Raw genomic sequence first — 72,089 nt, forward strand, 5'->3', positions numbered from 1 at the left:
AGCTTCACAAGGTGTCAAAACTATGAGGAGCATGAAACGGTCTGAAAAATAGGAGGAGATTGAAGCGGTGTTGAAAAACATGAAGAGCATGAAAAGTAGTGAAAAATATGAAGAGCTTCAAAAGGTGTCAAAAATATGAGGAGCATGAAACGTTCTGAAAAATAAGAGGAGATGCAGTAGTGTTCAAAAACATGAAGAGCCTGAAAATGTGTGAAAAATACAAAGAGCTTCAAAAGGTGTCAAAATATGAGGAGCATGAAACGGCCTGAAAAATAGCAGGAGCATGAAACGGTATGAAAAATAGGAGAAGCATGAATCCGTGTTCAAAACCATGAAGAGCTTGAAAAGTTGTGAAATATATGAAGAGTTTCAAAAGGTGTCAAAAATAGGAGGAGAATGAAACTGTCTCAAATAAAGGAGGAGCATGAAGTGGTGTTGAAAACCATGAAGAGCCTGAAAAGGTGTGAAAAATATGAAGAGCTTCAAAAGGTGTCAAAAATATTAGGAGCAGGAAACAGTCTGAAAAATAGGAGGAACATGAAATGGTGTTCAAAAACATGAAGAGCCTGGAAAAGTGTGAAAAATATGAAGAGCTTCAAAAGGTGTGTAATATATGAGGAGCATGAAACGCTCTAAAAAATAGGAGGAGCATGAAGCTGTGTTGAAAAACATGAAGAGCCTGTAAAGGAGTGAAATAAATGAAGAGCTTCAAAAGGTGTCAAAAATATGAGGAGCAAGAAACTGTCTGAAAAAAATGAGGAGCATGAAGCGGTGTTGAAAAACATGAAGAGCATCAAAAGGTGTCAAAATTATGAAGAGCTTCGAATGGTGTCAAAAATATTATGAGCATGAAACGGTCTGAAAAATAGGAGGAGCATGAAGCGGTGTTGAAAATCATGAAGAGCCTGAAAAGATGTGAAATATATGAAGAGCTTCAAAACGTGTCAAAAATACGAGGAGCATGAAACGGTCTGAAACATAGGAGGAGCATGAAGCGGTGTTGAAAAACATGAAGAGCCTGAAAACGTGTGAAAAATATGAAGAGCTTCAAAAGGAGTCAAAAATATGAGGAGCAAGAAATGGTCTGAAAAATAGGAGGAGCATGAAGCAGTGTTCAAAAACATGAAGAGCTTGAAAAAGTGTGAAATATATGAAGAGCTTCAAAAGGTGTCAAAAATAGGAGGAGAATGAAACTGTCTGAAAAAAAGGAGGAGCATGAAGCGGTGTTGAAAAAGATGAAGAGCCTGAAAAGATGTGAAAAATATGAAGAGCTTCAAAAGGTGTCAAAAATATGAGGAGCGTGAAACGGTGTGAAATATAGGAGGAGCATGAAGCAGTATTCATCAACATGAAGAGCCTGAAAAGGTGTGAAAACTATAAAGAGCTTCAAAATGTGTCAAAATTTGAGGAGCATGAAACGGGCTGAAAAATAGGAGGAGCATGAAACGGTATGAAAAATAGGAGGAGCATGAATCGGTGTTGAAAACAGGAAGAGCATGAAAAGGTGTGAATAATATGAAGAGCTTCAAAAGGGGTCAAAAATATGAGGAGCATGAAACGGTCTGAAAAATAGGAGGAGCATGACACGGTGTTGAAAAACATGAAGAGCATGAAAAGGTGTGAAAAATATGAAGAGATTCAAAAGCTGTCAAAAATATGAGGAGCCTGAAACGGTCTGAGAAATATGAGGAGCATGAAGTGGTGTTGAAAAAGATGAAGAGCCTGAAAATGTGTGAAAAATATGAAGAGCTTCAAAAGGAGTCAAAAATATGAGGAGCATGAAAAGGTCTGAAAAATAGGAGGAGCATGAAGCGGTGTTGAAAAATATGAAGAGCCTGAAAAGGTGTAAAAAATATGAAGAGCTTCAAAACGAGTCAAAAATATGAGGAGCATGAACAGGTCTGAAAAATAGGAGGAGCATGAAACGGTGTTAAAAAACATGAAGAGACTGAAAAGTTGTGAAAAATATGAAGCGCTTCAAAATGTGACAAAAATATGATGAGTATGAAACGGTCTGAAAATTAGGAGGAGCAGGAAACGATGTTCAAAAACATGAAGAGCCTGGAAATGTGTGAAAAATATGAAGAGCTTGAAAAGTGTGAAATTCATGAGGAGCATGAAACGGTCTAAAAAACAGGAGGAGCATGAAGTGGTGTTCAAAAACATGAAGAGCCTGAAAAGGTGTGAAATATATGAAGAGCTTCAAAAGGTGTGAAATACATGAGGAGCACGAAACAGTCTGAATAAAAAGGAGGAGAATGAAGCGGTGTTCAAAAACATGAACAGTTTTAAAAGGCGTGAAAAATATGAAGAGTTTCAAAAGGTGTCAAAAACATGAGGACCATGAAACGGTCAGAAAAAGAGGAGGAGAATGAAGCAGTGTTCAAAAACATGACGAGCTTGAAAAGGTGTGAAATATAATAAGAGCTTTAAAAGGTGTGAAAAATGGGAGGAGAAGGAAACTTTCTGAAATAAAGGAGGAGCATGAAGCGGTGTTGAAAAACATGAAGAGCCTGAAATGGTGTGAAAAATATGAAGAGCTTCAAAAGGTGTCAAAAATATGAGGAGCATGAAACGGTCTGAAAAATAGGAGGAGCATGAATCGGTGTTCAAAAACATGAAGAGCATTAAAAGGTGTGAAAAATGTGAAGAGCTTCAAAAGACGTCAAAAATATGAGGAGCATGAAACGGTCTGAAAATAGGAGGGGCATGACGCGGTGTTGAAAAACGTGAAGAGCTTGAAAAGGTGTCAAAAATATGAAGAGCTTCAAAAGGTGTCAAAAGTATGAGGAGCATGAAACGGTCTGAAATAGGAGGAGCATGAAGCCGTCTTCAAAAACATGAAGAGCATGAAAAGGTGTGAAAAATATGAAGAGTTTCAAAAGGTGTCAAAACTATGAGGAGCATGAAACCGCCTGAAAAACACGAGGAGGATGAAACGGTCTGAAAAATAGGAGGAGCATGAAGCGGTGTTGAAAAACCTGAAGAGCCTGAAAAGGCTTGAAATATATGAAGAGCTTCAAAAGGTGTCAAAAATATGAGGGGCAAGAAACCGTCTGAAAAATAGGAGAAGCATGAAGCGGTGTTGAAAAACATGAAGAGCATGAAAAGTTGTCAAAAATATGAAGAGATTCAAATGGTGTCAAAAATATGAGGAGCATGAAATTGTCTGAAAAATAGGAGGAGCATGAAGCAGTGTTGAAAAACCTGAAGAGCCTGAAAAGGTGTGAAATATATGATGAGCTTCAAAAGGTGTCAAAAATAGGAGGAGCATGAGACGGTATGAAAAATAGGAGGAGCATGAAGCAGTGTTGAAAAACCTGAAGAGCCTGAAAATGTGTGAAAAATACGAAGATATTCAAAAGGTGTCAAAATTATGAGGCGTATTAATTGGTCTGAAAAATAGGAGGAGCAAGAATCGGTTTGAAAAACATGAAGAGCCTGAAAAGGTGAGAAAAAAAGAAGAGATTCAAAAGGTGTCAAATCTATGAGGAGCACGAAACGGTCTGAAAAATAGGAGGAGCATGAAGCGGTGTTGAAAAACGTGAAGAGCTTGAAAAGGTGTCAAAAATATGAAGAGCTTCAAAAGGCGTCAAAAGTATGAGGAGCAAGAAACGGTCTGAAAAATAGAAGGAGCATGAAGCAGTCGTCAAAAAACATGAAGAGCCTGAAAAGTTGTGAAAAATATGAAGAGCTTCAAAAGGTGTCAAATATATGAGGAGCATGAAACGGTCTAAAAAATAGAGGGGAATGAAGCGCTGTTGAAAACATGAAGAGCATTAAAAGGTGTGAAAAATATGAAGAGTTTCAAAAGGTGTCAAAATATGAGGAGCATTAAACCGTCTGAAAAATAGGAGGAGCATGAAACGGTCTGAAAAATAGGAGGAGTAAGAATCGGTGTTGAAAAACATGAAGATCCTGAAAAGATGTGAAAAATATGAAGAGCTTCAAAAGGTGTCAAAACAATGAGGAGCATGAAACGGTCTGAAAAATAGGAGGAGCATGAAGCCGTTTTCAAAAACATGAAGAGCATGAAAAGGTGTGAAAAATATGAAGAGCTTCAAAAGGTGTCAAATATATGAGGAGCATGAAACGGTCTAAAAAATAGAGGGGAATGAAGCGCTGTTGAAAAACATGAAGAGCATTAAAAGGTGTGAAAAATATGAAGAGTTTCAAAAGGAGTCAAAATATGAGGAGCATTAAACGGTCTGAAAAATAGGAGGAGCATGAAACGGTCTGAAAAATAGGAGGTGCAAGAATCGGTGTTGAAAAACATGAAGATCCTGAAAAGATGTGAAAAATATGAAGAGCTTCAAAAGGTTTCGAAACTATGAGGAGCATGAAACGGTCTGAAAAATAGGAGGAGCATGAAGCCGTTTTCAAAAACATGAAGAGCATGAAAAGGTGTGAAAAATATGAAGAGTTTCAAAAGGTGTCAAAACTATGAGGAGCATGAAACCGCCTGAAAAATAGGAGGAGCATGAAACGGTCTGAAAAATAGGAGGAGCATGAAGCGGTGTTGAAAAAGCTGAAGAGCCTGAAAAGGCTTGAAATATATGAAGAGCTTCAAAAGGTGTCAAAAATATGAGGAGCAAGAAACCGTCTGAAAAATAGGAGAAGCATGAAGCGGTGTTGAAAAACATGAAGAGCATGAAAAGTTGTCAAAAATATGAAGAGATTCAAATGGTGTCAAAAATATGAGGAGCATGAAATTGTCTGAAAAATAGGAGGAACATGAAGCGGTGTTCAAAAACATGAAGAGACTGAAAAGGTGTGAAAAATATGTAGAGTTTCAAAGTGTGTGAAATATATGAGGAGCAAGAAACGGTCTGAAAAATAGGAGGAGCATGAAGCCGTTTTCAAAAACATGAAGAGCATGAAAAGGTGTGAAAAATATGAAGAGTTTCAAAAGGTGTCAAAACACTGAGGAGCATGAAACCGCCTGAAAAATACGAAGAGGATGAAACGGTCTGAAAAATAGGAGGAGCATGAAGCGGTGTTGAAAAACCTGAAGAGCGTGAAAAGGCGTGAAATATATGAAGAGCTTCAAAAAGTGTCAAAAATATGAGGGGCAAGAAACCGTCTGAAAAATAGGAGAAGCATGAAGCGGTGTTGAAAAACATGAAGAGCATGAAAAGTTGTCAAAAATATGAAGAGATTCAAATGGTGTCAAAAATATGAGGAGCATGAAATTGTCTGAAAAATAGGAGGAGCATGAAGCAGTGTTGAAAAACCTGAAGAGCCTGAAAAGGTGTGAAATATATGATGAGCTTCAAAAGGTGTCAAAAATAGGAGGAGCATGAGACGGTATGAAAAATAGGAGGAGCATGAAGCGGTGTTGAAAAACCTGAAGAGCCTGAAAATGTGTGAAAAATACGAAGATATTCAAAAGGTGTCAAAAATATGAGGCGTATTAATTGGTCTGAAAAATAGGAGGAGCAAGAATCGGTTTGAAAAACATGAAGAGCCTGAAAAGGTGAGAAAAAAAGAAGAGCTTCAAAAGGTGTCAAATCTATGAGGAGCACGAAACGGTCTGAAAAATAGGAGGAGCATGAAGCGGTGTTGAAAAAGCTGAAGAGCCTGAAAAGGCTTGAAATATATGAAGAGCTTCAAAAGGTGTCAAAAATATGAGGAGCAAGAAACCGTATGAAAAATAGGAGAAGCATGAAGTGGTGTTGAAAAACATGAAGAGCATGAAAAGTTGTCAAAAATATGAAGAGATTCAAATGGTGTCAAAAATATGAGGAGCATGAAATTGTCTGAAAAATAGGAGGAACATGAAGCAGTGTTCAAAAACATGAAGAGACTGAAAAGGTGTGAAAAATATGTAGAGTTTCAAAGTGTGTGAAAAATATGAGGAGCAAGAAACGGTCTGAAAAATAGGAGGAGCATGAAGCGGTGATCAAAACATGAAGAGCCTGAAAAGGCTTGAAATATATGAAGAGCTTCAAAAGGTGTCAAATCTATGAGAAGCACGAAACGGTCTGAAAAATAGGAGGAGCATGAAGCGGTGTTGAAAAAAATGCAGAGCATGAAAAGGTGTGAAAAATATGAAGAGCATCAAAAGGTGTCAAAACAATGAGGAGCATGAAACGGTCTGAAAAATAGGAGGAGCATGAATCGGTGTTGAAAAACATGAAGATCCTGAAAAGATGTGAAAAATATGAAGAGCTTCAAAAGGTGTCAAAACTATGAGGAGCATGAAACGGTCTGAAATATAGGAGGAGCATGAAGCCGTGTTCAAAAACATGAAGAGCATGAAAAGGTGTGAAAAATATGAAGAGTTTCAAAAGGTGTCAAAACTATGAGGAGCATGAAACGGCCTGAAAAATAGGAGGAGCATGAAACGGTCTGAAAAATAGGAGGAGCATGAAGTGGTGTTGAAAAACCTGAAGAGCCTGAAAAGGCGTGAAATATATGAAGAGCTTCAAAAGGTGTCAAAAATAGGAGGAGCATGAAACGGTCTGAAAAATAGGAGGAGCATGAAATGGTGTTCAAAAACATGAAGACTTGGAAATGTGTGAAAAATATGAAGAGCTTCAGAAGGTGTCAAAAATATTAGGAGCATGAAACGGTCTGAAAAATGGTAAGAGCATGAAGTGGTGTTGAAAAACATGAAGAGCCTGAAAAGATGTGAAAAATATGAAGAGCTTCAAAAGGTGTCAAAAATATGAGGAGCATGAAACGATGTGAAAAATAGGAGGAGCATTAAGCGGTGTTGAAAAACATGAAGAGCCTGAAAAGGTGTGAAATATATGAAGAGCTTCAAAAGGTGTCAAAAATATGAGCAGCATGAAACGGTCTGAAAAATAGGAGGAGCATGAAGCGTTGTTCAAAAACATGACGAGCCTGAAAGCTGTGAAAAATATGAAGAGCTTCAAAAGGTGTGAAAAATATGAGGAGCAGGAAACGGTCTTCAAAATAGGAGGAGCATGAGGCGGTGTTGAGAAACATGAAGAGGCTGAAATGGTGTGAAATATATGAAAAGCTTCAAAAGGTGTCAAAAATATGAGGAGCATGAAACGTTCTGAAAAATAGGAGGAGCATGAAGCGGTGTTGAAAAACATGAAGAGCCTGAAAAGGTGTGAAATATATGAAGAGCTTCAAAAGGTGTCAAAAATATGAGGAGCATGAAACGGACTGAAAAATAGGAGGAGCATGAAGCGTTGTTGAAAAACATGAAGAGCATGAAAAGGTGTGAAAAATATGAAAAGTTTCAAAATTATCAAAAATATGAGGAGCATAAAACGGTCAGAAAAATAGGAGGACCATGAAGCGGTGTTGAAAAACATGAAGAGCCTGAAGATGTGAAATATATGAAGAGCTTCAAAAGGTGTCACAAATATGGGGAGCATGAAAATTTCTGTAAAATAGGAGGAGCATGAAGCGGTGTTCAAAAACCTGAAGAGCCTGGAAAGGTGTGAAAAATATGAAGAGATTCAAAAGGTGTCAAAAATATGAGGAGCATGAAACGGTCTGAAAATAGGAGGAGCATGGAACGGTGATGAAGAACATGAAGAGCCGGGAAGGGTGTGAAAAATATGAAGAGCTTCAAAAGGTGACAAAAATATGAGGAGCATGAAATGGTCTGAAAAATAGGAGGAGCATGAAACGGTGTTCAAAAACATGAAGAGCCTGAAAAGGTGTGAAAATATGAAGAGCATGAAAATTTGTGAAAAAAATGAAGAGAATGAAACTGTGTTCAAAAACATGAAAATCCTGAAAAGGTGTGAAAAATATGAAGAGCTTCAAAACGTCTCAAAAACATGAGGAGCATGAAACAGTCTGAAAATAGAAGGAGCATGAAGCGGTGTTCAAAAACATGAAGAGCCTGAAAAGGTGTGAAAAATATGAAGAGCTTCAAAAAGTGACAAAAATATGAGGAACATGAAACGGTGTTCAAAAACATGAAGAGCCTGAAAAGGTGTGAAAAATATAAAGAGCTTCAAAAGGTGTCAAAAATATGAGGAGCGTGAAACGATCTGAAAAATAGGAGGAGCATGAAGCAGTGTTGAAAAAAATGAAGAGCCTGAATAGGTGTGAAAAATATGAAGAGCTTCAAAAGTTGTCAAAATATGAGCAGCATGAAACAGTCTGAAAAATAGGAGGAGCATGAAGCGGTGTTCAAAAACATGAAGAACCAGGAAAGGTGTGAAAAATATGAAGAGCTTCAAAAGGTGTCAAATATATGAGGAGCATGAAACGGTCTAAAAAATAGAGGGGAATCAAGCGCTGTTGAAAAACATGAAGAGAATTAAAAGGTGTGAAAAATATGAAGAGCTTCAAAAGGTTTCAAAACTAGGAGGAGCATGAAACCGCCTGAAAAATAGGAGGAGCATGAAACGGTCTGAAAAATAGGAGGAGCATGAAGCGGTGTTGAAAAAGCTGAAGAGCCTGAAAAGGCTTGAAATATATGAAGAGCTTCAAAAGGTGTCAAAAATATGAGGAGCAAGAAACCGTCTGAAAAATAGGAGAAGCATGAAGCGGTGTTGAAAAACATGAAGAGCATGAAAAGTTGTCAAAAATATGAAGAGTTTCAAAGTGTGTGAAAAATATGAGGAGAAAGAAACGGTCTGAAAAATAGGAGGAGCATGAAGCGGTTATCAAAACATGAAGAGCCTGAAAAGGTGTGAAATATATGAAGAGCTTCAAATCGTGTCAAATATGAGGAACATGAAACGTTCTGAAAAATAGGAGGAGCATGAAGTGGTGGTGAAAATCATGAAGTGCCTGAAAAGGTGTGAAATATATGAAGAGCTTCATATCGTGTCAAATATCAGGAGCATGAAACGGTCAGAAAAATAGGAGGAGCATGAAGCCGTGTTCAAAAACATGAAGAGCCTGAAAAGGTGTGTAAAATATAAAGAGTTTCAAAAGGTGTCAAAATATGAGGAGCATTAAACGGTCTGAAAATTAGGAAGAGCATGAAACGGTCTGAAAAATAGGAGGAGCATGAATCGGTGTTGAAAAACATGAAGATCCTGAAAAGATGTGAAAAATATGAAGAGCTTCAAAATGTGTTAAAAATATGAGGAGCATGAAACGGCCTGAAAAATAGGAGGAGCATGAAACGGTCTGAAAAATAGGAGGAGCATGAAGTGGTGTTGAAAAACCTGAATGGCCTGAAAAGGCGTGAAATATATGAAGAGCTTCAAAAGGTGTCAAAAATAGGAGGAGCATGAAACGGTCTGAAAAATAGGAGGAGCATGAAACGGTGTTCAAAAACATGAAGACTTGGAAAGATGTGAAAAATATGAAGAGCTTCAGAAGGTGTCAAAAATATTAGGAGCATGAAACGGTCTGAAAAATGGTAAGAGCATGAAGTGGTGTTGAAAAACATGAAGAGCCTGAAAAGATGTGAAAAATATGAAGAGCTTCAAAAGGTGTCAAAAATATGAGGAGCATGAAACGGTCTGAAAAATAGGAGGAGCATGAAGCGTTGTTGAAAAACATGAAGAGCCTGAAAAGGTGTGAAAAATATGAAAAGCTTCAAAAGGTGTCAAAAATATGAGGAGCATTAATCGGGCTAAAAAATAGGAGGAGCGTGAAACGGTGTTCAAAAACATCAAGTGCCTGAAAAGCTGTGTAAAATATGAAGAGCTTCAAAAGATGTGAAATACATGAGGAGCATTAAACGGTCTGAAAAATAGGAGGAGCATGAAGCGGTGTTCAAAAACATGAAGAACCAGGAAAGGTGTGAAAAATATGAAGAGCTTCAAAAGGTGTCAAAAATATGAGGAGCATGAAACGGTTTGAAAAATAGGAGGAGCATGAAGTGGTATTGAGAAACAGAAAGAGCCTGAAAAGGTGTGAAAATTATGAAGAGCTTCAAAAGGTGTCAAAAATATGAGGACCATGAAACGGTTTAAAAAATAGAAGGAGCATGAAACGGTCTTCAAAAACATGAAGTGCCTGAAAAGGTGTGAAAAATATGAAGAGCTTCAAAAGGTGTCAAAAATATGAGGACCATGAAACGGTCTGAAAAATAGGAGGAGCATGAAGTGGTATTGAAAATCATAAAGAGCATGAAAAGCTGTGAAAAATATGAAGAGCTTCAAAAGGTGTCAAAAATATGAGGAGCATGAAACAGTGTTCAAAAACATGAAAAGCCTGAAAAGTTGTGAAATATATGAAGAGCTTCAAAGGGTGTCAAAATTATGAGGAGCATGAAACGTTCTGAAAAATACGAGAAGCATGAAACAGTGTTGAAAAATATGAAGAGCCTGAAAATGTGTGCAAAATATGAAGAGCTTCAAAAGGTGTCAAAAATATGAGGACCATGAAACGGTCTGAAAAATAGGAGGAGCATGAAGTGGTATTGAAAATCATAAAGAGCATGAAAAGCTGTGAAAAATATGAAGAGCTTCAAAAAGTGTCAAGAATGAGATGAGCATGAAACGGTCTGATAAATAGGAGGAGTATGAAGTTGTGTTGAAAAACATGAAGAGCCTGAAATGGTGTGAAATCTATGAGGAGCTTGAAAAGGTATCAAAAATATGAGGAGCATGAAACGATCTGAAAAATAGGAGGTGCATGAAGTGGTGTTGAAAAACATGAAAAGCCTGAAAAGGTGTGTAAAATATGAAGAGATTGATAAGGTGTCATAAATATGAGGAGCATGAAACGGTCGGAAAAATAGGAGGAGCATGAAGCAGTGTTCAAAAACATGAAGAGCCTGAAATGGTGTGAAAAATATGAAGAGCTTCAAAAGGTGTCAAAAATATGAGGAGCATGAAACGATCTGAAAAATAGGAGGAGCATGAAGCGGTGTTCAAAAATATGAAGAGAATGAAAATGTGTGAAAAATATGAAGAGCTTCTAAAGGTGTCAAAAATATGAGGAGCATGAAACGGTTGGAAAAATAGGAGTAATATGAAGCGGTGTTGAAAAACATGAAGAGCCTGAAAACGTGTCAAAAAGATGAAGAGCTTCAAAGGTGTGAAAAATATGAAGCACTACAAAAGGTGTCAAAAATGAGATGAGCATGAAATGGTTTGGAAAATAGGAGGAGCGTGAAGTGGTGTTGAAAAACATGAAGAGACTGAAAAGGTGTGAAAAATATGAAGAGCTTCAAAAAGTGTCAAAAATATGAGGAGCATGAAACGCTCTGAAAAATAGGAGAATCATGCAGCGGTGTTGAATACTATAAACAGCTTGAAAAAGTGTGAAAAATATGAAGAGCTTCAAAAGGTGTCACAAATATGGGGAGCATGAAAATTTCTGTAAAATAGGAGGAGCATGAAGCGGTGTTCAAAAACCTGAAGAGCCTGGAAAGGTGTGAAAAATATGAAGAGATTCAAAAGGTGTCAAAAATATGAGGAGCATGAAACGGTCTGAAAATAGGAGGAGCATGGAACGGTGATGAAGAACATGAAGAGCCGGGAAGGGTGTGAAAAATATGAAGAGCTTCAAAAGGTGACAAAAATATGAGGAGCATGAAATGGTCTGAAAAATAGGAGGAGCATGAAACGGTGTTCAAAAACATGAAGAGCCTGAAAAGGTGTGAAAATATGAAGAGCATGAAAATTTGTGAAAAAAATGAAGAGAATGAAACTGTGTTCAAAAACATGAAAATCCTGAAAAGGTGTGAAAAATATGAAGAGCTTCAAAACGTCTCAAAAACATGAGGAGCATGAAACAGTCTGAAAATAGAAGGAGCATGAAGCGGTGTTCAAAAACATGAAGAGCCTGAAAAGGTGTGAAAAATATGAAGAGCTTCAAAAAGTGACAAAAATATGAGGAACATGAAACGGTGTTCAAAAACATGAAGAGCCTGAAAAGGTGTGAAAAATATAAAGAGCTTCAAAAGGTGTCAAAAATATGAGGAGCGTGAAACGATCTGAAAAATAGGAGGAGCATGAAGCAGTGTTGAAAAAAATGAAGAGCCTGAATAGGTGTGAAAAATATGAAGAGCTTCAAAAGTTGTCAAAATATGAGCAGCATGAAACAGTCTGAAAAATAGGAGGAGCATGAAGCGGTGTTCAAAAACATGAAGAACCAGGAAAGGTGTGAAAAATATGAAGAGCTTCAAAAGGTGTCAAATATATGAGGAGCATGAAACGGTCTAAAAAATAGAGGGGAATCAAGCGCTGTTGAAAAACATGAAGAGAATTAAAAGGTGTGAAAAATATGAAGAGCTTCAAAAGGTTTCAAAACTAGGAGGAGCATGAAACCGCCTGAAAAATAGGAGGAGCATGAAACGGTCTGAAAAATAGGAGGAGCATGAAGCGGTGTTGAAAAAGCTGAAGAGCCTGAAAAGGCTTGAAATATATGAAGAGCTTCAAAAGGTGTCAAAAATATGAGGAGCAAGAAACCGTCTGAAAAATAGGAGAAGCATGAAGCGGTGTTGAAAAACATGAAGAGCATGAAAAGTTGTCAAAAATATGAAGAGTTTCAAAGTGTGTGAAAAATATGAGGAGAAAGAAACGGTCTGAAAAATAGGAGGAGCATGAAGCGGTTATCAAAACATGAAGAGCCTGAAAAGGTGTGAAATATATGAAGAGCTTCAAATCGTGTCAAATATGAGGAACATGAAACGTTCTGAAAAATAGGAGGAGCATGAAGTGGTGGTGAAAATCATGAAGTGCCTGAAAAGGTGTGAAATATATGAAGAGCTTCATATCGTGTCAAATATCAGGAGCATGAAACGGTCAGAAAAATAGGAGGAGCATGAAGCCGTGTTCAAAAACATGAAGAGCCTGAAAAGGTGTGTAAAATATAAAGAGTTTCAAAAGGTGTCAAAATATGAGGAGCATTAAACGGTCTGAAAATTAGGAAGAGCATGAAACGGTCTGAAAAATAGGAGGAGCATGAATCGGTGTTGAAAAACATGAAGATCCTGAAAAGATGTGAAAAATATGAAGAGCTTCAAAATGTGTTAAAAATATGAGGAGCATGAAACGGCCTGAAAAATAGGAGGAGCATGAAACGGTCTGAAAAATAGGAGGAGCATGAAGTGGTGTTGAAAAACCTGAATGGCCTGAAAAGGCGTGAAATATATGAAGAGCTTCAAAAGGTGTCAAAAATAGGAGGAGCATGAAACGGTCTGAAAAATAGGAGGAGCATGAAACGGTGTTCAAAAACATGAAGACTTGGAAAGATGTGAAAAATATGAAGAGCTTCAGAAGGTGTCAAAAATATTAGGAGCATGAAACGGTCTGAAAAATGGTAAGAGCATGAAGTGGTGTTGAAAAACATGAAGAGCCTGAAAAGATGTGAAAAATATGAAGAGCTTCAAAAGGTGTCAAAAATATGAGGAGCATGAAACGGTCTGAAAAATAGGAGGAGCATGAAGCGTTGTTGAAAAACATGAAGAGCCTGAAAAGGTGTGAAAAATATGAAAAGCTTCAAAAGGTGTCAAAAATATGAGGAGCATTAATCGGGCTAAAAAATAGGAGGAGCGTGAAACGGTGTTCAAAAACATCAAGTGCCTGAAAAGCTGTGTAAAATATGAAGAGCTTCAAAAGATGTGAAATACATGAGGAGCATTAAACGGTCTGAAAAATAGGAGGAGCATGAAGCGGTGTTCAAAAACATGAAGAACCAGGAAAGGTGTGAAAAATATGAAGAGCTTCAAAAGGTGTCAAAAATATGAGGAGCATGAAACGGTTTGAAAAATAGGAGGAGCATGAAGTGGTATTGAGAAACAGAAAGAGCCTGAAAAGGTGTGAAAATTATGAAGAGCTTCAAAAGGTGTCAAAAATATGAGGACCATGAAACGGTTTAAAAAATAGAAGGAGCATGAAACGGTCTTCAAAAACATGAAGTGCCTGAAAAGGTGTGAAAAATATGAAGAGCTTCAAAAGGTGTCAAAAATATGAGGAGCATGAAACGGTTTGAAAAATAGGAGGAGCATGAAGTGGTATTGAAAATCATAAAGAGCATGAAAAGCTGTGAAAAATATGAAGAGCTTCAAAAGGTGTCAAAAATATGAGGAGCATGAAACAGTGTTCAAAAACATGAAAAGCCTGAAAAGTTGTGAAATATATGAAGAGCTTCAAAGGGTGTCAAAATTATGAGGAGCATGAAACGTTCTGAAAAATACGAGAAGCATGAAACAGTGTTGAAAAATATGAAGAGCCTGAAAATGTGTGCAAAATATGAAGAGCTTCAAAAGGTGTCAAAAATATGAGGACCATGAAACGGTCTGAAAAATAGGAGGAGCATGAAGTGGTATTGAAAATCATAAAGAGCATGAAAAGCTGTGAAAAATATGAAGAGCTTCAAAAAGTGTCAAGAATGAGATGAGCATGAAACGGTCTGATAAATAGGAGGAGTATGAAGTTGTGTTGAAAAACATGAAGAGCCTGAAATGGTGTGAAATCTATGAGGAGCTTGAAAAGGTATCAAAAATATGAGGAGCATGAAACGATCTGAAAAATAGGAGGTGCATGAAGTGGTGTTGAAAAACATGAAAAGCCTGAAAAGGTGTGTAAAATATGAAGAGATTGATAAGGTGTCATAAATATGAGGAGCATGAAACGGTCGGAAAAATAGGAGGAGCATGAAGCAGTGTTCAAAAACATGAAGAGCCTGAAATGGTGTGAAAAATATGAAGAGCTTCAAAAGGTGTCAAAAATATGAGGAGCATGAAACGATCTGAAAAATAGGAGGAGCATGAAGCGGTGTTCAAAAATATGAAGAGAATGAAAATGTGTGAAAAATATGAAGAGCTTCTAAAGGTGTCAAAAATATGAGGAGCATGAAACGGTTGGAAAAATAGGAGTAATATGAAGCGGTGTTGAAAAACATGAAGAGCCTGAAAACGTGTCAAAAAGATGAAGAGCTTCAAAGGTGTGAAAAATATGAAGCACTACAAAAGGTGTCAAAAATGAGATGAGCATGAAATGGTTTGGAAAATAGGAGGAGCGTGAAGTGGTGTTGAAAAACATGAAGAGACTGAAAAGGTGTGAAAAATATGAAGAGCTTCAAAAAGTGTCAAAAATATGAGGAGCATGAAACGCTCTGAAAAATAGGAGAATCATGCAGCGGTGTTGAATACTATAAACAGCTTGAAAAAGTGTGAAAAATATGAAGAGCTTCAAAAGGTGTCAAAAATATGAGTATCATGAAACGATCAAAAAATAGGAGGAGCATGAAGCTGTGTTCAAAAACATGAAGATCCTGAAAAGGTGTGAAAAATATGAAGAGCTTCAATAGGTATCAAAAATATGAGGAGCATGAAACGGTCGGAAAAATAGGAGGAACATGATGTGGTGTTCAAAAACATGAAGAGCCTGAAAATTTGTGAAATATATGAAGAGCTTCAAACGGTGTCAAAATTATGAGGAACATGAAACGGTCTGAAAAACAGGAGGAGCATGAAGCGGGGTTGGAAAACATGAAGAGCCTGAAAAATTATGAAAAATATGAAGAGCTTCAAAAGTTGTGAACAATATGGGGAGCTTCAAAAATTGTCAAAAATATGAGGAGCCTGAAACGGTCTGAAAAATAGGAGGAGCATGAAAAGGTGTTCAAAAACATGAAGAGGCTGAAAAGGTGTGAAAAATAAGAAGAGCTTCAAACGGTGTGAAATACATGAGGAGCATGAAACGGTCTGAAAAATACGAGGAGCATGAAGCGGTGTTCAAAAATATAAAGAGCCTGAAAAAATGTGAAAAATATGAAGAGCTTCAAAATGTGTCAAATATATGAGGAGCATGAAACTGTCTGAAAAATAGAAGGAGCATGAAACGGTGTTCAAAAACATGAACATCCTGAAAACTTGTGAAAAATAAGAAGAGCTTCAAAAGGTGTGAAAAATATGAAGAGCTTCAAAATGTGTCAAAAATGAGATGAGCATGAAACGGTCTGAAACATAGTAGGAGCATGAAGTGGTGTTGAAAAACATGAAAAGCCTGAAAAGGTGTGAAATATATGAGGAGCTTGAAAAGGTGTCAAAAATATGAGGAGCATGAAACGGTCTGAAATATATGAGGAGCATGAACCGTTGTTCAAAAACATGAAGAGACTGAAAAGGTGTGAAAAATATGAGGAGCTTCAAAAGGTGTGAAAAATATGAAGAGCTTCAAAAGGTGTCAAAAATGAGACGAGCATGATACGGTCTGAAAAATAGGAGGAGCATGAAGTGGTGTTGAAAAACATGAAGAGCCTGAAAAGTTGTGAAATATATGAGGAGCTTGAAAAGGTGTCAAAAATATGAGGAGCATGAAACGGTCTGAAAAATAGGAGGTGCATGAAGTGGTGTTGAAAAACATGAAGAGCCTGAAAAGCTTTGAAAAATATGAAGAGCTTCAAAGGTGTCAAAAATATGAGGAGCATGAAACGGTTGGAAAAATAGGAGGAATATGAAGCGGTGTTGAAAAACATGAAGAGCCTGAAAACGTGTCAAAAAGATGAAGAGCTTCAAAGGTGTGAAAAATATGAAGCACTTCAAAAGTTGTCAAAAATGAGATGAGCATGAAACGGTTTGGAAAATAGGAGGAGCGTGAAGTGGTGTTGAAAAACATGAAGAGACTGAAAAGGTGTGAAAAATATGAAGAGCTTCAAAAAGTGTCAAAAATATGAGGAGCATGAAACGGTCTGAAAAATAGGAGAATCATGCAGCGGTGTTGAAAACTATAAAGAGCTTGAAAAAGTGTGAAAAATATGAAGAGCTTCAAAAGGTGTCAAAAATATGAGTATCATGAAAAGATCTAAAAATAGGAGGAGCACGAAGCTGTGTTCAAAAACATGAAGAGCCTGAAAAGGTGTGAAAAATATGAAGAGCTTCAATAGGTATCAAAAATATGAGGAGCATGAAACGGTCAGAAAAATAGGAGGAACATGATGCGGTGTTCAAAAACATGAAGAGCCTGAAAATTTGTGAAATATATGAAGAGCTTCAAACGGTGTCAAAATTATGAGGAGCATGAAACGGTCTGAAAAACAGTACGATCATGAAGCTGGGTTGAAAAACATTAAGAGCCTGAAAACGTGTGAAAAATATGAAGAGCTTCAAAAGGTGTGAACAATATGGGGAGCTTAAAAAATTGTCAAAAATATGAGGAGCCTGAAACGGTCTGAAAAATAGGAGGAGCATGAAAAGGTGTTCAAAAACATGAAGAGGCTGAAAAGGTGTGAAAAATAAGAAGAGCTTCAAACGGTGTGAAATCCATGAGGAGCATGAAACGGTCTCAAATATACGAGGAGCATGAAACGGTCTGAAAAATAGGAGGAGCATGAAGCGGTGTTGAAAAACATGAATAGCTTGAAAAGGTTCGAAAAATATGAAGAGACAGAAAAGGTGCGAAAACTATGAAGAGCTTCAAAAGGTGTGAAAAATACGAAGAGCTTCAAAAGATGTCAAAATTGAGATGAGCATGAAACAGTCTGAAAAATAGGAGGAGCATGAAGCTGTGTTAAAAAACATGAAGACCCTGAAAAAGTGCAAAAAATATGAAGAGTCAGAAAAGGTGTGAAAAGTATGAAGAGCTTCAAAAGGTGTGAAATATAGGAAGAGCTTCAAAAGGTGTCAAAATGGAGATGAGCATGAAACGGTCTGAAAAATAGGAGGAGCATGAAACGGTGTTGAAAAACATGAAGAGCCTGAAAAGGTGTGAGAAATATGAAGAGCTTCAAGAGGTGTCCAAAATATGAGCAGCATGAAACGGTCTGTAAAAAACGAGGAGCATGAAGTGGTGTTGAAAAACATGAAGAGCCTGAAAAGGAGTGAAAAATATGAAGAGCTTCAAAAGGTGTCAAAAATTTGAGGAGCATGAAACGGTCTGAAAAATAGGAGGAGCAAGAAGCAGTGTTGAAAAACATGAAGAGCCTGAAAAGGGGTGAAAATTATGAAGAGCTTCAAAAGGTGTCAAAAATATGAGGAGCAAGAAACGGTCTGAAAAATAGGAGAATCATGTAGTGGTGTTGAAAAACATGAACAGCCTGAAAAGGTGTGTAAAATATGAAGAGATTGATAAGGTGTCATAAATATGAGGAGCATGAAACAGTCGGAAAAATAGGAGGAGCATGAAGCAGTGTTCAAAAACATGAAGAGCCTGAAATGGTGTGATAAATATGAAGAGCTTCAAAATGTGTCAAAAATATGAGGAGCATGAAACGATCTGAAAAATAGGAGGAGCATGAAGCAGTGTTCAAAAATATGAAGAGAATGAAAATGTGTGAAAAATATGAAGAGCTTCTAAAGGTGTCAAAAATATGAGGAGCATGAAACGGTTGGAAAAATAGGAGGAATATGAAGCGGTGTTGAAAAACATGAAGAGCCTGAAAACGTGTAAAAAAGATGAAGAGCTTCAAAGGTGTGAAAAATATGAAGCACTTCAAAAGGTGTCAAAAATGAGATGAGCATGAAACGGTTTGGAAAATAGGAGGAGCATGAAGTGGTGTTGAAAAACATGAAGAGACTGAAAAGGTGTGAAAAATATGAAGAGCTTCAAAAAGTGTCAAAAATATGAGGAGCATGAAACGGTCTGAAGAATAGGAGAATCATGCAGCGGTGTTGAAAACTATAAACAGCTTGAAAAAGTGGGAAAAATATGAAGAGCTACAAAAGGTGTCAAAAATATGAGTATCATGAAACGATCTAAAAATAGGAGGAGCACGAAGCTGTGTTCAAAAACATGAAGAGCCTGAAAAGGTGTGAAAAATATGAAGAGCTTCAATAGGTATCAAAAATATGAGGAGCATGAAACGGTCGGAAAAATAGGAGGAACATGATGCGGTGTTCAAAAACATGAAGAGCCTGAAAATTTGTGAAATATATGAAGAGCTTCAAACGGTGTCAAAATTATGAGGAGCATGAAACGGTCTGAAAAACAGTACGAGCATGAAGCTGGGTTGAAAAACATTAAGAGCCTGAAAACGTGTGAAAAATATGAAGAGCTTCAAAAGATGTGAACAATATGGGGAGCTTCAAAAATTGTCAAAAATATGAGGAGCCTGAAACGGTCTGAAAAATAGGAGGAGCATGAAAAGGTGTTCAAAAACATGAAGAGGCTGAAAAGGTGTGAAAAATAAGAAGAGCTTCAAACGGTGTGAAATCCATGAGGAGCATGAAACGGTCTGAAAAAAGGAGGAGCATGAAGCGGTGTTCAAAAATATAAAGATCCTGAAAAAATGTGAAAAATATGAAGAGCTTCAAAATGTGTCAAATATATTAGGAGCATGAAACTGTCTGAAAAATAGAAGGAGCATAAAACGGTGTTCAAAAACATGAACATCCTGAAAACTTGTGAAAAATAAGAAGAGCTTCAAAAGGTGTGAAAAATATGAAGAGCTTCAAAATGTGTCAAAAAAAAGATGAGCATGAAACGGTCTGAAACATAGGAGGAGCATGAAGTGGTGTTGAAAAACATGAAGAGCCTGAAAAGGTGTGAAATATATGAGGAGCTTGAAAAGGTGTCAAAAATATGAGGAGCATGAAACGGTCTGAAATATATGAGGAGCATGAACCGTTGTTCAAAAACATGAAGAGACTGAAAAGGTGTGAAAAATATGAGGAGCTTCAAAAGGTGTGAAAAATATGAAGAGCTTCAAAAGGTGTCAAAAATGAGACGAGCATGATACGGTCTGAAAAATAGGTGGAGCATGAAGTGGTGTTGAAAAACATGAAGAGCCTGAAAAGGTGTGAAAAATATGAAGAGCTTCAAAAGGTGTCAAAATATGAGGAGCATGAAACGGTCTGAAAAATAGGAGGAGCATGAAGTGGTGTTGATAAACATGAAGAGCCTGAAAAGTCGTGAAATATATGAGGAGCTTGAAAAGGTGTCAAAAATATGAGAAGCATGAAACGGTCTGAAAAATAGGAGGTGCATGAAGTGGTGTTGAAAAACATGAAGAGCCTGAAAAGGTTTGAAAAATATGAAGAGCTTCAAAGGTGTCAAAATTATGAGGAGCATGAAACGGTCTGAAAAATAGGAGGAGCATGAAGCGGGGTTGAAAAACATGAAGAGCCTGAGAACGTGTGAAAATATGAAGAGCTTCAAAAGGTGTGAAAAATATGAGGAGCTTCAAAAGGTGTCAAAAATGAGATAGGCATGAAACGGACTGAAAAATAGGAGGAGCATGAAGCTGTGTTGAGAAACATGAAGAGCCTGAAAAGGTGTGAACAATATGAAGAGCTTCAAAACGTGTCAAAAATATGAGGACCCTGAAACGGTCTAAAAAATAGGAGGAGCATGAAACGGTCTGAAAAATAAGAGGAGCATGAAGCGGTGTTGAAAAACATGAAGAGCCTGAAAAGGTGTGAAAAATATGAAGAGCTTCAAAAGGTTTCAAAAATATGAGTAGCATGAAACGGTCTGAAAAATAGGAGGAGCATGAAGCAGTGCCCACAAACATGAAGAGCCTGAAAAGGTGTGACAATATGAAGAGCTACAAAAGGTGTCAAATATATGAGGAGCATGAAACGGTCTCAAAAAAAGGAGGAGCATGAAACGGTCTGAAAAATAGGAGGAGCATGAAATGGTGTTGCAAAACATGAGGAGCCTGAAAAGGTGTGAAAAATATGAGGAGCATGAATCATTCTGAAAAATAGGAGGAGCATGAAACGGTGTTCAAAAACATGAAGAGCCTGAAAAGGTGTGAAAAATATGAAGAGCTTCAAAAGTGTGAAAAATACGAGGAGCATGAAACGTTCTGAAAAATAGGAGGAGCATGAAGCAGTGCCCACAAACATTAAGAGCCTGAAAAGGTGTGAAAAATATGAAGAGCTTCAAAAGGTGTCAAAAATATGAGGAGCATGAAAGGTCTGAAAAACAGGAGGAGCATGAAGCGGCGTTGAAAAACCTGAAGAGCCTGAAAACGTGTGAAAAATATGAAGAGCTTCAAAATGTTTCAAAAATATTATTGCAATGAACAGTCTGAAAACTAGGAGGAGCATGAAGCGGTGTTGAAAAACATGAAGAGCTTCAAAAGTTGTCAAAAGAGAGATGAGCATGAAACGGTCTGAAAAATAGGAGGATCATGAAGAAGTGTTGAAAAACATGAAGAGCCTGAAAAAGTGTGAAAAATATGAAGAGCTTCAAAAGGTGTGAATTACAAGAGGAGGATGAAACGGTCTGAAAAATAGGAGGACCATGAAGCGGTGTTGAAAAACTTGAAGAGCCTGAAAAGTTGTGAAAAATATGAAGAGCTTCAAAACGTGTGAAAATGATGAGGAGCATGAAACAGTCTGAAAAATGGGAGAATCATGAAGCGGTGTTGAAAAACATGAAGAGCCTGAAAAGGTGTGAAAAATATGAAGAGCTTCAAAAGGTATGAAATACATGAGGAGCATGAAACGGTCTGAAAAACAGGAGGAGCATGAAGCGGTGTTGAAAAACAAGAAGTGCCTGAAAAGGTGTCCGAAATATGAAGAGCTTAAAATGTGTCAAAAATATGAGGAGCATGAAACGGTCTGAAAAATAGGAGAAGCATGAAGTGGTGTGGAAAAAGATGAAGAGCCTGAAAAGGTGTGAGAAATATGAAGAGCTTAATATGTGTCAAAAATATGAGGAGCATGATACGGTCTGAAAAATAGGAGGAGCATGAAGTTGTGTTGAAAAACATGAAGAGACTGAAAAGGTGTGAAAAATATGAAGAGCTTCAAAAGGTGTGAAGTACATGAGGAGCATGTAACTGTCTGAAAAATAGGAGGACCATGAAGCGGTGTTGAAAAGCATGAAGAGCCTGAGAACGTGTGAAAAATATGAAGAGCTTCAAAAGGTGTGAAAAATATGAGGAGCATGAAACGGTCTGAAAAATAGGAGAAGCATGAAACGGTTTTCAAAAACCTGAGGAGCCTGAAAAGGTGTGAAAAATATGAAGAGCTTCAATAGAGTTAAAAATATGAGGAGCATGAATCGGTCTGAAAAATATGAGGAGCATGAAGCCGTGTTCAAAACCTGAAGAGCATGAAATGGTGTTGAGAAACATGAAGAGCAAGAAAAGATGTGAAAAATATGAATAGCATGAAAAAGTGTGAAAAATATGAGGAGCATGAAACGGTCTGAAAAATACGAGGAGCATGAAGCCGTGTTAAAAAACCTGAAGAAACTGAAAAGGTGTGAAAAATATGAAGAGCTTTAAAAGGTGTCAAAGTTATGAGGAGCATGAAACAGTCTGAAAAATAGGAGAAGCATGAAATGGTGTTCAAAAACATGAAGAGCCTGAAAGGTGTGAAAAATATGAAGAGCATGAAAATGTGTGAAAAATATGAGGAGCATGAAACTGTGTTCAAAAAAATGCAGAGCCTGAAAAGGTGTGAAAAATATGAAGAACTTAAAAACGAGTCAAAAATATGAGGAGCATGAAACTGTCTGAAAATAGGAGGAGCATGAAGCGGTGTTCAAAAATATGAAGAGCCTGAAAAGGTGTAAAATATATGAAGAGCTTCAAAAGCGGTCAAAATATGAGGAGCATGAAACGGTCTAAAAAATGGGAGGATCATGAAGCGGTGTTTAAAAACATGAAGAGCCTGAAATGGTGTGAAAAGTATGAAGAGCTTCAAAACGTGTCAAAAATAAGAGGAGCATGAAACGGTCTGAAAAATAGGAGGAGCATGAAACGGTGTTGAAAAACATGAAGAGCGTGAAATTGTGTGAAAAATATGAAGAACTTCAAAATGTGTCAAATATAGGAGGAGCATGAAACAGTGTTCAAAACCATGAATAGCCTGAAAAGATGTGAAAAATATGAAGAGTTTCAAAAGGTGTGAAAAATATGAGGAGCATGAAACGGTCTGAAAAATAGGAGAAGCATGAAACGGTGTTAAAATACATGAAGAGCCTGAAAAGGTGTGAAAAATATGAAGAGCTTCAAAACGTGTCAAAAATAAGAGGAGCATGAAACGGTCTGAAAAATAGGAGGAGCATGAAGCGGTGTTGAAAAATATGAAGAGCCTGAAAAGGTGTTCAAAAATATGAAGAGTTGAAAAGGTTTGAAATATATGAAGGGCTGCAAAAAGTGTGAAAAATATGAAGAGCTTCAAAAGGTGTGAAAAATATGAAGACCTTCAAAATGTGTCAAAAATGAGATGAGCATGAAACGGTCTGAAAAATACGAGCAGCACGAAGCGGTGTAGAAAAACATGAAGAGCCTGAAAAGGTGTGAAAAATATGAAGAGCTTCAAAAGGTGTGAAAAATATGAAGAGCTTCAAAAGATGTGAAAAATATGAAGAGCTTCAAAAGGTGTCAAAATTGAGAGGAGCATGAATCAGTCTGAAAAATAGGAGGAGCATGAAGCGGTGGTGAAAAACGGTAGAGCCTGAAAAGGTGTGAAAAATATGAAGACTTCAAAAGTTGTCAAAAATATGAGGAGCATGAAACGGTCTGAAAAATAGGAGGAGCATGAAGCGGTGTTGGAAAATATTAAGAGCCTGAAAAGGTGTGAAAAATATGAAGAGCTTCAAAATGTGTTCAAAAATATGAGGAGCATGACACGGTCTGAAAAATAAGAGGAGCATGAAGCGGTGTTGAAAAAAAAGAAGAGCCTGAAAAGGTGTGAAAAATATGAAGAGCTTCAAAATGTGTCAAAAATATTAGGGGCATGAAACGGTCTGAACAATAGGAGGAGCATGAAAAGTAGTTCAAAAACATGAAGAGCCTGAAAATGTGTGAAAAATATGAAGACTTTCAAAAGGTGTGAAAAATATGAGGATCATGAAACGATCTGAAAAATGGGAGGAGCATGAAGCGGTTTTGAAAAACATGAAGAGTCTGAAAAGGTGTGAAAAATATGAAGAGTTTCAAAAGGTGTGAAATACATGAGGAGGAATAAACGGTCTGAAAAATAGGAGGAGCATGAAGCGGTGTTCAAAAACATGAAGAGTCTGAAAAGGTGTGAAAAATATGAAGAGTTTCTAAAGGTGTCCAAAATATGAGGAGCATGAAACGGTCTGAAAAATGGGAGGAGCATGAAATGGTGTTCAAACACATGAAGAGCCTGAAAGGTGTGAAAAATATGAAGAGCTTCAAAAGGTGTGAAAAAGATTAGGTGCAAGAAACGGTCTGAAAAATACGAGGAGTATGAAGCAGTGTTGAAAAACATGAAGAGCCTGAAAACGTGAGAAAAATATGAAGAGCTTCAAAAGGTGTGCAAAATATGAAGAGCATCAAAAGCTGTCAAATGAGATGAGCATGAAACGGTCTGAAAAATAGCAGGAGCATGAAGCGGTGTTGAAAAACATGAAGAGCCTGAAAAGGGGTGAAAAATATGAAGAGCTTCAAAAGGTTTCAAAAATATGAGTAGCATGAAACGGTCTGAAAAATAGGAGGAGCATGAAGCAGTGCCCACAAACATGAAGAGCCTGAAAAGGTGTGACAATATGAAGAGCTACAAAAGGTGTCAAATATATGAGGAGCATGAAACGGTCTCAAAAAAAGGAGGAGCATGAAACGGTCTGAAAAATAGGAGGAGCATGAAATGGTGTTGCAAAACATGAGGAGCCTGAAAAGGTGTGAAAAATATGAGGAGCATGAATCATTCTGAAAAATAGGAGGAGCATGAAACGGTGTTCAAAAACATGAAGAGCCTGAAAAGGTGTGAAAAATATGAAGAGCTTCAAAAGTGTGAAAAATACGAGGAGCATGAAACGTTCTGAAAAATAGGAGGAGCATGAAGCAGTGCCCACAAACATTAAGAGCCTGAAAAGGTGTGAAAAATATGAAGAGCTTCAAAAGGTGTCAAAAATATGAGGAGCATGAAAGGTCTGAAAAACAGGAGGAGCATGAAGCGGCGTTGAAAAACCTGAAGAGCCTGAAAACGTGTGAAAAATATGAAGAGCTTCAAAATGTTTCAAAAATATTATTGCAATGAACAGTCTGAAAACTAGGAGGAGCATGAAGCGGTGTTGAAAAACATGAAGAGCTTCAAAAGTTGTCAAAAGAGAGATGAGCATGAAACGGTCTGAAAAATAGGAGGATCATGAAGAAGTGTTGAAAAACATGAAGAGCCTGAAAAAGTGTGAAAAATATGAAGAGCTTCAAAAGGTGTGAATTACAAGAGGAGGATGAAACGGTCTGAAAAATAGGAGGACCATGAAGCGGTGTTGAAAAACTTGAAGAGCCTGAAAAGTTGTGAAAAATATGAAGAGCTTCAAAACGTGTGAAAATGATGAGGAGCATGAAACAGTCTGAAAAATGGGAGAATCATGAAGCGGTGTTGAAAAACATGAAGAGCCTGAAAAGGTGTGAAAAATATGAAGAGCTTCAAAAGGTATGAAATACATGAGGAGCATGAAACGGTCTGAAAAACAGGAGGAGCATGAAGCGGTGTTGAAAAACAAGAAGTGCCTGAAAAGGTGTCCGAAATATGAAGAGCTTAAAATGTGTCAAAAATATGAGGAGCATGAAACGGTCTGAAAAATAGGAGAAGCATGAAGTGGTGTGGAAAAAGATGAAGAGCCTGAAAAGGTGTGAGAAATATGAAGAGCTTAATATGTGTCAAAAATATGAGGAGCATGATACGGTCTGAAAAATAGGAGGAGCATGAAGTTGTGTTGAAAAACATGAAGAGACTGAAAAGGTGTGAAAAATATGAAGAGCTTCAAAAGGTGTGAAGTACATGAGGAGCATGTAACTGTCTGAAAAATAGGAGGACCATGAAGCGGTGTTGAAAAGCATGAAGAGCCTGAGAACGTGTGAAAAATATGAAGAGCTTCAAAAGGTGTGAAAAATATGAGGAGCATGAAACGGTCTGAAAAATAGGAGAAGCATGAAACGGTTTTCAAAAACCTGAGGAGCCTGAAAAGGTGTGAAAAATATGAAGAGCTTCAATAGAGTTAAAAATATGAGGAGCATGAATCGGTCTGAAAAATATGAGGAGCATGAAGCCGTGTTCAAAACCTGAAGAGCATGAAATGGTGTTGAGAAACATGAAGAGCAAGAAAAGATGTGAAAAATATGAATAGCATGAAAAAGTGTGAAAAATATGAGGAGCATGAAACGGTCTGAAAAATACGAGGAGCATGAAGCCGTGTTAAAAAACCTGAAGAAACTGAAAAGGTGTGAAAAATATGAAGAGCTTTAAAAGGTGTCAAAGTTATGAGGAGCATGAAACAGTCTGAAAAATAGGAGAAGCATGAAATGGTGTTCAAAAACATGAAGAGCCTGAAAGGTGTGAAAAATATGAAGAGCATGAAAATGTGTGAAAAATATGAGGAGCATGAAACTGTGTTCAAAAAAATGCAGAGCCTGAAAAGGTGTGAAAAATATGAAGAACTTAAAAACGAGTCAAAAATATGAGGAGCATGAAACTGTCTGAAAATAGGAGGAGCATGAAGCGGTGTTCAAAAATATGAAGAGCCTGAAAAGGTGTAAAATATATGAAGAGCTTCAAAAGCGGTCAAAATATGAGGAGCATGAAACGGTCTAAAAAATGGGAGGATCATGAAGCGGTGTTTAAAAACATGAAGAGCCTGAAATGGTGTGAAAAGTATGAAGAGCTTCAAAACGTGTCAAAAATAAGAGGAGCATGAAACGGTCTGAAAAATAGGAGGAGCATGAAACGGTGTTGAAAAACATGAAGAGCGTGAAATTGTGTGAAAAATATGAAGAACTTCAAAATGTGTCAAATATAGGAGGAGCATGAAACAGTGTTCAAAACCATGAATAGCCTGAAAAGATGTGAAAAATATGAAGAGTTTCAAAAGGTGTGAAAAATATGAGGAGCATGAAACGGTCTGAAAAATAGGAGAAGCATGAAACGGTGTTAAAATACATGAAGAGCCTGAAAAGGTGTGAAAAATATGAAGAGCTTCAAAACGTGTCAAAAATAAGAGGAGCATGAAACGGTCTGAAAAATAGGAGGAGCATGAAGCGGTGTTGAAAAATATGAAGAGCCTGAAAAGGTGTTCAAAAATATGAAGAGTTGAAAAGGTTTGAAATATATGAAGGGCTGCAAAAAGTGTGAAAAATATGAAGAGCTTCAAAAGGTGTGAAAAATATGAAGAGCTTCAAAAGATGTGAAAAATATGAAGAGCTTCAAAAGGTGTCAAAATTGAGAGGAGCATGAATCAGTCTGAAAAATAGGAGGAGCATGAAGCGGTGGTGAAAAACGGTAGAGCCTGAAAAGGTGTGAAAAATATGAAGACTTCAAAAGTTGTCAAAAATATGAGGAGCATGAAACGGTCTGAAAAATAGGAGGAGCATGAAGCGGTGTTGGAAAATATTAAGAGCCTGAAAAGGTGTGAAAAATATGAAGAGCTTCAAAATGTGTTCAAAAATATGAGGAGCATGACACGGTCTGAAAAATAAGAGGAGCATGAAGCGGTGTTGAAAAAAAAGAAGAGCCTGAAAAGGTGTGAAAAATATGAAGAGCTTCAAAATGTGTCAAAAATATTAGGGGCATGAAACGGTCTGAACAATAGGAGGAGCATGAAAAGTAGTTCAAAAACATGAAGAGCCTGAAAATGTGTGAAAAATATGAAGACTTTCAAAAGGTGTGAAAAATATGAGGATCATGAAACGATCTGAAAAATGGGAGGAGCATGAAGCGGTTTTGAAAAACATGAAGAGTCTGAAAAGGTGTGAAAAATATGAAGAGTTTCAAAAGGTGTGAAATACATGAGGAGGAATAAACGGTCTGAAAAATAGGAGGAGCATGAAGCGGTGTTCAAAAACATGAAGAGTCTGAAAAGGTGTGAAAAATATGAAGAGTTTCTAAAGGTGTCCAAAATATGAGGAGCATGAAACGGTCTGAAAAATGGGAGGAGCATGAAATGGTGTTCAAACACATGAAGAGCCTGAAAGGTGTGAAAAATATGAAGAGCTTCAAAAGGTGTGAAAAAGATTAGGTGCAAGAAACGGTCTGAAAAATACGAGGAGTATGAAGCAGTGTTGAAAAACATGAAGAGCCTGAAAACGTGAGAAAAATATGAAGAGCTTCAAAAGGTGTGCAAAATATGAAGAGCATCAAAAGCTGTCAAATGAGATGAGCATGAAACGGTCTGAAAAATAGCAGGAGCATGAAGAGGTGTTCAAAAACATGAAGAACCTGAAAAGGGGTGAAAAATATGAAGAGCTTCAAAAGGTGTCAAAATTATGAGGAGCATTAAACGCTCTGAAAAATAGGAGGAGCATGAAGCTGTGTTCAACAACATGAAGAGCCTGAAAAGGTGCGAAAAATATGAAGAGCCTGAAAAGGTGTGAAAAATATGAAGAGCTTCAAAAGGTGTCAAAAATGAGATGAGCATGAAACGGTCTGAAAAATAGGAGGAGCATTATGCGGTGTTGAAAATCATGAAGAGCCTGAAAAGTTGTGGAATAATAGGAAGAGCTTCAAAATGTGTCAAATATATGAGGAGAATGAAACGGTCTGAAAAATAGGAGGAGCATTAAACGGTGTGGAAAAACATGAAGAGCCTGAAAAGGTGTGGAAAAATAGGAAGAGCTTCAAAATGTGTCAAATATATGAGGAGAATGAAACGGTCTGAAAAATAGGAGGAGCATGAAACGGTCTGAAAAATAGGAAGAGCATGAAACGGTCTGAAAAATAGGAGGATCATGAAGCGGTGTTGAAAATCGTGAAGAGCCTGAAAAGGTGTGAATAATGTGAAGAGCTTCAACAGGTGTCAAAAACTTGAGGAGAATGAAACGGTCTGAAAAATAGGAGGAGCATGAAGCTCTGTTGAAAAACATGAAGAGCCTGAAAAGGTGTGAAAAATATGAAGAGCTTCAAAAAGTGTAAAAAATGAGAGCAGCATGAAACGGTCTGAAAAATAGGAGGAGCATGAAGCTGTGTTGAAAAACATGAAGAGCCTGAAAAAATGTGAAAAATATAAAGAGCTTCAAAAGGGGTGAAAAATATGAATAGCATGATATTGTCTGAGAAATAGGAGGAGCATGAAGCGGTGTTCAAAAACATGAAGAGCCTGAAAAGTTGTGAAAAATATGTAAAGCTTCAAAAGGTGTCAAAAATTAGATGAGCATGAAACGGTCTGAAAAATTGGAGGAGCAAGAAGTAGCGTTGAAAAAAATGAAGAGCCTGAAAAGGTATGAGAAATATGAAGAGCTTCAAAAGGTGTCAAAAATTAGATGAGCATGAAACGGTCTGAAAAATATGAGCAGCATGAATCGGTGTTGAAAAACATGAAGAGCCTAAAAGGTATGAGAAATATGTAGAGCTTCAAAAGGTGTCAAAAATAATAGGAGTATGAAATGATCTGCAAAATATAAGGAGCAAGAAGTTGTGTTCAAAAACATGAAGAGCCTGAAAAGGTGTCAAAAATATGAAAATCTTGAAAAGGTGTCAAAAATATGAGGAGCATGAAACGGTCTGAAAAATAAGAGGAGCATGAAGCGGTGATGAAAAACATGAAGGGCATGAAAACGTGTGAAAAATATGAAGAGCTTCAAAAGGTGTGAAATACATGAGGAGTTTGAAACGGGCTGAAAAATAGGAGAAGCAGGAAGTGGTGTGGAAAAATATGAAGAGCCTGAAAAGGTGTGAAAAATATAAAGAGCTTGAAAAGGTGTAAAAATATGAGGAGAATGAAACGGTCTGCAAAATAGGAGGAGCATGAAGCGGGGTTGAAATCATAAAGAGCCTGAAAAGTTGTGAAAAATATGAAGAGTTTCAAAAGATGTGACAAATATGAAGAGCTTCAAACGAGTCAAAATGAGATGAGCATGAAACGCTCTGAAAAATAGGAGGAGCATGAAGTGGTGTTGAAAAAAATGAAAAGCCTGAAAAGGTGTGAAATATATGAAGAGCTTGAAAAGGTGTAAAAATATGAGGAGCATGAAACCGTCTGCAAAATAGGAGGAGCATGAAATGGTGTTCAAAAACATGAAGAGCATGAAAAGATGTGAAAATTATGAAGAGCTTCAAAAGGTGTGAAATACATGAGGAGGATTAAACGGTCTGAAAAATAGGAGGAGCATGAAGTGGTGTTCAAAAACATGAAGACCATGAAAAGGTGTGAAAAATATGAAGAGCCTCAAAAGTGTGAAAAATATGAGGAACATGATATGGTTTGAAAAAGAGGATTAGCCTGAAGCGGTGTTCAAATACATGAAGAGCCTGAAAAGTTGTGAAAAATATGCAAAGCTTCAAAAGCTGTCAAAAATGAGATGAGCATGAAACGGTCTGAAAAATAGGAGGAGCATGAAGTGGTGTTGAAAAACATGAAGAGTCAGAAAAGGTGTGAAAAATGTGAAGAGCTACAAAAGGTGTCAAAAATGAGATGAGCATGAAACGGTCTGAAAAATAGGAGGAGCATGAAGCGGTCGTCAAAAACATGAAGAGCCTGAAAAGGTGTGAAAAATATGACGAGCTTCAAAAGGTGTCAAAATATGAGGAGCAGGAAACGGTCTGAAAAATAGGAGGAGCATGAAACGGTGTTGAAATACATGAAGAGCCTGAAACGTTATCAAAAATATGAAGAGTTTCAAAAGGTGTCAAAAATATGAGGAGCATGAAACGGTCTGAGAAATAGGAGGAGCATGAAGCGGTGTTGAAAAATATGAAGAGACTGAAAATGTGTGAAAAATATGAAGAGTTTCAAAAGGTGTCAAAAATATGAGGAGCATGAAACAGTCGGAAAAATAGGATGAAAATGAAACTGTTTTGCAAAAGATGAGGCGCATGAAAAAGTTTGAAAAATATGAAGAGTTTCAAAAGGTGCCAAAAATATGAGAAGCATGAAACGGTCTGAAAAATAGGAGGAACATGAAGCGGTGTTGAAAAACATGAAGAGCCTGAAAAGGTGTGAAATATATGAAGAGCTTCAAAAGGTTTCAAAAATATGAAAACCATGAAACGACTGAAAAATAGGAGGAGCATGAAGTGGTGTTGAAAATCATGAAGAGCCTGAAGCGGTGTTCAAAAACATGCAGAGACTGAAAAGGTGTGAAAAATATGAAGAGCCTCAAAAGGTGTGAAAAATATGAGGAGCATGAAACTTTCTGAAAAATAGGAGGAGCATAAACCGGTGTTCAAAAATATGAAGAGACTGAAAAGATGTGAAAAATATGTAGAGCTTCAAAAGTTGTCAAAAATATGAGGAGCATGAAACGGTCTGAAAAATAGGAGGAGCATGAAGAAGTGTTGAAAAACATGAAGAGCCTGAAAACATGTGAAAAACATGAAGAGCTTCAAAAATGTGAAAAATATGAAGAGCTTCAAAAGGTGTAAAAAATATGAAGAGCTTCAAAAGGTGTCAAAATATGAGGAGCATGAAACGTTCTGAAAAATAGGAGGATCATGAAACGGTGTTCAAAAACATGAAGAGCCTGAAATGGTGTGAAAAATATGAAGAGCCTCAAAAAATGTCAAAAATATAAGGAGTATGAAATGGTCTCAATAATAGGAGGAGCATGAAGCGGTGTTGAAAAACTAGAAGAGCCTGAAACCGTGTGAAAAATAAGAAGAGCTTCAAAAATGTGAAAAATATGAAGAGCTTCAAAAGGTGTCAAAAATGAGATGAGCATGAAACGGTCTGAAAAATAGGAGGAGCATGAAGCGGTGTTGAAAAACATGAAGGGCCTGAAAAGGTGTGAAAAATATGAAGAGCTTCAAAACGTGTAAAAAATATGAGGAGCATGAAACGGTCTGAAAAATAGGAGGAGCATGAAACGGAGTTGAAAAACATGAAGAGCCTGAATACGTGTGAAAAATATGAAGAGCTCAAAAGGTGTGAAATATATGAAGAGCTTCAAAAGGTGTCAAAAATATGAGGAGCATGAAACAGTCGGAAAAATAGGATGAAAATGAAACTGTTTTGCAAAAGATGAGGCGCATGAAAATGTTTGAAAAATATGAAGAGCTTCAAAAGGTGCCAAAAATATGAGAAGCATGAAACGGAATGAAAAATAGGAGGAACATGAAGCGGTGTTGAAAAACATGAAGAGCCTGAAAAGGTGTGAAAAATATGAAGAGCTTCTAAAGGTGTCAAAAATATGAGGAGAATGAAACGGTCTGAAATATAGGAGGAGCATGAAGTGGTGTAGAAAAACATGAAGAGCCTGAAAAGTGTGAAAAATATGAAGATCTTCAAAAGGTGTCAAAAATATGATGAGGATGAAACAGTCTGAGAAACATGAAAATCATGAAGCTGTGTTGAAAAACATGAAGAGTCAGAAAATGTGTGGAAAATATGAAGAGCTTCAAAAGGTGTGAAATACATGAGGAGCATGATACGTTCTGAAAAATAGGAGAAGCATGAAGTTGTGTTGAAAAACACAAAGAGCCTGAAAAGGTGTGAAAAATATGAAGAGCTTCAAAAGGTGTGAAAAATATGAGGAGCATGAACCGGTCTGAAAAATAGGAGGAGCATGAAGTGGTGTTGAAAAACATGAAGAGCCTGAAAAGGTGTGAAAAATATGAAGAGCTTCAAAAGGTGTCAAAAATATGAGGAGCAGGAAACGGTCTGAAAAAGAGGAGGAGCATGAAGTGGTGTTGAAAAACATGAAGAGCCTGAAAACGTGTGAAAAATATGAAGAACTTCAAAAGGTGTGAAAAATGTGAAGAACTTCAAAAGGTGTCAAAAATAGGAGGAGCATGAAACGGTGTTGAAAAACATGAAGAGCCTGAAACGTTGTCAAAAATATGAAGAGTTTCAAAAGGTGTCAAAAATATGAGGAGCATGAAACGGTCTGAGAAATAGGAGGAGCATGAAGCGGTGTTGAAAAATATGAAGAGACTGAAAATGTGTGAAATATATGAAGAGCTTCAAAAGTTTTCAAAAATATGAAAACCATGAAACGACTGAAAAATAGGAGGAGCATGAAGCGGTGTTGAAAATCATGAAGAGCCTGAAGCGGTGTTCAAAAACATGCAGAGACTGAAAAGGTGTGAAAAATATGAAGAGCTTCAAAAGGTGCCAAAAATATGAGAAGCATGAAACGGTCTGAAAAATAGGAGGAACATGAAGCGGTGTTGAAAAACATGAAGAGCCTGAAAAGGTGTGAAATATATGAAGAGCTTCAAAAGTTTTCAAAAATATGAAAACCATGAAACAACTGAAAAATAGGAGGAGCATGAAGCGGTGTTGAAAATCATGAAGAGCCTGGAGCGGTGTTCAAAAACATGCAGAGACTGAAAAGGTGTGAAAAATATGAAGAGCTTCAAAAGGTGTGAAAAATATGAGGAGCATTAAACTGTCTGAAAAATAGGAGGAACATGAAGCGGTGTTGAAAAACATGAAGAGCCTGAAAAGGTGTGAAAAATATGAAGAGCTTCAAAAGGTGTCAAAAATATGAGGAGCAGGAAACGGTCTGAAAAAGAGGAGGAGCATGAAGTGGTGTTGAAAAACATGAAGAGCCTGAAAACGTGTGAAAAATATGAAGAACTTCAAAAGGTGTGAAAAATGTGAAGAACTTCAAAAGGTGTCAAAAATATGAGGAGCAGGAAACGGTCTGAAAAATAGGAGGAGCATGAAACGGTGTTGAAAAACATGAAGAGCCTGAAACGTTGTCAAAAATATGAAGAGTTTCAAAAGGTGTCAAAAATATGAGGAGCATGAAACGGTCTGAGAAATAGGAGGAGCATGAAGCGGTGTTGAAAAATATGAAGAGACTGAAAATGTGTGAAATATATGAAGAGCTTCAAAAGTTTTCAAAAATATGAAAACCATGAAACGACTGAAAAATAGGAGGAGCATGAAGCGGTGTTGAAAATCATGAAGAGCCTGAAGCGGTGTTCAAAAACATGCAGAGACTGAAAAGGTGTGAAAAATATGAAGAGCTTCAAAAGGTGCCAAAAATATGAGAAGCATGAAACGGTCTGAAAAATAGGAGGAACATGAAGCGGTGTTGAAAAACATGAAGAGCCTGAAAAGGTGTGAAATATATGAAGAGCTTCAAAAGTTTTCAAAAATATGAAAACCATGAAACAACTGAAAAATAGGAGGAGCATGAAGCGGTGTTGAAAATCATGAAGAGCCTGGAGCGGTGTTCAAAAACATGCAGAGACTGAAAAGGTGTGAAAAATATGAAGAGCTTCAAAAGGTGTGAAAAATATGAGGAGCATTAAACTGTCTGAAAAATAGGAGGAGCATGAAGCGGTGTTGAAAACCATGAAGAGCTTGAAAATGTGTGAAAAATATGAAGAGCTTCAAAAATGTGAAAAATATGAAGAGCTTCAAAAGGTGTGAAAAATAGGAAGAGCTTCAAAAGGTGTCAAAAATGAGATTACCATGAAACGGTCTGAAAAATAGGAGGAGCATGAAGCGGATTGAAAATCATGAAGAGCCTGAAAAGGTGTGAAAAATATGAAGACTCTCAAAAAATATCAAAAATATGAGAAGCATGAAACGGTCTGAAAAATAGGAGGAGCATGAAGCGGTGTTCAAAAACATGAAGAGCATGAAAAGGTGTGAAAAATATGAAGAGCTTCAAAAGGTGTGAAATACATGAGGAGCATGATACGGTCTGAAAAATAGGAGAAGCATGAAGTTGTGTTGAAAACATGAAGAGCTAGAAAAGGTGTGAAAAATATGAAGATCTTCAAAAGGTGTGAAAAATATGAGGAGAATGAAACGGTCTGAAAAATAGGAGGAGCATGAAGCGGTGTTCAAAAACATGAAGAGCCACAAAAGGTGTGAAAAATATGAAGAGCTTTAAAAGGTGTCAAAATATGAGGAGCATGAAACGTTCTGAAAAATAGGAGGATCAAGAAACGGTGTTCAAAAACATGAAGAGCCTGAAAGGTGTGAAAAATATGAAGAGCCTTAAAATAGGTCAAAAATATAAAGAGTATGAAATGGTCTCAAAAATAGGAGGAGCAAGAATCCGTGTTGAAAAACATGAAGAGCCTGAAACCAGTGTAAAATATGAAGAGCTTCAAAAATGTGAAAAATATGAAGAGCTTCAAAAGGTGTGAAAAATATGAAGAGCTTCAAAAGGTGTCAAAATGAGATGAACATGGAACGGTCTGAAAAATACTTGGAGCATGAACCGGTGTTCAAAAACATGAAGAGCCTGAAAAGGTGTGAAAAATATGAAGAGCCTGAAAAAATGTCAAAAATATAAGGAGTATGAAATGGTCTCAAATATAGGAGGAGCATGAAGCGGTGTTGAAAATCAAGAAGAGCCTGAAAATGTGTGAAAAATATGAAGAGGATCAAAAGCTGTGAAATATATGAAGAGCTTCAAAAGCTGTCAAATATATGAGGAGCATGAAACGGTCTGAAAAATAGGAGGAGCATGAAACGGTGTTCTAAAACATGAAGAGACTGAAAAGGTGTGAAAAATATGAAGAGCTTCAAAAGGTGTCAAAATATGAGGAGCATGAAACGGTCTGAAAAATAGGAGGAGCATGAAACGGTGTTCAGAAACATGAAGAGCCTGAAAAGGTGTGAAAAATATGAAGACTCTCAAAAAATATAAAAATATGACGAGTATGAAACGGTCTGAAAAATAGGAGGAGCATGAAGCGGTGTTGAAAAACATGAAGAGCCTGAAAATGTGTGAAAAATATGAAGAGCTTCAAAAATGTGAAAAATATGAAGAGCTTCAAAAGGTGTGAAAAATAGGAAGAGCTTCAAAAGGTGTCAAAAATGAGATTACCATGAAACGGTCTGAAAAATAGGAGGAGCATGAAGCGGTGTTGAAAATCATGAAGAGCCTGAAAAGGTGTGAAAAATATGAAGAGCTTCAAAAGGTGTGAAAATCATGAACAGCTTCAAAAGGTTTCAAAAAGAGATGAGCATGAAAAGGCTAAAAAATAGGAGGAGCATGAAGTGGTGTTGAAAAAAATAAAGAGCCTGAAAAGTGTGAAAAATACGAAGATCTTCAAAAGGTGTCAACAATATGAAGAGCATGAAACAGTCTGAAAAAAAGGAAAATTATGAAGCAGTGTTGAAAAACATGAAGAGACTGAAAAGGTGTGGAAAATATGAAGAGCTTCAAAAGGTTGCAAAAATATGAGGAGCATGAAACGGTTCGAAAAATAGGAGGAGCACGAAACGGTGTTCAAAACATGAAGAGCATGAAAAGGTTTGAAAAATATGAAGAGCTTCAAAAGGTGTGAAATACATGAGGAGCATGATACGGTCTGAAAAGTAGGAGGAGCATGAAGTGGTTGTGAAAAACTTCAAGAGCCTGAAAAGGTGTGCAAAATATGAAGAGCTTCAAAAGGTGTGAAATTCATGAGGAGATGAAACGGTCTGACAAAGAGGAGGGTCATCAAGCGGTGTTCAAAAACCTGCAGAGGCTGAAAAGGTGTGAAAAATATGAAGAGCTTCAAAAGGTGTGAAAAATATGAGGAGCATGCAACGGTCTGAAAAATAGGAGGAGCATGAACCGGTGTTCAAAAATATGAAGAGCCTGAAAAGGTGTCAAAAATATGAAGAGCTTCAAAAGGTGTCAAAAATATGAGGAGCATGAAACGGTCTGTAAAATAGGAGGAGCATAAAGCAGTGTTGAAAAACATGAAGAGCCTGAAAAGGTGTGAAAAATATAAAGAGCTTCAAAAGGTGTGAAATACATGAGGAGCATGAAACGGTCTGAAAAAGAGGAGGAGCATGAAGCGGTGTTGAAAAACATGAAGAGCCTGAAAACGTGTGAAAAATATGAAGAGCTTCAAAAATGTGAAAAATATGAAGAGCTTCAAAAGGTGTGAAAAATACGACGAGCTTCAATAGGTGTCAAAAATGAGATGAACATGAAACGGTCTGAAACACAGGAGGAGCATGAAGCGGTGTTGAAAATCATGAAGAGCCTGAAAATGTGTGAAAAATATGAAGAGCTTCAAAAGTTGTGAAAAATATGAAGAGTTTGAAAAGGTGTCAAAAATATGAGGAGCATGAAACGGTCTGAAAAATAGGAGGAGCATGAAGCGGTTTTGAAAAACATGAAGAGCCTGAAAGTTGTGAAAAATATGAAGAGCTTCAAAAGGTGTTAAAAATATGAGGAGCATGAAACAGTCTGAAAAATAGGAGGTTCATGAAGCGGTGTTGAAAAACATGAAGATCCTGAAAAAGTGTGAAAATATGAAGAGCTTCAAAAGGTGTGAAAAATATGAAGAGCTTCAAAATGTGTCAAAAATGAGATGAGCATGAAACGATCTGAAAAATAGGAGGAGCATGAAGCGGTGTTGAAAAACATGAAGCGCCTGAAAAGGTGTGAGAAATGTGAAGAGCTTCAAATGGTGTCAAAAATATGAGGAGCATGAAACGGTCTGGAAAATCCGAGTAGCATGAAACGGTGATCAAAAACATGAAGAGCCTGAAAAGGTGTGAAAAATATGAAGAGCTTCAAAAGGTGTGAAATACATGAGGAGCATGAAACTATCTGAAAAATAGGAGGAGCATGAAATGGTGTTCAAAATCATGAAGAGCCTGAAAAGGTGTGAAAAATATGAAGAGCTTCAAAAGGTGTGAAAAATATGAGGAGCAAGATACGGTCTGAAAAGTAGGAGGAGCATGAAGTGGTGTTCAAAAACATGAAGAGCCTGAAAAGGTGTGAAATATATGAAGAGTTTCAAAAGAAGTGAAATATATGAAAAGCTTCAAAAGGTGTCTAAAATGAGATGAGCATGAAACGGTCTGAAAAATACTAGGAGCATGAACCGGTGTTCAAAAACATGAAGATCCTGAAAAGGTGTGAGAAATATGAAGAGCTTCAAAAGGTGTCAATAATATGAGGAGCATGAAACGGTCTGAAAAATAGGAGGAGGATGAAGCGGTGTTCAAAAACATGAAGAGCCTGAAAAGGTGTGAAAAATATGAAGAGCTTCAAAAGGTGTGAAAAATATGAGGAGCATGAAGCGGTGTTCAAAAACATGAAGAGTCTGAAAAGGTGTGAAAAATATGAAGAGTTTCAAAAGATGTGAAATATATGAAAAGCTTCAAAAGGTGTCTAAAATGAGATGAGCATGAAACGGTCTGAAAAATACTAGGAGCATGAACCGGTGTTCAAAAACATGAAGAGCCTGAAAAGGTGTGAAAAATATGAAGAGCTTTAAAAGGTGTCAAAATATGAGGAACATGAAACGTTCTGAAAAATAGGAGGATCATGAAGAGGTGCTGAAAAACAAGAAGAGCCTGAAACCGTGTGAAAATATGAAGAGCTTCAAAAATGTGAAAAATATGAAGAGTTTCAAAAGGTGTGAAAATTATGAAGAGCTTCAAAAGGTGTCAAAATGAGATGAGCATGGAACGGTCTGAAAAATACTTGGAGCATGAACCGGTGTTCAAAAACATGAAGAGCCTGAAAAGGTGTGAAAAATATGAAGAGCCTGAAAAAATGTCAAAAATATAAGGAGTATGAAATGGTCTCAAAAATAGGAGGAGGATGAAGCGGTGTTGAAAAACATGAAGAGCCTGAAACCAGTGAAATATATGAAGAGCTTCAAAAATGTGAAAAATATGAAGAGTTTCAAAAGGTGTGAAAAATATGAAGAGCTTCAAAAGTTGTCAAAAATGAGATGTGCATGAAACGGACTGAAATATAGGAGGAGCATGAAGTGATGTTGAAAAACATGAAGAGCCTGAAAATGTGTGAAATATAGGAAGAGCTTCAAAAGGTGTCAAAAATATGAGGAGCATGAACCGGTCTGAAAACTAGGAGGAGCATGAAGCGGTGTTGAGAAACATGAAGAGCCTGAAAAGGTGTGAAAAATATGAAGAGATTCAAAAGGTGTCAAAAATATGGGGAGCATGAAATGGTCTGAAAAGTAGGAGAAGCATGAAGTGGTTGTGAAAAACTTCAAGAGCCTGAAAAGGTGTGCAAAATATGAAGAGCTTCAAAAGGTGTGAAATTCATGAGGAGATGAAACGGTCTGACAAAGAGGAGGGTCATGAAGCGGTGTTCAAAAACCTGCAGAGGCTGAAAAGGTGTGAAAAATATGAGGAGCTTCAAAAGGTGTGAAAAATATGAGGAGCATGCAACGGTCTGAAAAATAGGAGAAGCATGAACCGGTGTTCAAAAATATGAAGAGCCTGAAAATGTGTGACAAATATGAAGAGCTTCAAAAGGTGTCAAAAATATGAGGAGCATGAAACGGTCTGTAAAATAGGAGTAGCATAAAGTAGTGTTGAAAAACATGAAGAGCCTGAAAAGATGTGAAAAATATGAAGAGCTTCAAAAGGTGTGAAATACATGAGAAGCATGAAACGGTCTGAAAAAGAGGAGGAGCATGAAGGGGTGTTGAAAAACATGAAGAGCCTGAAAACGTGTGAAAAACATGAAGAGCCTGAAAAGGTTTGAAAAATATGAAGAGCTTCAAAAGGTGTGAAAAATACGACGAGCTTCAATAGGTGTCAAAAATGAGATGACCATGAAACGGTCTGAAACATAGGAGGAGCATGAAGCGGTGTTGAAAATCATGAAGAGCCTGAAAATGTTTGAAAAATATGAAGAGCTTCAAAAGTTGTGAAAAATATGAAGAGTTTGAAAAGGTGTCAAAAATATGAGAAGCATGAAAGGGTCTGAAAATTAGGAGGAGCATGAAACTGTATTCAAAAACATGAAGAGCCTGAAAATGTGTGAAAAATATGAAGAGCTTCAAAAATGTGAAAAATGTGAAGAGCTTCAAAAGGTGTGAAAAATAGGAAGAGCTTCAAAAGGTGTCAAAAATGAGATTACCATGAAACGGTCTGAAAAATAGGAGGAGCATGAAGCGGTGTTGAAAATCATGAAGAGCCTGAAAAGGTGTGAAAAATATGAAGAGCTTCAAAAGGTGTGAAAAACATGAACAGCTTCAAAAGGTGTCAAAAAGAGATGAGCATGAAACGGTCTGAAAAATAGGAGGACCATGAAACTGTGTTCAAAAACATGAAGAGCCTGAAAAAGTTTGAAAAATATGAAGAGCTTCAAAAGGTGTCAAAATTTGAGGAGCATGAAACGGTCTGAAAAATATGAGTACATTGAATTGGTGTTCAAAAACATTAAGAGCCTGTTAAGCTGTGAAAAATATGAAGAGTTTCAAAAGGTGTCAAAAATATGAGGATCATGAAACGGTGTTGAAAAATATGAAGAGCCTGAATAGGTGTGAAAAATATGAAGAGCTTCAAAAGGTGTGAAAAATATGAAGATCTTCAAAAGGAGTCAAAATGAGATGTGTCTGAAAAGGTTTGAAAAATAGGAGGAGCATGAAGTGGTGTTGAAATACATGAAGAGCCTGAAAAGTTGTGAAAAATATGAAGAGTTTCTAAAGGTGTCAAAAATATGAGGAGCATAAAATGGTCTGAAAAATAGGAGGAGCATGAAGCGGTGTTCAAAAACATGAAGAGCCTGAAAAGGTTTGAAAAATATGAAGAGCTTCAAAAGATTTCAAATATATGAGGAGCATGAAACGGTCTGAAATAAGGAGGAGCATGAATGGGTGATCAAAAACATGAAGAGCCTGAAAAGGTGTGAAAAATATGAAGAGCTTCAAAAAGTGTGAAATACATGAGGAGCATGAATCGGGCTGAAAAATAGGAGAAGCATGAAGTGGTGTGGAAAAACATGAAGAGCCTGAAAAGGTGTGAAAAATATGAAGAGCTTCAAAAGATGTGAAATACATGAGGAGCATGAAACTCTCTGAAAAATAGAAGGAGCATTAAGTGGTGTTGAAAAACATGAAGAGCCTGAAAACGTGTGAAAAATATGAAGAGCTTCAAAAGGTGTGAAAAATATGAAGAGCTGCAAAAGGTGTCAAAAATATGAGGAGCTTGAAACTGTCTGAACAATAGGAGGATTATGAAACGGTGTTACAAAACATGAAGAGCTTGAAAAGGTGTGAAAAATATGAAGAGCTTCAAAAGGTGTGAAAAATATGAAGAGCTTCAAAAAGGGTGAAATACATGAGGAGGATTAAACGGTCTGAAATATAGGAGCATGAAGCGGTGTTGAAAAACATGAAGAGCCTGAAAAGGTGTGAAAAATATGAAGAGCTTCCAAAGTTGTGAAAAATATGAAGAGCTTCAAAAGTTGTCAAAAATTAGATGAGCATGAAACGGTCTGAAAAAGAGGAGGAGCATGAAGCGGTGTTGAGAAACATGAAGAACCTGAAAAGGTGTGAGAAATATGAAGAGCTTCAAATGGTGTCAAAAATATGAGGGGCATGAAACGGTCTGAAAAAGAGGAGGAGCATGAAGCGGTTTGAAAAACATGAAGAGCCTGAAAAGGTGTGATAAATATGAAGAGCTTCTAAAGATGTCAAATATATGAGGAGCATGAAACGGTCTGAAAAATAGGAGGAGCAGGAAACGGTGTTCAAAAACATGAAGAGCCTGAAAAGGTGTGAAAAATATGAAGAGCTTCAAAACGTGTCAAAAATATGAGGAGCATGAAACGGTTTTGAGAAACATGCATAGCCTGAAAATATGTGAAAAATATGAAGAGCATAAAAATATGTGAAAAATATGAGGAGCATGAAACGGTTTTGAGAAACATGAATAGCCTGAAAATATGTGAAAAATATGAAGAGCATAAAAATATGTGAAAAATATGAGGAGCATTAACCTGTGTTCAAAACATGAAGAGCCTGAAAAGGTGTGAAAAATAAGAAGATCTTCAGAAGGTGTCAAAATTGAAGGCATTTCCCCTGAAATCAGGAACAAGACAAGGATGCCCACTCTCACCACTACTATTCAACATAGTGTTGGAAGTTCTGGCCACAGCAATCAGAGCAGAAAAAGAAGTAAAAGGAATCCAGATAGGAAAAGAAGAAGTAAAACTCTCACTGTTTGCAGATGACATGATCCTCTACATAGAAAACCCTAAAGACTCTACCAGAAAATTACTAGAACTAATCAATGAATATAGTAAAGTTGCAGGATATAAAATTAACACACAGAAATCCCTTGCATTCCTATATACTAACAATGAAAAAACAGACAGAGAAATTAAGGAAACAATACCATTCACCATTGCAACAAAAAGAATAAAATACTTAGGAGTATATCTACCTAAAGAAACAAAGGACCTATACATAGAAAACTATAAAACACTGATGAAAGAAATCAAAGAGGACACAAACAGATGGAGAAACATACCGTGTTCATGGATTGGAAGAATTAATATTGTCAAAATGGCTATTCTACCCAAAGCAGTCTATAGATTCAATGCAATCCCTATCAAGCTACCAATGGTATTTTTCACAGAACTAGACCAAAGAATTTCACAATTTGTATGGAAATACAAAAAACCTCGAATAGCCAAAGTAATCTTGAGAAAGAAGAATGGAGCTGGAGGAATCAACCTGCCTGACTTCAGACTCTACTACAAAGCCACAGTCATCAAGACAGTATGGTACTGGCACAAAGACAGAAATATAGATCAATGGAACAGAATAGAAAGCCCAGAGATAAATCCACGAACCTATGGACACCTTATCTTTGACAAAGGAGGCAAGGATATACAATGGAAAAAAGACAACCTCTTTAACAAGTGGTGCTGGGAAAACTGGTCAACCACTTGTAAAAGAATGAAACTAGAACACTTTCTAACACCATACACAAAAATAAACTCAAAATGGATTAAAGATCTAAATGTAAGACCAGAAACTATAAAACTCCTAGAGGAGAACATAGGCAAAACACTCTCCGACATAAATCAAAGCAAGATCCTCTATGACCCACCTCCCAGAATATTGGAAATATAAGCAAAACTAAACAAATGGGACCTAATGAAACTTAAAAGCTTTTGCACTACAAAGGAAACTATAAGTAAGGTGAAAAGACAGCCCTCAGATTGGGAGAAAATAATAGCAAATGAAGAAACAGACAAAGGATTAATCTCAAAAATATACAAGCAACTCCTGCAGCTCAATTCCAGAAAAATAAATGACCCAATCAAAAAATGGGCCAAAGAACTAAACAGACATTTCTCCAAAGAAGACATACAGATGGCTAACAAACACATGAAAAGATGCTCAACATCACTCATTATTAGAGAAATGCAAATCAAAACCACAATGAGGTACCATTACACGCCAGTCAGGATGGCTGCTATCCAAAAGTCTACAAGCAATAAATGCTGGAGAGGGTGTGGAGAAAAGGGAACCCTCTTACACTGTTGGTGGGAATGCAAACTAGTACAGCCGCTATGGAAAACACTGTGGAGATTTCTTAAAAAACTGGAAATAGAACTGCCATATGACCCAGCAATCCCACTTCTGGGCATACACACTGAGGAAACCAGAACTGAAAGAGACACGTGCACCCCAATGTTCATTGCAGCACTGTTTATAATAGCCAGGACATGGAAGCAACCTAGATGCCCATCAGCAGATGAATGGATAAGGAAGCTGTGGTACATATACACCATGGACTATTACTCAGCCATTAAAAAGAATTCATTTGAACCAGTCCTAATGAGATGGATGAAGCTGAAGCCCATTATACAGAGTGAAGTAAGCCAGAAAGATAAAGAACATTACAGCATACTGACACATGTATATGGAATTTAGAAAGGTGATAACGATAACCCTATATGCAGAACAGAAAAAGAGACACAGAAATACAGAACAGACTTTTGAACTTTGTGGGAGAATGTGAGGGTGGGATATTTCAAAAGAACAGCATGTATCCTATCTATGGTGAAACAGATCACCAGCCCAGGTGGGATGAACGAGACAAGTGCTCCGGCCTGGTGCACTGGGAAGACCCAGAGGAATCGGGGGGAGAGAGAGGTGGGAGGGGGGATCGGGATTGGGAATACATGTAAATCCATGGCTGATTCATATCAATGTATGACAAAACCCACTGGAAAAAAAAAATATGAGGAGCATGAAACAGTCTGAAAAATAGGAGGAGCATGAAACGGTGATCAAAAACATGAAGAGCCTGAAAAGGTGTGAAAAATATGAAGAGCTTCAAAAGGTGTGAAATACATGAGGAGCATGAAACTCTGAAAAACAGAAGGAGCATGAAGTGGTGTTCAAAAACATGAATAGCCTGAAAAGGTGTGAAAAATATGAAGATCTTCAAAAGGTGTGAAAAATATGAGGAGCATCATACGGTCTGAAAAATAGGAGGAGCATGAAGCGGTGTTGAAAAACATGAAGAGCCTGAAATCGTGTGAAAAATATGAAGAGCTTCAAAAGGTGTGAAAAATATGAAGAGCTTCAAAAAGTGTGAAATACATGAGGAGGATTAAACGGTCTGAAAAATAGGAGGAGCATGAAGTGGTGTTGAAAAAAACTGAAGAGCCTGAAAAGGTGTGAAAAATATGAAGAGCTTCAAAAGGTGTCAAAAATATGAGGAGCATGAAACGGTCTGAAAAATAGGAGGAGCATGAAGCCGTGTTCAAAAACATGAAGAGCCTGAAAAGGTGCGAAAAATATGAAGAGCTTCAAAAAGTGTGAAATACATGAGGAGGATTAAACGGTCTGAAAAATAGGAGGAGCATTAAGCGGTGTTGAAAAACATGAAGGCCTGAAAACATGTGAAAAATATGAAGAGCTTCAAAAGGTGTGAAAAATATGAGGAGCATGAAAAAGTGTCAAAAATATGAGGAGCATGAAACGGTCAGAAAAATAGGAGGAGCATGAAGCGGTGTTGAAAAACGGTAGAGCCTGAAAAGGTGTGAAAAATATGAAGACTTCAAAAGTTGTCAAAAATATGAGGAGCATGAAACGGTCTGAAAAATAGGAGGAGCATGAAGCGGTGTTCCAAAACATTAAGAGCCTGAAAAGGTATGAAAAATATGAAGAGCTTCAAAAAGTGTCAAAAATATGAGGAGCATGAAACGGTCTGAAAAATACGAGGAGCATGAAGCCGTGTTCAAAAATCTGAAGAGCATGAAACGGTGTTGAGAAACATTAAGAGCCTGAAAAGGTATGAAAAATATGAAGAGCTTCAAAAAGTGTCAAAAATATGAGGAGCATGAAACGGTCTGAAAAATAGGAGGAGCATGAAGCGGTGTTCAAAAACATGAAGAGCCTGAAAAGTTCTGTAATATATGAAGAGCTTCAAAAGGTGTGCAAAATATGAGGAGCATGAAACTGTCTCAAAAATAGGAGGACCATGAAGTGGTGTTGAAAAACATGAAGAGCATGAAAAGGTATGAAAAATATGAAGAGTTTCAAAATGTATCAAAAATATGAGGAGCATGAAGTGCTGTTTAAAAATATGAAGAGCCTGAAAAAGTGTGAAAAATATGAAGAGCTTCAAAAGGTGTCAAAAATATGAGGAGCATGAAACAGTCTGAGAAATAGGAGGAGCATGAAGCGGTGTTCAAAAACATGAAGAGCCTGAAAAGGTGTGAAAAATATGAAGAGCTTCAAAAGGTGTCAAATATATGAGGAGCATGAAACGCTCTGAAAAATAGAGGAGCATGAAGCGGTGTTGAAAAACATGAAGAGCCTGAGAAGGTGTGAAATATTTGAAGAGCTTTAAAAGGTGTCAAAAATATGAGGAGCATGAAACAGTCTGAAAAATAGGAGGAGTATGAAGTGGTGTTTAAAAACATGAAGAGGCTGAAATGGTGTGAAAAATATGAAGAGCTTCAAAAGGTGTCAAAAATATGAGGAGCATGAAACGACTCATAAATAGGAGGAGCATGAAGCGGTGCTGAAAAACATGAAGAGCCTGAAAAGGTGTAAAATTTATGAGAGCTTCAAAAAGTGTCAAAAATATGAGGAACATGAAACCTTTTGAAAAATAGGAGGATTCAAAAGTCTGTTCTGTATTTCTGTGTCTCTTTTTCTGTTCTGCATATAGGGTTATCGTTATCACCTTTCTAAATTCCATATACATGTGTCAGTATGCTATAATGTTCTTTATCTTTCTGGCTTACTTCACTCTGTATAATGGGCTCCAGCTTCATCCATCTCATTAGGACTGGTTCAAATGAATTCTTTTTAATGGCTGAGTAATATTCCATGGTGTATATGTACCACAGCTTCCTTATCCATTCATCTGCTGATGGGCATCTAGGTTGCTTCCATGTCCTGGCTATTATAAACAGTGCTGCGATGAACATTGGGGTGCACGTGTCTCTTTCAGATCTGGTTTCCTCAGTGTGTATGCCCAGAAGTGGGATTTTGAACTCTCTGGGAGAATGTGAGGGTGGGATATTTCAAAAGAACAGCATGTATACTATCTATGGTGAAACAGATCACCAGCCCAGGTGGGATGCACGAGACAAGTGCTCCGGCCTGGTGCACTGGGAAGACCCAGAGGAATCGGGTGGAGAGGGAGGTGGGAGGGGGGATCGGGATTGGGAATACATGTAAATCCATGGCTGATTCATAGCAATGTATGACAAAACCCACTGGAAAAAAAAAATAATAAAAAATTAAAAAAAAATAAATAAAAAAAAAATAAAATTAAAAAAAAAAAAAAGAAAAAAAAAAAGAAAAATAGGAGGAGCATGAAGCGGTGTTAGAAATCCTAAAGAGCCTGAAAAGGTGTGAAAAATATGAAGAGCTTCAAAAGGTGTGTAAAATATGAGGAGCATGAAATGGTCTGAAATATAGGAGGAGCATGAAACGGTGTTCAAAAACATGAAGAGGCTGAAAAGGTGTGAAAAATATGAAGAGCTTCAAAACGTGTCAAAAATATAAGGAGCATGAAACAGTCTGAAAAATAGAGGAGCATGAAGCGGTGTTGAAAAACATGAAGAGCCTGAGAAGGTGTGAAATATGTGAAGAGCTTTAAAAGGTGTCAAAAATATGAGGAGCATGAAACAGTCTGAAAAATAGGAGGAGTATGAAGTGGTGTTTAAAAACATGAAGAGGGTGAAATGGTGTGAAAAATATGAAGAGCTTCAAAAGGTGTCAAAAATATGAGGAGCATGAAACGACTCATAAATAGGAGGAGCATGAAGCGGTGTTGAAAAACATGAAGAGCCTGAAAAGGTGTGAAAAATATGAAGAGCTTCAAACGGTGTGAAATATATGAGGAGCATGAAACGGTCTGAAAAATACGGGGAGCATGAAGCCGTGTTCAAAAAACTGAAGAGCCTGAGAAGTTGTGAATAATATGAAGAGCTTCAATAGGGTTAAAAATATTAGGAGCATGAAACCGTCTGAAAAATAGGAGGAGCATGAAGCGGTGTTGCAAAACATTAAGAGCCTGAAAAGGTATGAAAAATATGAAGAGCTTCAAAAAGTGTCAAAAATATGAGGAGCATGAAACGGTCTGAAAAATAGGAGGAGCATGAAGCGGTGTTGCAAAACATTAAGAGCCTGAAAAGGTATGAAAAATATGAAGAGCTTCAAAAAGTGTCAAAAATATGAGGAGCATGAAACGGTCTGAAAAATACGAGGAGCATGAAGCGGTGTTGAAAAAAAAAAAAAAAGCCTGAAAAGGTGTGAAAAATATGAAGAGCTTCAAAATGTGTCAAAAATATGAGGGGCCTGAAACGGTCTGAAAAATAGGAGGAGCATGAAACGTAGTTCAAAAACATGAAGAGCCTGAAAATGTGTGAAAAATATGAAGACTTTCAAAAGGTGTGAAAAATATGAAGATCATGAAACGATCTGAAATATAGGAGGAGCATGAAGCGGTTTTGAGAAACATGAAGAGCCTGAAAAGGTGTGAAATATATGAAGAGCTTCAAAGGGTGTCAAAAATATGAGGAGCATGAAACGGTCTGAAAAATAGGAGGAGCATGAAATGTTGTTCAAAAACATGAAGGGCTTGAAATGATGTGAAAAATATGAAGACTTTCAAAAGGTGTCAAAATTATGACGGGCATGAAACGGTCTGAAAAATAGGAGGAGCATGAAGTGGTGTTGAAAAATATGAAGAGCCTGAATAGGTGTGAAAAATATGAAGAGCTTCAAAAGTGTCACAAATAGGAGGAGCATGAAACGGTGTTCAAAAACATGAAGAGCCAGTAAAGGTGTGAAAAATATGAATAGCTTCCAAATGTGACAAAAATGAGATGAGCATGAAACGGTCTGAAAAATAGGAGGAGCATGAAGCGGTGTTGAAAAACATGAAGAGCTTCAAAAAGTGTGAAAAATATGAAGAGATTCAAAAGCTGTCATAAATAAGAGGAGCATGAGACGGTCTGAAAAATATGAGGAGCACGAAATGGTCTGAAAAATGGGAGGAGCATGAAACGTTGTATGAAAACCTGAAGAGGCTGAAAAGGTGTGAAAAATATGAAGAGCTTCAAAACGTGTGAAAAATATGAGGAGCATGAAACGTTCTGAAAAATAGGAGGAGCATGAAGCGGTGTTGAAAAACACGAAGAGCCTGAAAAGGTGTGAAAAATATGAAGAGCTTCAAAAGGTGTGAAAAATATGAGGTGCATTAAATGGTCTGAAAATAGGAGGAGCATGAAGCCATGTTCAAAAACATGAAGAGCCTGAAAAGGTGTGAAAAGTATGAAGAGCTTCAAAAGGTGTCAAAAATATGAGGAGCATGAAACGTTCTGGAAAATAGGAGGAGCATGAAGCGGTGTTGAAAAACATGAAGAGCGTGAAAACGTGTGAAAAATATGAAGAGCTTCAAAAGGTGTCAAAATTTTGAAGAGTATGAAACGGTCTGAAAATAGGAGGAGCATGAAGCCATGTTCAAAAACATGAAGAGCCTGAAAAGGTGTGAAAAGTATGAAGAGCTTCAAAAGGTGTCAAAAATATGAGGAGCATGAAACAGTCTGAGAAATAGGAGGACCATGAAGCGGTGTTGCAAAGATAAAGAGCATGAAAGTGTGTGAAAATCATGAAGGGTTTCAAAAGGTGTCAAAAATATGAGGAGAATGAAAAGGTCTCAAAAATAGGAGGAGCATGAATCGGTGTTGAAAAACATGAAGAGCATGAAAAGGTGTGCACAATATGGAGAGCTTCAAAATGTGTTAAAAATATGTGGAGCAGGAAACGGCCTGAAAAATAGGAGGAGCATAAAGCGGTGTTGAAAAACATGAAGCGCCTGAAATTGTGTGAAAAATATTAAAAGCTTCAAAAGGTGTCAAATATATGAAGAGCATGAAACATTCTGAAAAATTGGAGGAGCATGAAGCTGTGTTGAAAAACATGAAGAGCCTGAAAAAGTGTGAAAAATATGAAGAGCTTCTAAATGTGTCAAAAATATGAGGAGCATGAAACGGTCTGAAAAATAGGAGGAGCATGAAGCTGTGTTGAAAAACATGAAGAGCCTGAAAAGGTGTGAAATATATGAAGAGCTTTAAAAGGGGTGAAAAATATGAGGAGCATGAAATGGTCTGAAAAATAGGAGGAGTATGAAACGGTCTCAAATATAGGAGGAGCATGAAACGGTGTTGAAAAGCATGAACAGTCTGAAAAGGTGTGAAAAATAGGAGCAGCTTCAAAATGTTTCACATATATGAGGAGCATGAAACGGTCTGAAAAATAGGAGGAGAATGAAGCAGTGTTCAAAAACATGAAGAGCCTGAATATGTGTGAATAATATGAAGAGCTTCAAAAGCTGTGAAAAATATGAAGAACTTCAAAAGGTGTAAAAAATGAGAAGAGCATGAAACGGTGTGAAAAATAGGAGGAGCATGAAGCGGTGTTGAAAATCATGAAGAGCCTGAAAAGTTGTGAATAATATGAAGAGCTTCAAAAGGTGTGAAAAATATGAAGAGGTTCGAAAGGTGTCGAAAATGAGAAGAGCATGAAACGGTCTGAAAAATAGGAGGAGCATGAAGCGGTGTTGAAAAACATGAAGAGCATGAAGAGTTGTGAATAATATGAAGAGCTTCAAAAGGTGTCAAAAATATGAGAAACATGAAACGGTCTGGAAAATAGGAAGAGCATGAAACGGTGTGGAAAAAGATAAAGAGCCTGAAAAGGTGTGAAAAATAGGAAGATCTTCAAAAGGTGTGAAAAATATGAGGAGCATGAAACGGTCTTAAAAATAAGAGGAGCATGAAGCAGTGTTGAAAAACATGAAGAGCCTGAAAACCTGTGAAAAATATGAAGAGCTTCAAAAGGTGTGAAAATTATGAAGAACTTCAAAATGTGTCACAAATGAGATGAGCATGAAACGGTCTGAAAAAAAGGAGGAGCATGAAGTGGTGGTGAAAAACATGAAGAGCATGAAAAGGTGTGAAATATATGAAAAGCTTCAAAAGCTTTGAAAAATGAAAGAATCATGAAAACGTCTGAAAAATAGAAGGAGCATGAAGTGGTGTTGAAAAACGTTAAGAGCCTGAAAAGAAGTGACAAATATAAAGAGCTTCAAAAGGTGTCAGTAATATGAGGAGCATGAAACGGTCTGCTAAAAAGGAGGAGCATGAAGTGGTGTTGATAAACTTGAAGAGCCTGAAAAGGTGTGAAAAATATGAAAAGCTTCAAAAGGTGTCAAAAATGAGATGAGCATGAAACGGTCTGAAAAATAGGAGGAGCATGAAGTGGTGTTGAAAAAATGAAGAGCCTGAAAAGGTGTGGAAAATATGAAAAGCTTCAAAAGGTGTCAAAAATATGAGGAGCATGAAACGGTCTGCAAAAAAGGAGGAGCATGAAGTGGTGTTGATAAACTTGAAGAGCCTGAGAAGGTGTAAAAAATATGAAAAGCTTCAAAAGGTGTCAAAAACATGAGGAGCATGAAACGGTCTGAAAAATAAGAGAAGCATGAAGCGGTGTTCAAAAACATGAAGAGCCTGAAAAGTTGTGAAAAATATGAAGAGCTTCAGAAAATGTGAATAATATGAAGAGCTTCAAAAGATGTGAAAAATATGAAGAGCTCCAAAAGGTGTGAAATATATGAGGAGCATGAAACGGTCTGAAAAATAGCAGGATCATGAAGCGGTGTTGAAAAACATGAAGAATCTGAAAAAGTCTGAAAATATGAAGAGCTTCAAAAATATGAAAAATATGAAGAGTTTCAATAGGTGTCAAAAATATGAAGAGCTTCAAAAGGTGTCAAAAATATGAGGAGAATGAAACGGTCTGCAAAATAGGAGGAGCATGAAATGGTGTTCAAAAACATGAAGAGACTGTAATCGTGTGAAAAATATGAAGAGCTTCAAAAGGTGTGAAAAATATGAGGAGCATGAAACGGTCTGAAAAATAGGAGGAGCATGAAGCGGTGTTCAAAAATATGAAGAGCCTGAAAAGGTGTGAAAAATATGAAGAGCTTCAAAACGTGTCAAAAATATTAGGAGCATGAAACGGTCTGCAAAATAGGAGGAGCATGAAACGGTTATGAAAAATATGAAGAGCCTGAAAAGATGTGAGATTATGAAGAGGTTCAAAATGTGTCAAAAAAATGAGGAGCATGAAACGGTCTGATAAATAGGAGGAACATGAAATGTTGTTGAAAATATGAAGAGCATGAAAAGGTGTAAAAATATGAAGAACTTCAAAAGGTGTCAAAAATAGGAGGAGCATGAAATGGTGTGAAAAATAGGAGGAGCATGAAACGGAGTTAAAAAACATGAACAGCCTGAAAAGTTGTGAAAAATATGAAGAGCTGCAAATGGTGTCAAAAACACGAGGAGCATGAAACGGTCTCAAAAAAAAGAGGAGCATGAAGTGTTCTTGAAAAGCATGAAGAGCCTGAAAATGTGAGAAAAATATGAAGAGCTCAAAATGTGTCAAAAATATGACGTGAACGAAACGGTCTGAAAAATATGAGGAGCATGAAACGGTGGTGAAAAACATGAAGAGTATGAAAAGGTGTGAAAAATATAAAGAGCTTCAAAAAGTGTCAAAATTATGAGGAGCATGAAACGGTATGAAAAACAGGAGGAGCATGAAGCTGTGTTGAAAAACATGAAGAGCCTGAAAAGGTGTGAAATATATGAAGAGCTTCAAAAGGTGTCAAAAATATGAGGAGCATGAAACGGTCTGAAAAATAGGAGGAGCATAAAACGTTGTTGAAACACATGAAGAGCCTGAAAAGGTGTGAAAAATATGAAGGGCTTCAAAAGGTTTCAAATTTATGACGAGCATGAAACGGCCTGAAAAATATGAGGAGCATGAAATGGTCTGAAAAATACGAGGAACATGAAACGGTGTTGAAAAACATCAAGAGCCTGACAAGGTGTGAAAAATATGAAGAGCTACAAAAGGTGTCAAAAATATGAGAAGCATGAAACAATCTGAAATAAAGGAGGAGCATGAAATGGTGTTGAAAAACATGAAGAGCATGAAAAGGTGTGAAAAATATTAAGATTTTCAAAAGGTGTCAAAAACATAAGGAGCATGAAACGGTCTGAAAAATAGGAGTAGCAGAAAGCGGTCTGAAAAATAGGAGGAGCATGAAACGGTCTGAAAATTAGGAGGAGCATGAAGCGGTGTTGAAAAACATGAAGAGCCTGAAAAGGTGTGAAAAATATGAAGAGCTTCAAAATGTGTCAAAAATATGAGAGGCATGAAACGGTCTGAAAAATACGAGGAGCATGAAGTGTTGTTGAAAAACATGAAGAGCCTGAAAATTTGTGAATAATATGAAGAGCTTCAAAAGGTGTCAAATATATGAGGAGCATGAAACGGTCTGAAAAATAAGAGGAGTATGAAGCGATGTTGAAAAACATGAAGAGTCTGAAAGTTGTGAAATATATGAAGAGCTTCAAAAGGTGTGAAATATAGGAGGAGCATGAAGCGGTGTTCAGAAACATGAAGAGCCTTAAAATGTGTGAAATATATGAAGAGCTTCTAAAGGTGTCAAAAATAAGAGGAGCATGAAACAGTTTGAAAATAGGAGGAGCATGAAACGGTGTTGAAAAACATGAAGAGCCTAAAAACTTGTGAAAAATATGAAGAGCTTCAAAAGGTGTGAAAAATATGAAGAGTTCAAATGGTGTCAAAATATGAGGAGCATGAAACGGTCTGAAAAATAGGAGGAGGATGAAGCGATGTTGAAAAACATGAAGAGTCTAAAAAGGTGTGAAATATATGAAGAGCTTCAAAAGGTGTGAGAAATATGAGGACCATGAAACGGTCTGCAAAATAGGAGGAGCATGAAACGGTGTTGAAAAACATCAAGAGCCTGACAAGGTGTGAATATTATGAAGAGCTTCAAATGGTGTGAAAAATATGAGGAGCATGAAACGGTCTGCAAAATAGGAGGAGAATGAAAAGGTGTTCAAAAACATGAAGAGCCTGGAAAGGTGTGAAAAATATGAAGACCTTCAAAATGTGTGAAAAATATGAGGAGCATGAAACGGTCTGAAATATAGCAGGAGCATGCAACGGTGTAGAAAAACATGAAAAGAATGAAAAGGTGTCAAAAATATGAAGAGTTTCAAAAGGAGTAAAAAATGTGAGGAGCAAGAAAAGGTCTGACAAATAGGAGGAGCATGAAACGGTGTTGAAAACATGAAGAGCATGAAAAGGTGTGAAATATAGGAGGAGCATGAAGCGGTGTTCAGAAACATGAAGAGCCTTAAACGGTGTGAAATATATGAAGAGCTTCTAAAGGTGTCAAAAATAAGAGGAGCATGAAACAGTCTCAAAATAGGAGGAGCATGAAACGGTGTTGAAAAGCATGAAGAGCCTGAAAATATGTGAAAAATATGGAGAGCTTCAAAAGGTGTCAGAAATATGAGGAGCATGAAACGGTCTGAAAAATAGGAGGAGCATGAAACGGTGCTGTAAAACATGAAGAGCCTTAAAACTTGTGAAAAATATGAAGAGCTTCAAAAGGTGTGAAAAATATGAAGAGCTTCAAAAGGTGTCAAAAATATGAGGAGCATGAAATGGTCTGAAAAATAGGAGGAATATGAAACGGTCTCAAAAATAGGAGGAGCAGGAAACGGTGTTGAAAATCATGAACAGTCTGAAAAGGTGTGAAAAATAGGAGGAGCTTCAAAATGTTTCACATATATGAGGAGCATGAAACGGTCTGAAAAATAGGAGGAGAATGAAGCAGTGTTCAAAAACATGAAGAGCCTGAATATGTGTGAATAATATGAAGAGCTTCAAAAGGTGTGAAAAATATGAAGAGGTTCAAAAGGTATCGAAAATGAGATGAGCATGAAACGGTCTGAAAAACAGGAGGAGCATGAAGCGGTGTTGAAAAACATGAAGAGCCTGAAAAGTTGTGAATAATATGAAGAGCTTCAAAAGGTGTCAAAAATATGAGAAACATGAAACGGTCTGGAAATAGGAGGAGCATGAAACGGTGTGGAAAAACATAAAGAGCGTGAAAAGGTGTGAAAATAGGAAGATCTTCAAAAGGTGTGAAAAATATGAGGAGCATGAAACGGTCTAAAAAATAAGAGGAGCATGAAGCAGTGTTGAAAAACATGAAGAGCCTGAAAACGTGTGAAAATTATGAAGAGCTTCAAAAGGTGTGAAAATTATGAAGAGCTTCAAAATGTGTCAAAAATGAGATGAACATGAAACGGTCTGAAAAAAAGGAGGAGCATGAAGTGGTGGTGAAAAACATGAAGAGCCTGAAAAGAAGTGACAAATATAACGAGCTTCAAAAGGTGTCAGTAATATGAGGAGCATGAAACGGTCTGCAAAAAAGGAGGAGCATGAAGTGGTGTTGATAAACTTGAAGAGCCTGAAAAGGTGTGAAAAACATGAAAAGCTTAAAAAGGTGTCAAAAATGAGATGAGCATGAAACGGTCTGAAAAATAGGAGGAGCATGAAGTGGTGTTGAAAAAATGAAGAGCCTGAAAAGGTGTGAAAAATATTAAGAGCATCAATAGGTGTCAAAAATATGAGGAGCATGAAACGGTCTGCAAAAAAGGAGGAGCATGAAGTGGTGTTGATAAACTTGAAGAGCCTGAAAAGGTGTGACAAATATGAAAAGCTTCCAAAGGTGTCAAAAATATGAGGAGCATGAAACGGTCTGAAAAATAGGAGGAGCATGAAGCGGTGTTGAAAAACATGAAGAGCCTGAAAAGGTGTGAAAAATATGAAGAGCTTCAAAAGGTGTCAGAAATATGAGGAGCATGAAACGATCTGAAATATAGGAGGAGCATGAAGCGGTGTTGAAAAACATGAAGAGCATGAAAAGGTGTGAAAAATATGAAGAGCTTAAAAAAATGTGAAAAATATGAAGAGCTTCAAATGATGTGAAAAATATGAAGAGCTTCAAAAGGTGTGAAATATATGAGGAGCATGAAACGGTCTGAAAAATAGCAGGATCATGAAGCGGTGTTGAAAAACATGAAGAATCTGAAAACGTGTAAAATATGAAGAGCTCAAAAATATGAAAAATATGAAGAGCTTCAAAAGGTGTGAAAAATATGAAGAGCTTCAAAAGGTGTCAAAAATATGAGGAGAATGAAACGGTCTGCAAAATAGGAGGAGCATGAAATGTTGTTCAAAAACATGAAGAGCCTGAAATCGTGTGAAAAACATGAAGAGCTTCAAAAGGTGTCAAAAATATGAGGAGCATGAAACGGTCTGAAAAATAGGAGGAGCAAGAAGCGGTGTTCAAAAATATGAAGAGCCTGAAAAGGTGTGAAAAATATGAAGAGCTTCAAAACGTGTCAAAATTATTAGGAGCATGAAACGGTCTGAAAAATAGGAGGAGCATGAAGCGGTGTTGAAAAACATGAAGAGCCTGAAAAGGTGTGAAAAATATGAAGAGCTTCAAAAGGTGTCAAAAATATGAGGAGCATGAAACGGTCTGAAAATGCTGAGGAGCATGAAGCGTGTTGAAAAACATGAAGAGCTTGAAAAGGTGTGTAAAATATGAAGAGGTTCTAAAGGTGTCAAAAATATGAGGAGCATGAAACGGTCTTAAAAATACGAGGAGAATGAAGTGGTGTTGAAAAACATGAAGAGCCTGAAAAGGTTTGAACTATATGAAGAGCTTCAAAAGGTGTCGAATATATGAGGAGCATGAAACGGTCTGAAAAATAGGAGGAGCATGAAGCTGTGTTCAAAAATATGAAGAGCCTGAAAATGTGTGAAAAATATGAAGTGATTCAAAAGTGTGAAAAATATGAAGAGCTTCAAAAGGTGTCAAAAATGGAATGAGCATGAAACGGTCTGAAAAATACGAAGAGCATGAAGTAGTGTTGAAAAACATGAAGAGCCTGAAAAGGTGTGAAATATATGAAGAACTTCAAATGTTGTCAAAAATACGAGGAGCATGAAACGGTCTGAAAAATAGGTGAATCATGAAACGGTGTTGAAAAACATGAAGAGCCTGAAAAGTTGTGAAAAATATGGAAAGATTCTAAAGGTTTCAAAAATGTGAGGAGCATGAAACAGTCTGAAAAACAGGAGGAGCATGAAGTGTTGTTGAAAAACATGAAGAGCCTGAAAATTGTGAAAAATATGAAGAGCTTCAAATGGTGTCAAAAATATGAGGGGCATGAAACGGTCTGAAAAATACAAAGAGAATGAACTGGTGTTGAAAAACATGAAGAGCCTGAAAAGGTGTGAAATATACGAAGAGCTTCAAAAGGTGTCAAATATATGCGGAGCATGAAACGGTCTGAAAAATAGGAGGAGGATGAAGCGGTGTTGAAAAACATGAAGAGCCTGAAAAGATGTTAGAAATATGAAGAGCTTCAAAAGGTGTCAAAAATGAGATGAGCATGACACGATCTGAAAAATAGGAGGAGCATGAAGTGGTGTTGAAAAAATTGAAGAGCCTGAATAGGTGTGAAATATATGAAGAGCTTCAAAAGGTGTCTAAAATATGAGGAGAACGAGACGGTCTGAAAAATAGGAGGAGCATGAAGCGGTGTTGAAAAACATGAAGAGCCTGAAAAGATGTTAGAAATATGAAGAGCTTCAAAAGGTGTCAAAAATATGAGGAGCATGAAACGGTCTGAAAAATAGGAGGAGCATTAAACGGTGTTCAAAAACATGAAGAGCCTGAAAATGTGTGAAAAATATTAAGAGCTTCAAAAGGTGTGAAAAATATGAGGAGCATGAAGCGGTGTTCAAAAACATGAAGAGCTTGAAAAGGTTTGAAATTTTTGAAGATCTTCAAAAGGTTTGAAAAATAGGAGGAGCATGAATCGGTGTTCAAAAACATGAAGAGCCTGAAAAGGTGTGAAATATATGAAGAGCTTCAAAAGGTGTCAGAAATATGAGGAGCATGAAACAGTCTGAAAAATGGGAGCACCTTGAAATGGTGTTGAAAAACAAGAAGAGCCTGAAATGGTGTGAAAAATATGAAGAGCTTCAACAGGTGTGTAAAATATGAGGAGCATGAAACGTTCTGAAAAATAGGAGGAGCATGAAGCTTTGTTGACAAAAATGGAGAACCTGAAAAGGTGTGAAAAATATGAAGAGCTTCAAAAGGTGTCAAAAATTTGAGAAGCATGAAACGGTCTGAAAAATACGAGGAGCATGAAGCGGTGTTGAAGAACATGAAGTCCCTGAAAAGGTGTGAAATAAATGAAGAGCTTCAAAACGTGTCAAAAATATGAGGAGCATGAAACGGTCTGAATAAAAGGAGGAGCATGAAGCGGTGTTCAAAAACATGAAGAGCTTGAAAAGGTGTGAAAAATATGAAGAGCTTCAGAAGCTGTTAAATATATGACGAGCATGAAACGGTCTGAATGATCGGAGGAGCATGAAACGGTCTGAAAAATAGGAGGAGCATGAAACCGTGTTGAAAAACATGAAGATCCTGAAAAGGGGTGAAAAATAGGAGGAGCTTCAATAGGTGTCAAAAATATCAGGAGCATGAAAATGTCCTAAAAATAGGAGAAGCATGAAGCGGTGTTCAAAAACATGAAGAGCCTGAAAAGGTGTGAAAAATATGAAGAGCTTCAAAAGGTGTCAAAAATATGAGGAACATGAAACGGTCTGAAAAATAGGAGGAGCATGAAGTGGTGTTCAAAACATGGAGAGCCTGAAAAGCTGTGAAAAATATGAAGAGCTTCAAAAGGTGTCAAAAATATGAGGAGCATGATAAGGTTTGAAAAAAAAGAGGAGCATGAAACGGTGTTCAAAAACATGAAGAGCCAGAAGAGATGTGAAAAATATGAAGAGCCTCAAAACGTGTCAAAAATATGAGGAACATGAATCTGTCTGAAAAATAGGAGGAGCTAGAAGTTGTGTTGAAAAACATGAAGAGCGTGAAAACATGTGAAAAATATGAAGAGCTTCAAAAGGTGTCATATATATGAGGAGCATGAAACGGTCTGAAAAATAGGAGGAGTATGAAGCGATGTTGAAAAACATGAAGAGTCTGAAAGTTGTGAAATATATGAAGAGCTTCAAAAGGTGTGAAATATAGGAGGAGCATGAAGCGGTGTTCAGAAACATGAAGAGCCTTAAAATGTGTGAAATATATGAAGAGCTTCTAAAGGTGTCAAAAATAAGAGGAGCATGAAACAGTTTGAAAATAGGAGGAGCATGAAACGGTGTTGAAAAACATGAAGAGCCTAAAAACTTGTGAAAAATATGAAGAGCTTCAAAAGGTGTGAAAAATATGAAGAGTTCAAATGGTGTCAAAATATGAGGAGCATGAAACTGTCTGAAAAATAGGAGGAGGATGAAGCGATGTTGAAAAACATGAAGAGTCTAAAAAGGTGTCAAATATATGAAGAGCTTCAAAAGGTGTGAGAAATATGAGGAGCATGAAACGGTCTGAAAAATAGGAGGAGCATGAAACGCTGTTGAAAAACCTGAAGAACAGGAAAAGGTGAGAAATATATGAAGAGCTTCAAAAGGTGTGAAAATTATAGGAGCATGAAGCGGGGTTCAAAAACATGAAGAGCTTGAAAAGGTGTGAAATATATGAAGATCTTCAAAAGGTGTGAAAAATAGGAGGAGCATGAAGCGGTGTTCAAAAACATGAAGAGCCTGAAAAGGTGTGAAATATATGAAGAGCTTCAAAAGGTGTCAAAAATATGAGGAGCATGAAATAGTCTGAAAAATAGGAGGAGCATGAAACGGTGTTGAAAAGCATGAAGAGCCTGAAAATGTGTGAAAAATATGGAGAGCTTCAAAAGGTGTCAAAAATATAGCAGCATGAAACAGTCTGAAAATACGAGGAGCATGAAACGGTGTTGAAAAGCATGAAGAGCCTGAATAGGTGTGAAAAATATGAAGAGCTTCAAAGGGGAAAAAATATGAGGAGCATGAAACGGTCTGAACAATAGGAGGAGCATGAAACGGTGTTGAAAAACATGAAGTGCCTGAAAATTTGTGAATAATATGAAGAGCTTCTAAAGGTGTCAAATATATGAAGAGCATGAAACGTTTTGAAAAATATGAGTAGCATGAAGCGGTGTTCAAAAACGTGAAGAGCCTGAGAAGGTGTGAAAAATATGAAGAGCTTCAATGGTGTCAAAAATATGAGGAGCATGGAACGGGCTGAAAAATAGGTGGAGCATGAAACGGTGTTGAAAAACATCAAGAGCCTGACAAGGTGTGAATATTATGAAGAGCTTCAAATGGTGTGAAAAATATGAGGAGCATGAAACGGTCTGCAAAATAGGAGGAGAATGAAAAGGTGTTCAAAAACATGAAGAGCCTGGAAAGGTGTGAAAAATATGAAGACCTTCAAAATGTGTGAAAAATATGAGGAGCATGAAACGGTCTGAAATATAGCAGGAGCATGCAACGGTGTAGAAAAACATGAAAAGAATGAAAAGGTGTCAAAAATATGAAGAGTTTCAAAAGGAGTAAAAAATGTGAGGAGCAAGAAAAGGTCTGACAAATAGGAGGAGCATGAAACGGTGTTGAAAACATGAAGAGCATGAAAAGGTGTGAAATATAGGAGGAGCATGAAGCGGTGTTCAGAAACATGAAGAGCCTTAAACGGTGTGAAATATATCAAGAGCTTCTAAAGGTGTCAAAAATAAGAGGAGCATGAAACAGTCTCAAAATAGGAGGAGCATGACACGGTGTTGAAAAGCATGAAGAGCCTGAAAATATGTGAAAAATATGGAGAGCTTCAAAAGTTGTCAGAAATATGAGGAGCATGAAACGGTCTGAAAAATAGGAGGAGCATGAAACGGTGCTGAAAAACATGAAGAGCCTTAAAACTTGTGAAAAATATGAAGAGCTTCAAAAGGTGTCAAAAATATGAAGAGCTTCAAAAGGTGTCAAAAATATGAGGAGCATGAAACGGTCTGAAAAAAAGGAGGAGGATGAAGCGATGTTGAAAAACATGAAGAGCCTGAAAAGGTGTGAAATATATGAAGAGCTTCAAAAGGTGTCAGAAATATAAGGAGCATGAAACAGACTGAAAAATGGGAGGACCTTGAAATGGTGTTGAAAAACAAGAAGAGCCTGAAGTGGTTTGAAAAATATGAAGAGCTTCAACAGGTGTGTAAAATATGAGGAGCATGAAACGTTCTGAAAAATAGGAGGAGCATGAAGCTTTGTTGACAAAAAAGGAGAACCTGAAAAGGTGTGAGAAATATGAAGAGCTTCAAAAGGTGCCAAAAATATGAGGAGCATGAAACGGTCTGAAAAATAGGAGGAGTATGAATTGGTGTTGAAAAACATGAAGAGCCTGAGAAGGTGTGAAAAATATGAAGAGCTTCAAAAGGTGTCAAAAATATGAGGAGCATAAAATGGTCTGAAAAATAGGAGGAGTATGAATTGGTGTTGAAAAACATGAAGAGCCTGAGAAGGTGTGAAAAATATGAAGAGCTTCAAAAGGTGTCAAAAATATGAGGAGCATGAAACGGTCTGAAAAATAGGAGGAGCATGAAGCGGTCTTCAAAAACATGAAGAGACTGAAAAGGTGTAAAAATATGAAAAGCTTCAAAAGCTGTGAAATACATGAGGAGCATGTAAAGTTCTGAAAAATAGAAGGAGCATGAGGCGGTGTTGAAAAATATGAAGAGCCTGAAAAGGTGTGAAAAATATGAAGAGCTTCAAAAGGTGCCAAAAATATGAGGAGCATGAAACGGTCTGAAAAATAGGAGGATAATGAAGCGGTGTTGAAAAACATGAAAAGCCTGAAAAGGTGTGGAAAATATGAAGAGCTTCAAAAGGTGTGAAAATTATGAAGAGCTTCAAAAGGGTGAAAAATATGAGGAGCATGAAACGGTCTGAAAAATAGGAGAAGCATGAAGCGGTGTTGAAAAACATGAACAGGCTGAAAAGGTGTGAAAAATATGAAGAGCTTCAAAAGGTGTGAAAAATATGAGGTGCATAAAACGGTCTGAAAAATAGGAGGAGCATGATGCTTTGTTGAAAAACTTGAAGAGCCTGAAAAGGTGGGAAATATATGAAGAGCTTCAAAAGGTGTCAACAATATTAGGAGCATGAAACGGTCTGAAAAATAAGAGGAGCATGAAGCGGTGTTGAAAAACATGAAGAGCCTGAAAAGGTGTGAAAAATATGAAGAGCTTTAAAAGGTGTCAAAAATATGAGGAGCATGAAAAGGTCTGAAAAATAGGACGAGCCTGAACTGGTGTTGAAACACATGAAGAGCCTGAAAAGGTGTGAAAAATATGAAGAGCTTCAAAAGGTGTGAAATACATGAGGAGCATGAAACTCTCTGAAAAATAGTAGGAGCATGAAGTGGTGTTCAAAAATATGAACAGCTTGAAAAGTTGTGAAAAATATGAAGAGCTTCAAAAGGTCTCAAAAATATGAGGAGTATGAAACGATCTGAAAAATAGGAGGAGCATGAAGCGGTGTTGAAAAACATGAAGAGCCTGAAAAGGTGTGAAAAATATGAAGAGCTTCAAAAGGTGTCAAAAATATGAGGAGCATGAAACGGTCTGAAATATAGGAGATGCATGAAGCGGTGTTGAAAAACATGAAGAGCCTGAAAAGGTGTGAAAAATATGCAGAGCTTCAAAAGGTGTCAAAAATATGAGGAGTATGAAAAGGTCAGAAAAATAGGAGGAGCATAAAGCGGTGTTGAAAAACATGAAAAGCCTGAAAAGGTGTGAAAAATATGAAGAGATTCAAAAGGTGTGAAAATTTTGAAGAGCTTCAAAAGGGTGAAAAGTATGAGGAGCATGAAACGGTCTGAGAAATAGGAGAAGCATGAAGCGGTGTTGAAAAACATGAACAGCCTGAAAAGGTGTGAAAAATATGAAGAGCTTCAAAAGGTGTGAAAAATATGAGGTGCATAAAACGGTCTGAAAAATAGGAGGAGCATGATGCTTTGTTGAAAAACATGAAGAGCCTGAAAAGGTGGGAAATATATGAAGAGCTTCAAAAGGTGTCAAAAATATGAGGAGCATGAAACGGTCTGAAAAATAGGAGGAGCATGAAGTGGTGTTGAAAAACATGAAGAGCCAGAAAAGGTGTGAAATATATGAAGAGCTTCAAAAGTTGTCAAAAATATGAGGAGCATTAAAGGGTCTGAAAAATAGGAGGAGCATGAAACAGTGTTCAAAACATGAAGAGCCTGAAACGGTGTGAAAAATATGAAGAGCTTCAAAAGTTTTAAAAAATATGAAGAGCTTCAAAAGCTGTGAAATAGATGCGGAGCATGAAACGGTCTGAAAAATAGGAGGAGCATGAAGCGGTGTTCCAAAACATGAAGAGCCTGAAAAGGTGTGAAATATATGAAGAGATTCAAAAGTTGTCAAAAATATGAGGAGCATGAAACGCTGTGAAAAATAGGAGGGTCATGGAGCGGTGTTGAAATACATGAAAAGCCTGAAAAGGTGTGAAAAATATGAAGTGTTTCAAAAGGTGTCAAAAATATGAGGAGCACGAAACTTTCTGAAAAACAGGAAGAGCATGAAACCGTGTTCAAAAACATGAAGAGCTTGAAAAGGTGTGAAAAATATGAAGAGCTTCAAAATGTGTGAAATACATGAGGAGCATGAAACGGTCTGAAAAATAGGAGGACCATGAAGCCATGTTGAAAAACATGAAGAGCCTGAAAAGGTGTGAAAAATATGAAGAACTTCAAAATGTGTGAAAAATATGAGAAGCATGAAACGGTCTGAACGATAGGAGGAGCATGAAGTGGTGTTGAAAAACCTGAAGTGCCGGAAAAGGTGTGAAATATATGAAGAGCTTCAAAAGGTGTGAAAAATATGAGTAGCTTCAAAAGGTGTCAAAATATGAGGAGCCTGAAACGGTCTGAAAAATAGGAGGAGCATGAAGTGGTGTTGAAAAATATGAAGAGCCTGAAAAGGTGTGAAAAATATGAAGAGCTTCAAAAGGTGTGAAATATATGAGGAGCTTCAAAAGGTGTCAAAAATAAGAAGAGCCTGATACCGTCTGAAAAATAGAGAAGCATGAAGTGGTGTTGAAAATCATGAAGAGCCTATAAAGATGTGAAAAATATGAAGAGCTTGAAAAGGTGTCAAAAATATGAGGGACATGAAAAGGTCTGAAAAATAGAGGAGCATGAAGTCGTGTTGAAAATCATGAAGAGCCTATAAAGATGTGAAAAATACGAAGAACTTCAAAAGGTGTGAAAAATATGAAGAGCTTCAAAAGGTGTGAAACACATGAGAAGCATGAAACGGTCTGAAAAATAGGAGGAGCAGGAAGCGGTCTTCAAAACCATGAAGAGCCTGAAAAGGGGTGAAAAATATGAAGAACTTCAAAAGGTGTGAAAAATATGAGGAGCATGAAAAGGTCTGAAAAAAAAAGAGGAGCATGAAGTGATATTGAAAAACATGAGGAGCCTGAAAAGGTGTGAAAAATATGAAGATATTCAAAATGTGTGAAATACATGAGGAGCATGAAACGGTCTGAAAAATAGGAGGACCATGAAGCCATGTTGAAAAACATGAAGAGCCTGAAAAGCTGTGAAAAATATGAAGAACTTCAAAAGTGTGAAAAATATGAGGAGCATGAAACGGTCTGAAAAATAGGAGGAGCATGAACCGGTGTTCAAAAACATGAAGAGCCTGAAAACGTGTGAAAAATATGAAGAGCTTCAATAGGTGTCAAAATATGAGGACCATGAAAAGATCTGAAAATAGGAGGAGCATGAAACGATGTGGAAAAACATGAAGAGCCTGAAAATGTGTGAAAAATATGAAGAGCTTCAAAAGGTGTCAAAAAAGTGATGAGCATGAAACGGGCTGAAAAATAGGACGAGCATGAAGTGGTGTTCAAAAACATGAAGAGCCTGAAAAGGTGTGAAAAATATGAAGAACTTCAAAATGTGTGAAAAATATGAGAAGCATGAAACGGTCTGAACGATAGGAGGAGCATGAAGTGGTGTTGAAAAACCTGAAGTGCCTGAAAAGGTGTGAAATATATGAAGAGCTTCAAAAGGTGTGAAAAATATGAGTAGCTTCAAAAGGTGTCAAAATATGAGGAGCCTGAAACGGTCTGAAAAATAGGAGGAGCATGAAGTGGTGTTGAAAAATATGAAGAGCCTGAAAAGGTGTGAAAAATATGAAGAGCTTCAAAAGGTGTGAAATATATGAGGAGCTTCAAAAGGTGTCAAAAATAAGAAGAGCCTGATACCGTCTGAAAAATAGAGAAGCATGAAGTGGTGTTGAAAATCATGAAGAGCCTATAAAGATGTGAAAAATATGAAGAGCTTCAAAAGGTGTCAAAAATATGAGGAACATGAAAAGGTCTGAAAAATAGAGGAGCATGAAGTCGTGTTGAAAATCATGAAGAGCCTATAAAGATGTGAAAAATATGAAGAGCTTCAAAAGGTGTCAAAAATATGAGGAACAAGAAAAGGTCTGAAAAGTAGGAGGAGCATGAAGCTGTGTTAAAAAATATGAGAGCCTGAAAAGGTGTGAAAAATATGAAGAGCTTCAAAAGTTGTGAAATACATGAGGAGCATGAAACGGTCTGACAAATAGGAGGAACATGAAGCGGTGTTCAAAAACTTGAAGAGCCTGAAGAGGTGTGAACTATATGAAGAGATTCAAAAGGTGTCAAAAATATGAGGAGCATGAAACGGTCTGAAAAATAGGAGGAGTATGAAGCAGTGTTGAAAAACATGAAGAGCCTTAAAAATGTGTGAAAAATATGAAGAGCTTCAAAAGGTGTCAAAAATATGAGGAGCATGAAACGGTCTGAAAAACAGGAGGAGCATGAAACAGTGTTGAAAAACTTGAAGAGCCTGAAAAGGATTGGAAAATATGAAGAGGTTCAAAAAGTGCCAAATATATGAGGAGCATGAAACGGTCTGAAATATTGGAGGAACATGAAATGGTGCTCAAAAACATGAAGAGCCTGAAAAGGTTTGAAAAATATGAAGAGCTTCAAAAGGTGTCAAAAATATGAGGAGCATGAAACGGTCTGAAAAACAGGAGGAGCATGAAGTGGTGTTCAAAAACATGAAGCCGGAAATGGTGTGAAAAATATGAAGAGCTTCAAAAGGTGTGAAAAATATGAGGAGCATGAAACGGTCTGAAAAATAGGAGGAGCATTAAACAGTGTTGAAAAATATGGAGAGCCTGAAAAGGTGTGAAAAATATGAAGAGCTTCAAAAGGTGTCAAAAATATGAAGAGCCTCAAAAGGTGTCAAAAATATGATGAGCATGAAACGGTGTTGAAAAACATGAAGAGCCTGAAAAGGTGTGACAAACATGAAGAGCCTGAAAAGGTGTGAAAAACATGAAGAGCCTGAAAATGTGTGAAAAAGATGAAGAGCCTCAAAAGGTGTGAAATATATGAAGAGCTTCAAAAGGCGTCAAAAATAGGAGGAGCATGAAACGCTCTGAAAAATAGGAGGAGCATGAGGCGGTGTTGAAAAACATGAAGAGGCTGAAAAGGTGTGAAAAATATGAAGAGCTTCAAAAGGTGTCAGAAATATGAGGAGCATGAAATTGTCTGAAAAATAGGAGGAGCATGAAAAGGTGTTCAAGAACATGAAGAGCCTGAAAAGGTGTGAAAAATATGAAGAGTTTCAAAAGGTGTCAGAAATATGAGGAGCATGAAACATTTTGAAAAATAGGAGGAACATGAAGTCGAGTTCAAAACCATGAAGAGCCTGAAAAGGTGTGAAATATACGAAGAGCTTCAAAAGGTGTCAAAAATATGAGGAGCATGAAACGATCTGAAAAATAGGAGGAGCATGAAACGGTGCAAAAAACATGAAGAGCCTGAAAAGCTGTGAAATAAATGAAGAGCTTCAAAAGGTGTCAAAAATTTGAAGAGCATGAAACAGTTTGAAAAATAGGAGGAACATGAAGGCGTGTTCAAAACCATGAAGAGCCTGAAAAGGTGTGAAATATATGAAGAGCTTCAAAAGGCGTCAAAAATAGGAGGAGCATGAAACGCTCTGAAAAATAGGAGGAGCATGAGGCGGTGTTGAAAAACATGAAGAGGCTGAAAAGGTGTGAAAAATATGAAGAGCTTCAAAAGGTGTGAAAAATATGAGGAGCATGAAACGGTCTGAAAAATAGGAGGAGCATGAAGCCGTTTTGAAAAACATGATTCCTGAAAAGGTGTGAAATAAACAAAGAGCTTCAAAAGATGTCAAAAATTTGAGGACCATGAAACGCTCTGAAATATAGGAGGAGCATGATGCGGTGTTGAAAAGCATGAAGAGCCTGAAAAGGTGTGAAATATACGAAGCACTTCAATAGCTGTCAAAAATATGAGGAGCCTGAAACGTTCTGAAAAATTGGAGGAGAATGAAGCGGTGTTGAAAAACATGAAGAGCCTGAAAAGTTGTGAAAATCATGAAGAGCCTGAAAAGGTGTGAAAAACATGAAGAGCCTCAACAGGTGTGAAATATATGAAGAGCTTCAAACGGTATCAAAAATATGAGGAGCATGAAACGGTCTGAAATATAGGAGGAGCATGAAGCGGTGTTGAAAAACATGAAGATCCTGAAAAGAAGTGAAATATATGACGAGCTTCAAAAGGTGTCAAAAATATGAGGAGCATGAAGCGTTGTTGAAAAACATGAAGAGCCTGAAAAGGTGTGAAATATATGAAGAGTTTCAAAAGGTGTCAAAAATATGAGGAGCATGAAACGGTGTTGAAAAACATGAAGAGCCTGAAAAGGTGTGACAAACATGAAGAGCCTGAAAAGGTGTGACATATATGAAGAGGTTCAAAAGGTGTGAAAAATTTGAAGAGCTTCAAAAGTTGTCAAAAATATGAGGAGCAAGAAACGATCTGAAAAATAGGTGGAGAAGGAAGTGGTATTGAAAAACATGAAGAGACTGAAAAGGTGTGAAAATATGAAGACCATCAAAAGGTGTCAAAAATAGGAGTAGCATGAAACGATGTTCAAAATCATGAAGAGCCTGAATAGGAGTGAAAAATATGAAGAGCTTCAAAAGGTGTAAAAAATATGAGGAGCATGGAACGGTCTGAAAAATAGGAGGAGCATGAAACGGTGTTGAAAAACATGAAGAGCCTGAAAAGGTGTGAAAAATATGAAGAGCTTCAAAAGGTGTCAAAAATATGAGGAGCATGAAACGGTCTGAAAAATAGGAAGAGCATGAGTGGTGTTGAAATACATGAAGAGGCTGAAAAGGTGTGAAATATACGAAAAGCTTCAAAACGTGTCATAATTATGAGGAGTATGAAACAGTCTGAAAAATAGGAGGAGCATGAAGCGGTGTTCAAAACCATGAAGAGCCTGAAAAGGTGTGAAATATATGAAGAGCTTCAAGGGTGTCAAAAATATGAGGAGCATGATACAGTCTGAAAAATAGAAGGAGCATGAAACGGTGTTGAAAAACATGAAGAGCCTGAAAAGGTGTGAAAAACATGAAGAGCCTGAAAATGTGTGAAAAAGATGAAGAGCCTCAAAAGGTGTGAAATATATGAAGAGCTTCAATCGGTGTCAAAAATATGAGGAGCATGAAACGGTCTGAAAAATAGGAGGAGCATGAAGCGGTGTTGAAAATCATGAAGAGCCTGAAAAGTTGTGAAAAACACGAAGAGCCTGAAAAGGTGTGAAAAACATGAAGAGCCTCAAAAGGTGTGAAATATGTGAAGAGCTTCAAAAGGTATAAAAATATGAGGAGCATGAAACGATCTGAAAAATAGGTGGAGCAAGAAGTGGTGTTGAAAAACATGAAGCGCATGAAAATGTGTGAAAAATATGAAGAGCTTCGAAAGGTGTCAAAAATATGAGGAGCATGAAAACGTCTGAAAAATAGGAAGAGCATGAGTGGTGTTGAAATACATGAAGAGGCTGAAAAGGTGTGAAATATATGAAAAGCTTCAAAACGTGTCATAAATATGAGGAGTATGAAACAGTCTGAAAAATAGGAGGAGCATGAAGCGGTGTTCAAAACCATGAAGAGCCTGAAAAGGTGTGAAATATATGAAGAGCTTCAAGGGTGTCAAAAATATGAGGAGCATGATACAGTCTGAAAAATAGAAGGAGCATGAAACGGTGTTGAAAAACATGAAGAGCCTGAAAAGGTGTGAAAAACATGAAGAGCCTGAAAAGGTGTGAAAAAGATGAAGAGCCTCAAAAGGTGTGAAATATATGAAGAGCTTCAATAGGTGTCAAAAATATGAGGAGCATGAAACGGTCTGAAAAATAGGAGGAGCATGAAGCGGTGTTGAAAATCATGAAGAGCCTGAAAAGTTGTGAAAAACACGAAGAGCCTGAAAAGGTGTGAAAAACATGAAGAGCCTCAAAAGGTGTGAAATATATGAAGAGCTTCAAAAGGTATAAAAATATGAGGAGCATGAAACGATCTGAAAAATAGGTGGAGCAAGAAGTGGTGTTGAAAAACATGAAGCGCATGAAAATGTGTGAAAAATATAAAGAGCTTCGAAAGGTGTCAAAAATATGAGGAGCATGAAAACGTCTGAAAAATAGGAGGAGCATGAAGCGGTGTGAAAAACTTGAAAGAGCCTGAAAAGGTGTGAAATATATGAAGAGCTTCAAAAGGCGTCAAAAATAGGAGGAGCATGAAATGCTCTGAAAAATAGGAGGAGCATGAGGCGGTGTTGAAAAACATGAAGAGGCTGAAAAGGTGTGAAAAATATGAAGAGCTTCAAAAGGTGTCAGAAATATGAGGAGCATGAAATTGTCTGAAAAATAGGAGGAGCATGAAAAGGTGTTCAAGAACATGAAGAGCCTGAAAAGGTGTGAAAAATATGAAGAGTTTCAAAAGGTGTCAGAAATATGAGGAGCATGAAACAGTTTGAAAAATAGGAGGAACATGAAGTCGAGTTCAAAACCATGAAGAGCCTGAAAAGGTGTGAAATATACAAAGAGCTTCAAAAGGTGTCAAAAATATGAGGAGCATGAAACGATCTGAAAAATAGGAGGAGCATGAAACGGTGCAAAAAACATGAAGAGCCTGAAAAGGTGTGAAATAAATGAAGAGCTTCAAAAGGTGTCAAAAATTTGAAGAGCATGAAACAGTTTGAAAAATAGGAGGAACATGAAGGCGTGTTCAAAACCATGAAGAGCCTGAAAAGGTGTGAAATATATGAAGAGCTTCAAAAGGCGTCAAAAATAGGAGGAGCATGAAACGCTCTGAAAAATAGGAGGAGCATGAGGCGGTGTTGAAAAACATGAAGAGGCTGAAAAGGTGTGAAAAATATGAAGAGCTTCAAAAGGTGTGAAAAATATGAGGAGCATGAAACGGTCTGAAAAATAGGAGGAGCATGAAGCCGTTTTGAAAAACATGATTCCTGAAAAGGTGTGAAATAAACGAAGAGCTTCAAAAGATATCAAAAATTTGAGGACCATGAAATGCTCTGAAATATAGGAGGAGCATGATGCGGTGTTGAAAAGCATGAAGAGCCTGAAAAGGTGTGAAATATATGAAGCACTTCAATAGCTGTCAAAAATATGAGGAGCCTGAAACGTTCTGAAAAATTGGAGGAGCATGAAGCGGTGTTGAAAAACATGAAGAGCCTGAAAAGTTGTGAAAATCATGAAGAGCCTGAAAAGGTGTGAAAAACATGAAGAGCCTCAACAGGTGTGAAATATATGAAGAGCTTCAAACGGTATCAAAAATATGAGGAGCATGAAACGGTCTGAAATATAGGAGGAGCATGAAGCGGTGTTGAAAAACATGAAAATCCTGAAAAGAAGTGAAATATATGACGAGCTTCAAAAGGTGTCAAAAATATGAGGAGCATGAAGCGTTGTTGAAAAACATGAAGAGCCTGAAAATGTGTGAAATATATGAAGAGCTTCAAAAGGTGTCAAAAATATGAGGAGCATGAAACGGTGCTGAAAAACATGAAGAGCCTGAAAAGGTGTGACAAACATGAAGAGCCTGAAAAGGTGTGAAATATATGACGAGGTTCAAAAGGTGTGAAAAATTTGAAGAGCTTCAAAAGTTGTCAAAAATATGAGGAGCAAGAAACGATCTGAAAAATAGGTGGAGAAGGAAGTGGTATTGAAAAACATGAAGAGACTGAAAAGGTGTGAAAATATGAAGACCATCAAAAGGTGTCAAAAATAGGAGTAGCATGAAACGATGTTCAAAAACATGAAGAGCCTGAATAGGAGTGAAAAATATGAAGAGCTTCAAAAGGTGTAAAAAATATGAGGAGCATGAAACGGTCTGAAAAATAGGAGGAGCATGAAGCGGTGTTGAAAAACATGAAGATCCTGAAAAGAAGTGAAATATATGACGAGCTTCAAAAGGGGTCAAAAATATGAGGAGCATGAAGCGTTGTTGAAAAACATGAAGAGCCTGAAAAGGTGTGAAATATATGAAGAGCTTCAAAAGGTGTCAAAAATATGAGGAGCATGAAACGGTCTGAAAAATCGGAGGAGCATGAGTGGTGTTGAAATACATGAAGAGGCTGAAAAGGTGTGAAATATATGAAGAGTTTCAAAACGTGTCATAAATATGAGGAGTACGAAACAGTCTGAAAAATACGAGGAGCATGAAGAGGTGTTCAAAACCATGAAGAGCCTGAAAAGGTGTTAAAAATATGAAGAGCTTCAAAACTGGTCAATAATATAATGAGAATGAAACGGTCTGAAAAATAGGAGGAGCATGAAGCGGTGTTGAAAAACATGAAAAGCCTGAAAAGGTGTGAAAAATAAGAAGAGCTTCAAAAGGTGTCAAAAATATGAGGAGCATGAAACGGTCTGAAAAACAGGAGGAGCATGACGCGGTGTTGAAAAATATGAGGAGCCTGAAAAGGTGTGAAATATATGAAGAGCTTCAAAAGGTGTCAAAAATATGAGGAGCATGAAAAGGTCTGAAAAATAGGAGGAGCATGAAGCGGTTTTGCAAAAATGAAGAGCCTGAAAAGGTGTGAAATACATGAAGAGCTTCAAAATTGTCAAAAATATGAGGAGCATGAAACGGTCTGAAAAATTGGAGGAGCATGAAGCAGTGTTGCAAAACATGAAGAGCCTGAAAAGGTGTGAAAAACATGAAGAGCCTGAAAATGTGTGAAATATATGAAGAGCTTCAAATGGTGTCAAAAATATGAGGAGCATGAAATGGCGTTCAAAAACATGAAGAACCTGAAATGGTGTGAAAAATATGAAGAGGTTCAAAAAGTTTGAAAAATATGAAGAGCTTCAAAAGGTGTCAAAAATATGAGGAGCATGAAACGGTCTGAAAAATAGGAGGATCATGAAGCGGTGTTCAAAAATATGAAGAGCCTGAAAAAGTGTGAAAAATATGAAGATCTTCAAAAGGTGTAAAAAATATGAAGAGCTTCAAAAGGTGTGAAAATATGAAAAGTTTCAAAAGGTGTCAAACATATGAGGAGCATGAAACGGTCTGAAAAATAGGAGGAGCATGAAACGGTGTTCAAAACCATGAAGAGACTGAAAAGGTGTGAAATATATGAAGACTTCAAAAGGTGTCAAAAATATGAGGAGCATGAAACGTTCTGAAATATAGGAGGAGCATGAAACATTTTTCGAAAACATGAAGAGCCTGAAAAGGTGTGAAAAATATGAAGAGCCTCAAAAGGTGTCAAAATTATGAGGAGCTTGAAACGGTCTCAAATATAGGAGGAGAATCAAACGGTGTTGAAAAATATGTAGATCCTGAAAAGGTGTGAAAAATTTGTACAGCCTCAAAAGGAGTGAAAAATATGAGGAGCATGAAATGGTCTGAAAAATTGGAGGAGCATGAAGCGGTGTTCAAAAACTTGAAGAGCCTGAAAATCTGTGAAAAATATGAAGAGCTTAAAAGGTGTCAAAAATATGAAGAGCATGAAATGGTCTGAAAAATAGGAGGAGCATGAAATTGTGTTCAAAAACATGAAGAGCCTGAAAGGTGTGAAAAACATGAAAGGCTTCAAAACGTGTCAAAATTATGAGGAGAATGAAACAGTCTGAAAAATAGGAGGAACATGAAGCGGTTTTTAAAAACATGAAGAGCCTGAAAAGTGTTGAAAAATATGAAGAGCTTCAAAAGGTGTCAAAAATATGAGGAGCATGAAACGGTCTGAAATTTAGGAGGAGCAAGAAACGGTGTTCAAAAACATGATGAGCAAGAAAACTTGTGAAAAATAGGAACAGCTTCAAAAGGTGTCAAAAATATGAGGAGCATGAAAGAATTTGAAAAATATTAAGAACATGAAGCTGCGTTCAAAAACAAGAAGAGCCTGAAAAGGTTTGAAATATATGAAGAGCTTCAAAAGGTGTCAAAAATATGAGGAG

Source organism: Dama dama, chromosome 3, assembly GCF_033118175.1.
Source record: "Dama dama isolate Ldn47 chromosome 3, ASM3311817v1, whole genome shotgun sequence".
Taxonomy (NCBI): domain Eukaryota; kingdom Metazoa; phylum Chordata; class Mammalia; order Artiodactyla; family Cervidae; genus Dama; species Dama dama.